The 69389-nt window shown below is 54.7% G+C and overlaps 2 protein-coding genes across 4 annotated transcripts in view; both read left to right on the forward strand.

Annotated features, from left to right (window-relative positions):
- Window positions 1-31393: 31393 nt before the first annotated feature.
- On the forward strand, window positions 31394-60516 carry FRMPD3 (FERM and PDZ domain containing 3). The gene is made up of 16 exons (XM_062584574.1): window positions 31394-31424; window positions 39685-39926; window positions 40029-40131; window positions 40631-40676; window positions 40855-40959; window positions 41779-41886; window positions 42081-42212; window positions 42661-42780; window positions 42925-43061; window positions 43348-43474; window positions 43566-43655; window positions 45144-45323; window positions 48821-48965; window positions 54020-54841; window positions 55631-58487; window positions 59568-60516. Exons 2-16 carry the CDS (start codon window positions 39779-39781, stop codon window positions 59569-59571), a joined length of 5124 nt encoding a protein of 1707 aa, XP_062440558.1. The 5' UTR covers window positions 31394-31424; window positions 39685-39778; the 3' UTR covers window positions 59572-60516.
- A 6744-nt stretch (window positions 60517-67260) lies between these two features.
- The window catches only part of PRPS1 (phosphoribosyl pyrophosphate synthetase 1), a 13966-nt gene continuing 11837 nt past the window's right edge, over window positions 67261-69389 (forward strand). Inside the window, exon 1 of one of the 3 annotated variants that reach the window (XM_062584387.1) lies at window positions 67261-67676. In XM_062584387.1, coding sequence (XP_062440371.1) covers window positions 67555-67676 — 122 coding nt within the window. In that variant the 5' untranslated portion in view covers window positions 67261-67554. The remainder of the gene's footprint in view (window positions 67677-69389) is intronic. The other 2 variants (XR_009959549.1, XM_062584386.1) reach the window with 2 other exon arrangements.

Genomic DNA, 69389 nt, shown 5'->3' on the forward strand with positions numbered 1-69389 from the left:
TTACTCCTCTCCCCCTGCCATCCTCCTTTCTGGCCAGTGTTTTTCCGAAGTCAAAAATGTCCATAGACGACACCGGGATTTTAGGCAACCAGTTAACCCTTAGGCTTGATCCCTATTCCCTGACCCTCTTTCTCTCTACTCCAAGACTTGCATATGTGTTTCAGGCATCTGGTGCATTTGCAGCCTTTCTCTGTTTACAGCGAACATTAAAGCAAGCACTTTGTTTTCATTTACAGTGCTCTATGTCTTCGGTCAATAAACTGCACTCTCTTTTCTTGTTCTTCCTTTCACTAGTCTCTTTATGCACTTAAATCCCTCCTTTTACTGCATTTGCATGTCTCACACACTGATCCCGTCTTTACAGACTTACCTTTCTTTTATTGTATGTTTAGACTGGCATTTTGTTTAAAAATTTAATCTCCTTTTATTACCTGTAGTTTCAAGCTGTAGTGGTTTGGTTCATTTAGAACTCCTCCGTGGTCTTCTACTGCTACTTAGGACTAAGGGGCAAGTAAAAGGAGCGTTCTGGTGCTCCTGGATCCACCAACTTTACATTCAAATCCAAACTGTGCTGGTCACAAATCTGGGAGGATGTGGAGCTATGTCTTTGCTTTATCTCCATTCTTAATGAAGATATTTTACACCTTGGCTTTGCCTCAAAGTGATGCAAACTCTGCATTGCCTACATTTGGGGGCTCGTGGCAGATCTCAACATTCAAGTAAGCGCAACTCTTGCACTAGAAATGCAAACTGGGGAGGACAGGAGATGTCCCCATCTCGGTTCTTCCCCTCGGCCCTCACGAGCGCTGCCCCGCGACTTGCGACCGGCTGGAGACGAGGCACGAGGTGCGCGTTTGCCCCCATCTCCACGGTCCTTATTTCCGTGTGTTTGAGAAGGCAGTGCAGGACAACGGATGTGCAGCTCTGGGGCTCATAAAGTTTAACCAACATCAACCCCTGGAGGGATATTGCAGATTCCTGGGACAACCCTCTGTGTGGTACCTCGTGCCCTGACCTGACTCCCTGCCTGGAGTCGCCCGCCCGTCCCGGTCGGTGCGGTGCTGGCACCCGAACGCGGTGCAGCAGAGCTCCTAGGTTAACGCTCTCTTCTTTAGGAATTATGTAGGCAGTCGACCTTCTGCTGCTGAAAGGCAGTGACCCCACGGTGAAAAGCGGCAGCTGCCTGATAACACGGAGAGCTAAGTAGCCCTTCAGGTCAGGAAGCAGTGATAAGGAGCCGCAACATTTCCAAGAGAAACAGTAAATAAAATCGCCAAGCTGGAATTTGGTCACTGCCCGTGTATTTTCAGGAAAAAGCCACAGTCCGTCATTAATAACAGCACGCAGTCAGAATTTTGATTCGAGCTAGATGTAGAAAACCGCAGCAGAGCTGATCAAACCGTAACCCCCGGGACCGCGCTGGGATATTGAATCCACCCGGCCCCGGAGGAGGGTGCCGCCGCCGCCAGCAGCCGCCGACACGCGAGGGAGCCCCGCACGCTCCGTCCCCGCGGCGCCCGCGTGCGGACATCACACAGCAGCAGTTCAGCGTAATATCCTGCCAGCTTTGTGATTTTTTAAATATCTGAAGGACGTGGTATCTTGGAAACCAGTTGCTTCGAGTTGCCTGAATCGATCGCCCGGTGAATCAACATATTGCTGCAGCGTGGGAGAGGCGAGCAAGGGGCGCCAGCAGCTCTGCGCGTCCCTTTGCCCCCGGGGCCCTGAGCAAGCACCTGCGGCGAATGGTTTTAATGCACGCTCTCTTCCTGGACGGCGCCTTTAAAAGAGGTTTAAAGGAGAAGACAGGATTGAAACACAGCGCACAAAGGCACTTTAACTCTTCATTATGAACGTGCGCGCACGTTCGGTTTTTATCGTTAGCTGGCAGCAGAGCAGGGCTTATTTCTGAGCCTTGTTTTCTACGTTTGGGCAAACAAGCAATGCGCTCTGCAAATGGAGTCACGTGTGTTCCTCCGGCTTTCCGATGAGGAAACAGGTCGTACGAGGTACGGCTGAGCTCATAGCTCACTGACGTCAGCCAGAAGTGACATTTCCAGGGAAGCACTCAGCGTTTTATAGGAATACATTTTAGATAAATTAACCTTTTTTAAAGAAACTAAAAACAGAAAGCTGTATTTCTGATCTGCAATCACAGGGCAATCGTTTACGCTTAAGCCTTGTGCATGCAAATCAAGCATCCCTCCGCTTCCCACGGACCTCAGCTCAACAGAGAGACTCCCTCGGAGGGGGGAATTTGCCCTCTGATGCACAGAAAACAGTGGAAAAGAGCACAACAAGCTATTAATGTGCCTACAAAAAAAATGAAAGAAAGAAAGAAAGAAAGAAAGAAAAGAAAAGAAAAGATCCCTGCTTGTTTTGGAAAGTAAAAGCAGTGGAAATTGCAAAGTGCTGCTTGCACGAAGGGTTAACGAACAGGGGCCTTGTGCCAGGGGACTGTGTCACTGGGAGGAAGGAAAAGAGGGGCAGCTCTCCCGCTGGTCGGGTTGAAACCCTGCTGCTTCGTAGCCCGGCGGGTTGGCAACACCATTACTTCATCAGATTTCATGTAATCTGTGAATAAGCTGATCCACAAAACGGAGCTTAACAAATGCATTCATTTAATTCCTCTCAGATGAATTTTGCCTCTTGGGGCAGCTCTGCAAAAAATGCTGAAATTTTAAATAATGGTCCAAAAATGGGATTATGTAGCTAGGAGAGTGTGGGATGCTGAGAGAAGAGATTGCTGAGCTAAATATTTGGCAAAATTAAGAAAACCAGGAAAGACATGTAGGAAAGGAGAAATAATTCAATATTAAAATTCTGGCAGAATTCTTAAAATCTGTTTATAGTTCAGATTACAACAAATCGTTTACCCACTATTATTGGAAATAAGGCCCAGTGTCTAAGGGATTTTGCTTGCAGTGATTATGCAAATATTACAAAGTGAAAATTATCAATAGAGTATCTAAATACAGACAAATTAACTTATCCTACGAACCCATCTTAGCATAATTTGTAAGATCACCAGAAGGAAACAACCATCAGTTATATCGCCATACATTTAGTTTTCCAAACTAAGTGATCCTCCGGGATGATGGGATGAGTCCACTGGAGCTACGAGCAGAGCGGAGAAGCCACCGGCTCTCTTCTAGCTCCTATTTGTAAGCCTCACATGGGCGAGACTGAGCTCCATAAAGGTTTTAAGTGGGGCTTTGGGTATTTGAAAGGAAGCCTAGCTTTAAGGAGAAAAGAAAACATGCTCCGACTTGAAACTAAGAGGCTGTTTAGGAGAACGTTGCCCTGGAAGTGCTAGTGAGGAAATTTCTCAGGGAAGGTTATGGAGGGGAGCTGGGAGCCCCCAGGCAGCGCCGGGATACTTGGGGCGGGTGCAAACGGTTATCGCTCCAAACGGGGCTGCTTGGGACGTACCTCCCCAGAGATCAGGCCCTCTGGATCAATCTTCCCCAGGGCTGACAGGAAAGAAGATGTTTTACCTGGATGCTACTGTAAGGAGAAGGTGGTTAAATCCTACTGTAGCATCCGGGTGCTTTAGTGCTGCCTCCCCGTAACTCAGCACTGGAAGCAGAAATTGGTGCCCAACATCCAGTAATGGAGGAAGAAACAGCATCACTGATATCTTTATAAAAACACATTGTTTTATACTGCTTTTAAGAAACAAAAGAAGCATTCTGGAACAACGTACAGTTATGAATCAACCAGAGAAGGAATAACGGAGGATTTCTGTTGTTCTTCGAAGCTGCCAAGAAGTAGGAGGAAGCAGGGCACAGGCAAGCGACTGCCCCCTCCGTCTCGTACCGCGCTATCAAAAACTGCCCACGAAATCCGATTTAAACTGTTTCCTGGAACTTTTCAAGAGTAGTTCAACCAAGTTAAATAAGCCTCTGCTTTAAGAATCCCTCAAAGCTCTCATGCAAGGTTCTTCTGTCGTTTAATACGTATATGCGGGGAAAAAAACACTCTTAAAGGTTGGAAGATACTCGTCTCAGAAGTACTGTTCAGTTTATCGGACTCATGCAGAGCAGTTCTGAGTCTCTGTCTGTTTGCAGAGCAGCCTTGCTCAGCGAGACCCGTACCCAAACATACCGAGCAAAGAACAGTCTGGTTTTCAGTTTTCTGAGAACAAAAGAATAACGTATTTGGATCAAAAACAACTACGTAAGAAAGAAGAACCACATAGGAAAGAACCACCCCGGGGCCTGGGGGTCTGTATGACACAACTCAGTCGTGCGGAAAGCCAGACTGGGATGGCACTGTACTCATTACTATTTTAGCACAGTACCTATCAATTATTTAAGAACAGCTGTGTTTTTCTAGGGAACATTTTTTCCTTGAAATCACACATAGGAATATTTTTTAATTATTACTTTTCCAAATGCTTTAAACTGTCGCAGAACTATTCTATTTTGGTTTTGATATAATTATTATACTGGGCAATAGATTTGATATTTTATTTTTTTTTCAAAAACAAATCTCAGCAAAACGCATTTTCACCTCCCTTTTTATAAAAAGAATGACACAAGACGGTTCCTCCCAGCTAGGGCACCACTGACCACGCTGCAACAGAGCAAGGTATTAATGCAGGCAAATGTCACCAGTTCTTTTCCGCCAGTGTGACGGGGGGAGAGGTTCTAACATGAAGATGATGTTTCATCTAATCTAACATCTTACCTGAGATGATGTTTCAACTAATTCTGCCTCACTTGCTCCTTTTTTTTGTTTGTTTGTTTGTTTTTGTATTGCGTAGAAATCTACTCCATCTAATACATGCACAGAAGAAAATATTCACTATACTTAAGCCAGGCTGAAAGTTAGGGCAGGCTTAACGTTAAGGCAGGCTTAAACTTAAGGAGGAGGTAAAGGGAGGCTTAACGTTAAGCCTGGCCTAACTCAGTGTCTGTAGCACTAAATTAAAGATGCTTTCCCGCTAAAGGAATCAGTCCGGAAATACTACAGTTCAAACCAGCTTCCTCTCTCTCTTTCTTGTAAAACAAAAGCAAGTAGTTAATTCAATGCCATAATATCAATCTAAATTTACAATGTTAAGAAACTGGGAGTTGCCAGTATTTAGGTGTTTCAGATAACAATATTACCTGTACATGCCAATAGTACATGCCTTTTTATATGGTTAACAGTTCTGGTTCATGTGCTCTAATAGGAAAAGAAAAGGGAAAAATTATTTAGGAAAGCGTTATACAAAACAATCTTTTCCTATACAGCAGTAATACTTGCAGTGGCAGCAAAATACTGACACCTTCACACCCCTCCCACGTGAGAGATCACAGTGCCACAGCAAAAACAGCCAGCACTGCCCGAGTCACCCCAGCGTCCAGGGTGTCCCCAGCGTCCAGGGTGTCCCCGGCGTCCAGGGTGTCCCCGGGCACCCCCAGCACCTGAACCCGCCGGGGCGCCTGGGCGTCAGCGCTCGCGCGGCGATGCGGTGAGGGTGCTGGCTGTCCTCACCTCCCGCCCTGTAGTGTGCATCATCCTTTACCAAGGTAACACCGGAAAAACAAGAATTTGGGGGAATTGGAATTTTGGGGGGAAAAAAAGTGGCTATAAAAAGAGAGAAAAAAATGTCCATCAGCTTAAGGACTTTGTAGGTTCCTCCAGCGTGCCCAGGTCGCCAAAGCCCGTCGCTGCGAGCTTGGGGTGGATCAGTAAAACCTCTGTCGCAAAGGACCGACGCCTCTAGCTCTCCAGCCCCGTCGCTGGGCATCGATGCCCCCGATCCCGAGAGGCACCAGCAGATGCCGCTCGCAGACCGCGTTTGCTCTCGACAGGCATCCGCGAGCGCCGACCTCGCCCTCGAGCCTCGCCGAGCCCCCAGGCGCCGGCACCCACCGACTTCCGCGCCCGGCGGCCGGCGGCGCGGGCGGCCCGAGAGCCGCTCTGGGCCTGCGGTCGCCTGTCTATGTCGATCCCTAAGGAGACATACGGAGATCGATAAGCATCGATGCCTGCCGATGTGAGGAGGTATCAGTGTCGACTGTTGTTGGTGCCTCCTGAGGGGAAAATTGCTCCAAGAGCTAGACCTACAGGTGCCTCTTGAGATGGAGAAGGATTGATGCTTATCATATAGCCATATCATCTACAGCTATCCATAGGGCTAGATAGCTATAGATGTCGTTCCTTAGTGATATATCTGGAAATGGATGTGGTCAATGATGATCGTTGTTGGTGCACACAGAGAGCAAAATTGGTCCGAGAACAAAATCTGTAGATGCCAGTCGAGATCAAGCTCTCAATGGCTTTCGGGAGAGACTGGTATTGACAGTTATCCATAACGATCGATCCCTATCGATACTGATCCTTCTCAACAGGTGGACACATTTGATACTAATAAGGTTCTTTTCAAGGGTGAGTTTGGCTCACCGTGCCTCTCTCCGGTGTTTTAGTATGGCCTCCAAAGGAAACAAGCACATACCTCTCTGGTACCTGTGTGTTCTTTTTTTCCCCAAATATTTTTTAATCCGAGGAGCCATTTCTCCTGCATTCAAGAAATAAAAATCTCAAAGGAAAGTGTATTTTATAAGAAAGTTGGCTACTGAACAGAGTAGGTTTATACAAATTTGTGCTCCTCAGGGGAAGTGCTAGCGTGATCTGTGTCGCCTGCTGGCTGGCCAGTCATTCCTACACTCATGCTCAAGATTGCAGTAGATCGTGCCCATCCGGTTAATGGGAGCAAGCTGGGAATTTGGTGATATAGCAGAGTAGGGAAGAGTTTGCATGGTGGGGGAGATGTGGCAGAGGGGGAAGCTGAAGTCACAGTGCTGGACAGGGAATACAAACATAGCCAACAAACTCATAGGAAGCCAAGCTTCTCATTTTCCATTGCTCAAAAGGACCAATTCTACTGCTGTTTTTAAAAGAGTAGGAACAGCTGTCTGGGGCCCTTGACATGCAGTTTGGTGCTCCGATCGGGTTAGTTGCCTGAACGCGCTGTCACCACCTGAAGAGCTTCTCACATTCCAGCTTTCTTCCTATCAAGGAGACAGAGGCTGCCCTAGACAAAAGAGATCTTTTATTTTTCCATAGATGATTCCGAGAGGAGCCTGGTCAAATGGACACCTAGGGTGCCAAGTTTCCAAGAAGGCTTGGGGTACTGCTGGTTACAAGAGAGTTAAGCTTTTTGCAAGGGCTTGAAGGCAGTTTTGCTTTGCTGAACTAGCACTGGCAGAAATCCTTTTGAAGGGGATGCGAAACCCCCTTTGCCTCTGAACATCAAAGCCATTGCCTAAGTACCACTCCAGCACCTGCAGGCATCTTAATTAATCAAAATTATGAGCCCAGTTAAACAACCCAGCCATTAAGCCCCAGCCATTAAACATCATCAAGCTTTATTTGGTTCCCTAAGAAACATCTTGATTAAATGTACTGCAGTTAAGTAGAGGGTGCTGTAGCTGTGGAAATAAGATAGAAGCTGTTTACAGCTGTACCCGAGTAAACTGCAGGATGTTGTGTTGCCTTGCCCATGCATTATGTGCTTCAGCTGTGGTCACGGAGTCACTGTTGCACACTACATCTCCATTTTGACTTTCTCCTGCCTTCTGTCTGAACCACCGTACTGCACTATACTATGTGTCTCAGGTTTCCTGAAGTCTGGAAATGATTTTTTCCTTCCTGGGGATCTGCTGTATTCTAGTCCGTCTCTGTCTCCACAGTTAGAACCAATTTTTGGTCAGTTCAGTTCTTTCCCCAGCCAGTCTCAGCCATGGGAGTGGATCAGAAGCTGACATCCATCACATTAATATAAATTCAGAATAACTCTCTGATTTTCTATATTTGTACTTGGTCTGAAGACTCCAGCTCCATGACAGAAAACCTTGTGCTTCTTCTCTGCCAATCTCTCTTAATTCCAGTGGGATCTCTTGGTCAACAACAGGAGGGCTTTTGCTGCCGTCACTCTGCCTTGGGCCCAGTCTCTGCACAGAGTGGGGCGGCAGAGCAAACGGGACTGTGGCAATAGGGGAGCACGCCGGGTGCTCCCTCTGAGGACCTGCAGCAGGAAGAGCCCAGTGCTGGCAAGGCTGCAAGTGGGAAAGGGAGCAAGTCTGGCGAGGTGCCTCTTGGACATGTTCCTCAACTTTTAGCCATTTCCAGAGTTTCCTCTCACTGGGTTTATGTGTATTTTTACAAAACTTATTCATATTTTATGTGCATTATAGTCTGTCTTTCAGCTTCCCTCATTTTATGCTAGTCATGATGACTAACAGGTACTCTGCAGGGTATTTGGTGTTATAGCTGCCTGGTTTTTATTTGTACAGATTCGAGTCTGTTTACTCCCAGTTCCCCAATTTGGGCCACCTCTGGTGACACCAGAGGCAGGAAGACGTGCCTGCCTCCTGTGCATTACTTTCTATTTATTCCCACTATTGCTGCTGTGTTTGACAGGATCTGCTGAATTTCTCACGGTATTAAGACTGCTTGCCCAAACAAGGCTTTTTTAGCAAGGTCTGACCAGTGGTGAAAGCTTAGAGACCATCTGTAATCCATAGTTGCTGAAAACAACCAGATTTACTCCTTGAAATGCTAAGAGAACAGGCAATGAATTAAGGTTCAGTAAGCAGGATAGTAGGGACAGGCGGTGTTTTAACGTGTCCCAGCTCTGGATGAAGTTTGGATTAGCGAGAAACTGGTTTATTGAGTAAAGGATTGGTATTTTACCTTTTGGAACTGAAAGCTCTGTGGCCATCTTGGGGGAACTGCTTATCTCGGTGATCTAAAGATGTGCCCATTCCACAAGAGCCCTCACCGCTTGGGCAGGTTTGTGGTGTCTCATAGACTTTCTCTCTTCCTTGCTTTTGTCCGTGTAGTGACCTGCTGAGGCAAAGCTGCTTTCCCCATTCTAGACTGAGAAACAGAAAAACTAGAAGAGTTGTTCCATATTAAGCCTCAGACAGAATTGGAATTTAAATCTAGATTTTCCCAGTTTTAACCCTGTGGTCTAGGTTCCGGGCTGCTCTCATTCCCATGTTTCTCTAAGTCTGTTCTTGGTCTAATCACCCCAACGCCTCTTTATTTGTTTTAAAAGGAAGTTTACTTCATTTTTATGCTAATCAATTTAAAGCCTGAATCCAAAATTTCTACATACTTTCTCTCATTTCATCTCAGCCTTATGAAACACGGTTTTATCAGTATCTACTTCCCCCCAGATAAAATTTATCTAAAATAACTAAACTGTATCTAAACTACTTTTCTGTATACAGAAAGATCTCTCTCACTCCTACAGCATACGGAGTAAGTAGGGAGACAAGTACGGTATCGCTTCTATCTTGCTTATGTAATCTTGGGCTGCAGCGTTCAGTGCACGAGACTGGACTCCTGTGAGCAAAGCAGAGAGAGCTTTCCAGTGCCCCCTGCAAACCGCAGGGCTGCTGCTGGCAGCTGGAGGGGTGTGAATACACCCAGGAAACTCCCAATGAAGTAAACTCTGTCCCCAAGATCTCCCAAGATTTGCTAATTCTGGTAGCTTTTAGCAGTATCTTCTCCGACTGTTTGGCAGTCTAGACCGCTGGATGTACAGCAAACGAGGCCAGCAGGCAAGGTGTGCACCAGCAGCAAGGTGAACGTGCAGCGGCTCGAACACGCTCCGCAGACTCAGTGCGCTGTCACACAGCCGTTGCCCATGCACCGTGCCACGCTGCAGTGGGTGCTTTGGGATTTGCCGATTTTGGCAGACCTTTATCCTTCTTCTCTGCAGCACCTGCAGCTTGGATTCATCCTGATTCTCTGGAGTCTCCTTCAAGAGCTGTTGCCAAAGATAGTTAGTCACTCTGTCGTCTGCCTGTTGTCTTGGCCCCGAGGAAGCTGCCTGGAATTTATTGGGAGTGTGAGTTATTTCATTCCTATAGTCATCATAAATAGGTGACAATTTCTCTTTTTGTCTCTCTCTTCTCTCTCTTAGTCTTCTCTTGCAAACAGATTTTACATTTAGGTTGTGATGCAGAACAACCAGCCCTGATTTTTCTTTTTTCCTTATTTTTTCTTTTTCCTTATTTTCTCCATTTCCATTTCAGAGAGCTCTGATCTCCTCTCTCTTAAGCGCTTTTTCTCACTTTCTCCAGTTGTTCTCCCATCAGAACATTTCTCACCAGGGTCTCCGCACAGGTGGCAGTTAACATAGCTGACCTTTGCTGGATATGCCAACTGTTGGTAAAGTGTGTGATTCATCTCCCCTCCATCGACTTAATGCAGGGCTGAAGTACTTAAGTCTTCCCTACAATGCATCTAGTCGATGTGTGCAGGAGGTGGGCTCAAGCAGGAGTACTGCAGCTCAGAACCTAAACTCCATTAACAGAGTAATATCAAAGGATCCTGGTAGAAAAGCAGCAGATGCTTCAGGTCGGGGCTGAACTGCATGAGGAGCAATGGCAGAACTGAGAAGGGGACCCCTTTAGACAGGGAGAACTAACTTGAACCTATTCTGCAAACATGGCCAAGCCCACAGCTTTTCGGTGCAAATAGGGTGGGTTAGAAAGAAATGAACCAGTCCAGAAAAAAAGTAGGAATTGTTTAGAATTTCAGCCTTTTCCAGAGCTTGAACAGTTTCTTTCTGCTCCCTGGTTTGTCTCTGTGCTCGCAGTTTAAGAACTTTTGGAGCTCTGCATCCAGCCCAGGGGAGCTGTGACAGAAAAGCAGGAGCATCTTTGGATGTTCCTTTTGGAAATTTATCTCAGCCCAACCAAATCTTTGACTGTCTTGTGTTTATTCATCTCAAGGTCTCCTTTTCATCTCTTCCTCCTGTCTTCACACACTCATTTCTGAAGAGAAGATGATAGAAGTTACCAGTGTGGTAGCTGATATTGTCTATCCACAATCTTTGGAGACTATCCCTCTTTAATTCATGGGCATCCTTTGTAGATCCTAGGAGCCTGTCAGCTCACTTCTGGAAGATCAGTGTTTTTCTCAAGACCCATACATACACACCATTTGTGACACCTGGTGGTGTCACAGCCCGGTAAAGACTGCTATCATCTAAGTTACATTTGGCTACCTGCCCTCTGCAGCTGCCATGCAGAGAAGAAAAGAGCCAGGGACCTCTTCTGGGAAATTCTTGTTGGAAAAGGGAGGACAGGGATGGGGATGGTCACAGGTGGCTTTTTAACTGGTAAGGAGATGATATGGGCAAGCCAGACATTCCCTAGAGAGCTGCAGGCTGGGAGCTCTAACAGATAATAATGCTAGAGGTTCATGATGCTCTGAATGTTGGATGAGCTTCCCCATGGGCTACAGGTGGCACTGTGACAAGCTAGCAAATGTGTAAGAGGGGAACCAGGTGCTAATCTCACCCGGGGTAGTCAGCCCTACCTCTTCTTGTCTGAGCTGGCCCAAGCAACCTGGGGATCAGAGGGCTGCACCTGGGAGGGCTGGAATGATTGCAGAGAGATTGGGGTAGGTTAAGTGAGCAGGGGAGCTACCAGTGACAGCATACACTATGCTGATGGTGTTCCTAGGGAAAATAAAGAGATAGGAGGCTGTATGTTCAACATACAAGAAATAATAAGGTAGCCAGAAGATATGTGATTTGTGCTGTCATTGGAACTGTCTTCATTGTGCTTGGGAGATTCCAGAGGCAACTGGCTGATGACTGGATGAGGGAAACTCTAACAAGTTGAGAAGTATTTCTAGTTTTGTTCTGCAGTGTCGGCATCTTGCAAAGGCTGGAGTGTCAGTGTGATTTAGCTGGGGCATGGCTTCTTGGTTGGCAGCAACTGTCAGAACTGTAGTAAAGCTTTGGAGGGAACTGGAGGTATTGAGAAGAGCCACAGGAGGTCACAGGAGAACACTGAAAATGCCACCCTGGCCACAACTGCAACTTACCTCATGAGCTGCTTTTAGTAGCTTGCCATCAAATCTGAATGACAGTGTATCAGTGAAGCAGCTTGGAGGCCAGTGACTGACATGGGTGAAACTATTGCAGGCCCTGAGTGAGGTGTGTGGTAGAGCCCTGGGCAACGTTGGACCTGCTGTGGTGTAGAGGGCACCCATGAGATTAGAGGATGCATGTCAAGCTGTATGGGAATTCAGGGCTAGTGTTGCAAGGTGTAATATAGGATTGGAGCTGACTGTAAACCAGCAAGAGACAGGCTGAAGAGTGCGTCCGGTGGTGGAGTGTGACAGTGAGAGTGGGGGAGAATGATGAGTATTGTGCAAAAAGCACAATAGGGAGGAGAAGGAAATTATCAAAGTTTCTTTAAAATCTCCACGCTGAAGGCAGAGGTCAGAGCAGATGGATGAGCACCCCAAGCTGAGTGGACAGATTAAACACCTCTGTCAGAGTGTCACTAGCACCAGAAATGCTGGGCCAGAAGAAGCTGGGGGAAGGGACCTGTGCCTGGAATAGCTATGAGGTCTCCAAGGGAAGCCGAGCGCTAAGGTTGCACAGATCTATTGAGCTGGGAGCCCTGCCTCACTCCAGGGGTCAGCCCAAGGTGGCACATGGTAATTACTTTTTTCAACAGCGAAAGGGGAATCATTTTGGGAGGAGTGGGAAATGTGCCTGCAGTTCATGAACCCTCTTGAATGCTTAAAACAGCTTGACTTTCTGTGTTGTCCTTGTTGTGCCTGTCTCTGGGTAAGCAGAGTGTGCGAAGTGCGTGGGTGTCAGAGATGGCTGTGTCCTGGCCTCAAACAGTGAATGTGGCACCTGGTTTGGGGACCATACACCCATGCATGCTTACCTCTATTATTTTCCCCATTCCAAGTGGACCTTGTGAAAGAGCCCTTGCTCTGGGAAAAGTGGATAAATTAGAGGACTAAGATTGTTCTTAATCTGCAACAAGAGTTTACCTCCAAACTAGGGTCAAGGCATCCCTTCGAAGAAAAGCCAAGGATGAAGAGCCATCACCCAGAAAGATTCTGCAAGGTTGTCCAGGACCAGTGCTCAGATGACGGGGAGATGAAGTTAATTGGCTGTTGTGATACGGGTCCTGAATGCAGAGGATGGCTGAAGTAATACAGAACTGAGTCCACTGTTCATTTAACTGTGAATTCCCCAGTTTATGCTCTCAGAGTTTATTTAAATCAGACCTTTGCTTCTATTTGGAAGTAATTTTTTGTTTTCTTGAATAAAACATCTTCCCCAGTGCTGTTGCCCCTCCCCAAACCTTAATGAAGCAGCATCTAGTTTAGTCAAGCAGCCTAGTTCCTTAAATCAAGAGAATTGTTTATGTCCTTGGAGGCTGGAATAATAACAACCCAAGAAAGCCAAGAGACGCAGGAGGAATTCATTTGTAAGTTAATGAAGGTTGTGCAGTGCAGTGGAAGGATGATCGGAGCTGCTCCTGGGCAGCATTTACCAAGCTGGATTTCTTTCTGTTGGCATTATTCTCTCTGAAAGCGTCATGGGTCAGCTTAAGTACCACTCACATATGAGTCTAATATGAAGTATTTCTTGACACAAAGATGTACACTGTGTCTTGGGGCAGCATCCAGCATTACAGTGAAGATGGGAGAAAGTGGGATGTGGATCAGAAGGGAGAACCTATTTGCTGGTTAAATGCCAGGCCAAAAAAAACCACTCACCATTGGGGCAGCATTTGGGGGGGGGGGGGCGTTTGTAACAGTTGCCACGCTGAAGCAGACTAACCCTTTGTTGATACTGGAGGGAACATAACTTGCCTGGAGATGGGGGCTGACCCATGTGTTGCCTTTCAGGTGTTAAACCTGCTACAGGAAGTACAGAATCACTTGGAGAAAAGTGTTGGTGATCCCCATCTGAACTGGGACTGAAATGAGAGTACCTGTGGGGCAAACTGCTGAGCAGGATGAGGTGGTAGACTGCAGGGAACAATCCCTTGGGCAGCTCTTTCCCCTTAATGTTCAGCTTGGAGGAGTTCTGGCAGGCTCTGACCTTGTTCCCTGACTATGAAGGGCATGCAGGTCCCTGGGGTGGCGCTGGGCAGAGGCTGTGGAGAGTGGCAGTTTAAACACCCAGATGTTTGTCCAGTCCCTCTCTGCAATGGCCTTGGGCAGTGATCTTGAACTGTGCCGTTCCTGCATTTTCCTGTTGGAGACACTCGAACTCTGACTGGTTATTCCTTGTACCACTGCCATGCCTGCGGGGAGTATACAAGAGCTGATAATCTCTCCTTAAGGGACAACACAAGAGATGACTGGAAAAGACTTCTTCTGCACTGATCATGACATGCTGTGGATGCTTGAGCTGATGGGACTTGGAGCTTACATACAGAGAATATCTGTTAAGAAAATTCTAACTCGTAGGTCTGTTATGCACCACCTCATTCAGTTCCCAGGGATAAATATCTTTCTGGTGGCATTTTGATCTCTACAAAGTAAACCCTGTTAGTCAAACTGGAGGGCAAATAAGGGTGCAGTGTCAGCCTTTGACATGATCTGACAACAGCTTTTACGGCAGGGGGGGCAGCTGGTGCAGCCTGAGCAAGCTGGTTACACAGTGTTAGGAGGCAGAGAAAATTCTCAGTTCCCAATCAGCAGCCACAGAGGCAGGACACATCGTGGCAGAGGACAGAATGGGGAAGAGGAAATGTCACACTCAACCAGCCTTTTTAAATGAGTTCCCTGACTTGGAGGTGGCAGTGGATTCAAGATTCAGTTCTGACTCTCTGGGTTTAGTCGCCCAGTTAAATCAAGCCAACGTGCTGCATCACACCACTAGAGAGAGCCACACTGCTCCATCTCTCAGAAACCATTCACGCTAGAGATGCAGACATTGTTTTCTCTCATGCAGTGGAGATTTTGCTACTGGAAGTTGTAGAATAGATGAGTCCTGTCTTTGGGCTCACCTCTGCATAATTATGGGGCAATTAGTTATAAATGCTTTTCCAAAACACCCTGACCCCTCTATGGATGTTTCTCAGGTGTTTTCTTGTACAGTTGGGCCTAGAGGTCCCAGTGTGTAGCCCCCAGAGATGTGAGGGATGGATGGGCATGTAGAGAGGAGAATAACTTACTAAGGTCGTGGTAGAATCAAGGGGCAAAGCTAAAAGCAGACACATGCCCAATGCTCCCGGTCACAGAGTCCAACCTAGGAGACCAGACAGTGGCCCACCGGCCTAAAGGGCTCTCAGAGAGAAGGAATCTTATTCCTCAGCATCCAGTCAACTTCTGGCACTCATACTGAGTCTGACAGCTGATAGCAATTGTGGCTTCTGGCACGTGGATCGCTTTACAAGCACAAATGGACTTGGTATGTATCAGATGGTAAATAGCCATCAGATAGTAAATTGGGAGTTGCAAATAATTGATTTCTCCCTTCAAGCCCAGCAGCCCAATTTTAAAATTCAGTTTGGATCAAAGAGGAAATAACACTTTGAGTTCTTCTTTCCTTGCCAGAATGAACTTTTCTGTTATTGCTTCCTGTAACTTAAAATTCTTTATTCAGCCTGATGGAAAATCACCTGAGTTAATTTTTTTTAAAAAAAAGCAAGTGAATTTGGAGGTTGGACTTGTGAAACTGATAGTGACAGCTCTTCCACCAGCTACTGCACTTGTCCAGTATAGAAGTCCTCAGTTTCCACTTCTGCTGTGGAGGTTGGGACCACCACCTGGCATGTCCTGAAAGAATGTCCTGTGCACCCTGCAACGGAGTAGTCAGGGGTGGGGGCCGCTTGGGCATTTTCTCCTGCTGAAGTTATGGAATGTGTGTGTCTGTCTACAAATGCCTGTAGAGGAGGGATCCCTCACCACCAGAGAGGAGCATCATTTTCACTCATTCTTTTGTTCAGAAAATGTCCCAGCATTTATCTACCTACTTTCTGAACAAGTGTTCTAACTATGGACTGCTGGCTGAACGGAGAGGCTGATGGCAACTGCATTCTCGTTCACCCAAACCGGAATTCAGAATTAACACCAAAACACCCTACACTTTTTCCAGCAAACATACTACTTACTGAAATAGTGAAACTCTTCATTGTTTGCATCTAGTGAGTTTAGGAATCAGCCATACCAGGACCAGCTCATGGTGAGAATCTCCTGGGGACTTCCTGGAGCCAGTGAGACCTTCCCACCCCCACACCTGGCGTGGGTGGAGCTGGCTTACCAGGTGCTGGCAGAAGAGGCACTGTGGGTAGGTAGGGATCTCTGTTCCTGTCTTTTTGGGTGGCTCTAGGAGTGAATCACGACGGCTTCTATGGCTTTGTTGGCAGATACGATTTGTCTGGATCAATCAAATTTGCATAGTGCGTGTGTTGGGTTTTTTGGCTTTTTTTTTAATGGTTATTAGAAGTATCATTCTTAGCCCAGGCAATCTGCCTCAGCACAAAAGAGTGACGCTAAGGATTTTGCTGCCATTGTTATTAATGCAGTTCCTGCTGTCAAGAGGAGAGTGCAAAAAGAGAGCTGCTGGGGTCGTTCATATGGCGATGCCACTGTGCATGCATCTGGGCTTATCAGAGCTGCGTATCTGGGTTTCTCTGGAGCACTGCTAATGCTGGCTGGTTCTTACTCGTACCTCAAACCAGAGTACACAGTGAAACTCCAAGCACAACCCAAGAAACACTGGTAATCTTCCTCAGAGAGAAGGAGCTGGGAATGAGTTTGTGGGCAAAATGTTAATTGGGAAACCAGCTGCTACTGCAAGCAAGTAGATTTGGATTTGTGCTTGTGCTAGAAGATGGGATGCTACAGTAAATACGGGTATGAATGCTGAAACTGTGTGCTCAGGTGGACGGAGCAGGCCACTAGTGGTGTATTGCAGCATTGCCTATGCTATGAGTCAGATCCAGACTCGTCACCATCATGTGGCTTTCCAGTCACAAGGACGTATTTGTCCCCTCTCATACTCAGATTGCTGTTTGCCTTGAAGGAATAAGAGTCTGAACTCAGCTCTGTGCCTGATTCTGCCACGAATCTGCAGCAAGACCTTAGGTGCCTAAAGGAATGGTCTTGGCTCTGTTTTCTCCTATTATCCTTGTCAGTTCAGGCCTTAGATCTTTGTCCCAGAGAACATCCTTCTGTGGGTCCCCTGATACCATGTCAGTGCATGTAAGAGGCTGTGCAAGCATGTGGCTTCCCATGGCCTAGGAGTGGCCAGCAGATGTGCTGCACTGATCACAGAATCACAGAATCAGTAAGGTTGTCAGGGACCCCTGGAGATCATCTAGTCCAACTTCCCTGCTCAAGCAGGGTCACCTAGAGCATGTTAGACAGGATTGCATCCAGGTGGGTTTTGAATATCTCCAGAGAAGGAGATGCCACAACCTCTCTGGGCAACCTCTTTCAGTGCTGATGGTTCTCCAGGAGCCCACAGATACGAGGGTTTAGGGGTGTGCAGCTCGGGCAGTAGCTGTAGCAAGACAACTAAACTCGTTGGCCCCAGCACTTCATTTTAAAAAGCAAATCAAAGACTTTGAAGGCCCCATCCCCCTTTTAACACCATCTCTCTCTGCCCTCCCTCTCCTCTTCCAGTTGTTCTCCTGCCTCTTTTAGCGTGCAGCAAGGCAAGGGTGATAGTAGTGTCCCTAGAGTGTTTTCTGAGAAAGCCAAAGCTGGAAGTGCTTGATAACAAGAGAGTTTGCTTGCAAATCCAGCTGGCAGTGTGAGGATTGTGTTGCAGGCAGCCTGTGGCCAACTGCCCTCCCGAGTCACAAGCAAGAAGAGCCCCTGGGGTAGCTAGCAGTGCTCTTGCTTCCTAAAAGGGTCCCCCATTTTTTCCTGGCTATGCAGTGCCTGGGAAAAGAGCTTCAAAATGTAAAGGTGCAGTTAAATCGAGTCTACTTTGCTCCGTATGTGGATGACTTGCTTTAAATGAGAGCAATGAGCTAAGTTAAAGCCCAGTTTCTATGGATTTGTCTTGCAGTTGGGTGTAAGAGAACCTAGCAAGGACTCTTGTGCATTGCTCAGAGCTCTCCTGCAGAAACAGGATGTTCCTACCGTGGTTGTCATCCGCCTTGGTTCTCTGATGTCTGATAGGTCTGAATCTACACCATGGCTTCTCCAGCAGTGGAAGCATTAGTAGGCTTCTTTCCTTCATCTAGTTGCTTGTTGACATGCAAGGTATAAAAACATAATTCCAGCTAACACTGATGGAGGCATAGAGGTCTCATAGTAATTAACCACGAAGCTCAGAAGTTGCTGAGAGTGGGAGGGGAGAGGAGCCACAAACCGCATAAACATATCAGCTGCCTTTTCTTAAAAAAAAAAAAAAAAAAAAAAAGAAAGAAAGAAAGAAAGAAAAAGAAGAAGAAGAAAGAAAGACAGAAAAGAAAGAAATAACTTACTTCCAAAACAAATTAAATTGCTTTGAGAGCTCTGGGAATGGGGGAAAAAAGACTGAAATTGCTTAGGGAGAGAAACAGATAGGCAGATATGCAGCACAGTAGCAGAGCTGCAAAGGACCCAGATCAGAGTATCTGGAGGTGATGTACATCATGCTTGCAATGACTTAGCAGGCTTGAAGGGATTGTTACAAAATCATCATGTTGTTAACCTTTCCCTCCCCAGCACCTTAGGCTGCATGATAAAGCTGGGTTCCCAGAAAACACTCGTATTTCTTTTTTTTTTTTTTTTTTTTTTTTTTTGCAAATGTGGACAAGGTGGCTGTGAGCTGCAGTTTTGGTTTGAGGCTAATCTTTGCAATGAAAACCAAAGGCACCAGTTCTCCTTCCCAAGGCATCGAAACTCCTTTGAGCATCAATGGAAAGAAAAACCTCCGGCACCTGAAGTCCCTCTGGTAACAGAGCAATAGGAGTTACTGGCTTTTCCATTCACCGCAGTACCTCTTTTGGGGGAAGGAAGGGTTAGTGGATTTGCTCGAGTCAAACCTAGCAGGCTGGTGAGATAATCTGGACGCTCTTCCCCAGAACTGGGCAGTAACGCGAGAGGGGAGTCGTGTGGTGATTTAGCTGCTCTCTCTTCTGATCCAGAGTGTCCTCACTGGTCTCAGCCTTGCAGATCTCAAGACGCAGCTACACCTAACACAACAAATGAGGCTTCCTACAGGACAGTGTCTGGGGGTTCTCCCCGCCTTTCTGTGTTTTATCTCATCAAGACCTGGTCTCCTCACTTCTGGCCCGACGCTGGCTGCAGGCTCACTCAGGTTGGTAAGGGAGGCAGAAACTCCTCCCGAAGTGTTAGCTCCACGTTTGCTGCTGCTGTGCCTGAACTCTGAAGCAGTATTTGATTAAAGTAACGGACTAGTTGGGCAGGGACCATGACTGGCTTCTTGTTGACGCAACGCCAAGCGGGCTGTGAGCTTTCAAAAAAAAGTAATTAATGGTAGAGCAGACTCCTGCAGAGGCTCTTCTATTTCTGTAACTAAGTCAGGCTTTTAAAAGGCAACAAGACCACAGTGGCTTGACTTTCTTCTCTGGCCAAAAAGAAAGAGATCTTAATTTAGTGACCTCGCATTTATCTTCCGCCCTTCATTAGCGCCATCTGTCTCCCTTTGCCTGTTGAAAGGCTACTGTGCCTCTCCTCATTGCTGGGACAATACAAATATTGCTCAATTAAAGCAATGTTCCAAATGCAATTACTCAATTGCAATGTTAATTGAATTATTTGAGTTTAATTATTCCATTAGGAATTCTGTCAGTATGTCCTAAGTTGAGTGCTTCCTCTCTGGGCTAGCGGCACAATGCAGCATCTGGCCGCACAGGGAAGGACTTTTTACTCAGACAGCCCTAATTAGGCTGGGGAAAGTCTGGCACTGCTCGGAAATGACTCAAGTTCAGGGACAGGTGTCAAAGCTGCAGGGTCCCTCTTTCTTTCGGTCAATGAATTTCCAGGCACAAAAATATTTGCAGACAACAAAACAGTGAATATTTATGCAGAAATAATTTTGCAGGAGAACTGATGTCAGAAGTACTTACGAAGACTTTGTTTGTGAAGAAATCTTCCAAAGAGGAGAAAGGCACGACAGAAACCAAGAGGCCCAGCTGCGCAGCACGAACCTTATATTCAGCAAGGTAGTTGCTAAAGACTGCTCACAAGCCTCGGCTGGGCTGATGAAGAACTGCTGGAAACTCTGGTGATAAACTTACTTGGGCAAGCAAAATCTCATCCTCAGTAGCTCCCAAGAGAAGTAGGACAAGAAGAGCTAGGATTATCAAGGCATAGGCCTTTATCCCCTTGAACCCTTTGAAATTCCCAAGCTGAATGCACACGATACACTGGAAGCTGCTTTCCTGCACCCTGGAGGCTATGACAACTGCCTCCTTTTCCCAGGGAAGTGCTGGTGCAATATCCGAATATACTAGAGCCTAACCAGGATCTTTGTTTCTTCTCATTCTCAGGCTCCTTGTTAGCCCTCGCTTCTTGACTCATAGGGCACTGTGATTAATAAGGGTACTGAAAACAAATCCCCCTTCTCTCCTTTCATAAGAGCTTCCTTGGTTCCTCATTAGATCTGCAGCATCAGCTTAGAGATCTGGTTGAAGGACTGGAAATAATCCTGCCTGTCCTAGCAGGGAGCTTCATTCGGAGCTTCTTCTCCTGCCAGTGCAGCTCATAACTTCTGTCCTGCAGCAGTAGCCAAGGATTTTGACTACCACAGATGGCCCTGGGCTTTATAGTTGAGGACTACACTGTGTTTTATACCTAAAGACCCTGCTCTTGTGACTTTGAGTAGAGCAATAGTTCCTGAGATTCATAGGTTCAAGTATTGCCATCCCAAGAAAATTCCTTGTTAGGAAGGTTTTTGGTGGCTATGAAGGTGGGTTGCCTTTAGGCTGTGGCCCCGTACTGAAGGGGGTACGAGCCGTCTGAAAGACCCTCTGCATGCAGCAGTGGTGCACAGTGCAGAGGTCCCCAAGCTGGAAGATGGGGATGTGCTGTGTAGTGTGCTGGACTGTCTTCTCCTGCCAGGGTAGCATCCCCTGCACAGGATGGTTCTGTGGGCTCAGGGTAATGGAGACAGCATATGATAGATCGGTGGATTGCTGGTAATCCTGGTGACCTCTTTGTCTGTTTAGCCCCCTGACTCCCTGTGCCTGCATCCTCTAGGGCCTTGCCCTGCCCCTTCCAATGACTCTGTCTGCCAAGACCTTTTTTTTTCACCCTCCGAAACATGGCCTTCATTTGCCCTGTTCCTCACTAACTGAATGAAGATGCTGGTGCTTCCATTCTCTTTGCTGTGTTGGCAAAGTCAGTCCAGTGAGGAGAGCAGCAGTTGGCCCTTTGATGAGGGTGGCAGCATCTTCTGTGGTTGCTGCTTCTAAATCCCATTTCTTGAACACTCTCCTCCCTCCTGCTTTGAAGGAGAAACAGTTTCCTTTACAGCATCCCAGCCTTCACTCAGCTTGGGTGAAGATCAATTCCACCAAACCCTGCTGGGGAGGTTTTTGGGCAAAGGCCTTCAGGGCTAGGGCGTTTGGCTGCAGGCATGGTTGCACCCTCCTGCAAGACCCTTGGCCTCAGTGCAGAGCTCCCTGGTTCTGCACCCCTGCATGGCCAATGGAGCTGGTCCCAAAGCAACGCTCGAGCAGACCAGCCATGTCCCGTGCAGGAGACTGCCGCGTGAGGAGGAGAGGCTGTAGCACGGCACTGCTTGTGCAGGCAGCAGATCTATCTGCAAAAGGTGGTGAGACAGAAGCCAGCTGCCTGTCTCATGCTCAGGCTGCGAGACTTGACAAGGCTGTGACAGTGGTAGGGGTGAGCAGGGAGCTCTGAACAGCAGTGGGGTGGGTTATTGCACCAGCCAGTGGCCCGAGCACCTGAGCTGCCAGCAGAGATGGAGGTGTTAGTGCCTAGCTGAGGTCCAGAGCTCCTGCAGAAATAGGTGGTCTCCTCTGCCTACAGGAGGTGGGTTTGTGCCATGTGTCTGCTGAAATGTGGCCATCCACAGGACTCAGATATAGGAGGCTCTAATGGCAGCCTTGCACGCTACTCAAGGACACGAAGAATACTGTTTCCAGCCAAAGCCATCCCAGATACTGCACAGAGCAGAATCTAATTACAACTCCTGGCTCTCTGCCAGGATGCTGATGGATAACAACTCCATGCTCCCACCGTGACAACAGGGGAATGGGATTATTGTGAATTAAGGTGTTGCAAGGTGGGCCTGTTGTGACACTCCTGGAGAAGCAGCCACAGAACAAGTGCAGCTAGTGTATGGACAAGCACAGCCCCCTCCTGTCCTCATCCGCAAGGATGAGGTTAGAGACCTGCCTCTAGGTCTCCTTGGTCTCTGCTGCAATAGCAGAAAGGAGCTGGCTGATGGCTAGGAAACTCACATTCCTGACGGCCACGTGATCCAGGCCTCTCTCTTCTACCTCGAAAGAATGGAGAAGATCTGCCAAGAGAAAAGGATGATTCTCTCTGGGGGAGGGAGGGACACTGAACATCTTGCAGAATAATTGCACAGAATTGCAAAAATAGCTCCTAAAATGCCCCAGAAGCTGAGTGTTCCTAATACATATTCCTAACATCCTAGGCCTTATGTCTCCCCAACGTAACTCCAAGGCTCTCAGCAGCTCAGTGCTGAAGATGCATTCAGTCCGCTGTGTGCTACTGAGTATTTGAATTTCCAGAGCTGATTTTTGTGTTAGTTTCCATATTCTCCAGTATTACTCTTATGGGCTCTCTCAATCATCTTCCTCTACGTGCTCATGTGTATACACATGAGTGCCTTCCTGCATCTCCAGCCCGCAGCCTCATCTCTGAGCGATGTTACCCTCCCGGCATTATCTTCAAAGCAGTGCCGGTTTCCAATTTAACAGCGAATTGGATTTCCATAGCCTGCAGTATCTCAGCATCTCTCCCCTCTGCACCCACTCTGTTTTCCTGCCCATTCTCCGGGATGCCTTTGCCGTTCTGGCAGAGTCTCTTTATTGCCTTTCAGACAGATAAGGTCTGAAGCTTGATCTTTCAAAGCCGCTTGGGTGCCAGCAGGTGCAGCAAGACACTGACTGGGGCTGGCAACTTTGAGCATCATATAAGGAACCTGGAGGCATTTGAGGCTCTTCACGGCCAAGAATGGAACAGAACAACTTGTTTTACTGAAAGCTCTGGCCCTCGGGGCCAACTCTCATCCCTTCCTCTGCTTCTTCTCTTGCAGTTTTCTTCCTCTTCCCTCCTCTCTCTCGGTGCTGCAGAGCCTGAACTCCCTGGTCACCCTCCCTACCCATCTCATCAGCAGCCTGGGGCCTGGCTTACCACCCACAGGAGTTCTTCCAGCTCTTGGCCAGGCTCTGGAGAGGACCTCTTACTAATAGTTCTGACTGGGGCAATGGACCTCCACAGCAGCTCTGTAGGGAGGAGATAGATACATGATGGAGCCCATTTTAGGTGTGGTCCGGGTACTCTGCCGCAACCTGAGGCTTACTGGCTACTCCCATGGCAAAACCCAGTGGACCCAGGGAAGAGCAATAACCTGACATTCAGGAGGCCTTCATCCAGCATCTTCCTCCGCCTCAGACTCCACGGGCAACCTTGAGCATGTTGTATAGAAGAGCCCTGAAAGCCCCACACTCCTGTTTGACATTGGAGGGGGCTGGGAGACTCCAAATACCCACGAGGACTCAGCCTTTAGCAAACAGCAGCACAGCAGCATGCGTCGCAGGAGCCTGGCTGGAAGAATCTGTGGACGCGTGCTCGCCTCCCGCAAGCGTGAGGCACGTTGCCTGAGGGCCGGAGGGAGAAGCCACCTCCTGCTCGCTGCCAGCGCTGGCGCCTGCACGAGGGCAGCTCTGCTATAAATCCATACCCATTTACGTCACTGATGTTTGGTGCCAAAGCCTGAGGGTACAGGAAAGTGGCCGTCAGATGCATAATTTTGTTCTTTTGACTCTAGCTCCTCATTTAATATTTCACAGTCTTAGCAATGCATTACTGTGCCAGAGACGCCCGCAAAGGCCAGCTGGAGGTTCAGCAGTTGACATTTCCATTCCCGCGAAGGGGATCCTGAGCGCTGCTCTGCGAGGTGGAGAGAGCTGCTCATTTTCCTCTCTGGCTGGAAGTACAGCCTTTGCAGAAGGTTTCAGCACCGGCTTTCAGCTGTAATCCAGCTGATGGCTGTGAACTTGAGAGAGGTGTTACGACAACACTGCTTTTGGAAACGGTGCCTGGGATTTTTCTTTCTCTCTTTTTTTTTTTTTTTTTTTTTTTTTTTTAACCAGGGTTTCAGCGGAGCAGGCTGAAATCATGAAGAAACGTGTGTGGCCCTGGATAGACATAACCCTGAGTCAAAAGCCACTCCGCAGCATTGCTGTGGCGAACAGCTTCCAGATTCTTTGAAGATATCATCAGTTCAAATAATTGCCTTCAGTTTGGAAATACTGGCTCTTCTCTTGTGTCAAATAGCACCTAATGTCGCCGTTCTGGACAGAGAGTAGGATAAAATTGCCTTTCTTATTCTTCCCAGTGTGATGACTCTTTTTGGCAGCAATTGGAATCAAATCAATCTTATCCCGCTCTCCCGGACAGGTGCTTAGATTTGCCGAAGACGGGGCAGAGCTTCCCGGCAGGCAGCGGAGGGGGAACGAGCCGCTGCTTAAAACGCGGGAAAGGAGGACTGCAAAACCCCGCCGACCACGAGGGAAGCCTGAGGCTCACGCGTGAATCTGGGACAAGCAGACTTGCCTCCGGCTCCCGTCTCGGCTACACATTTCCCCTGGGCAAGCTGCTCTGCTTGTGCACTCTTGGGCCCTGGCACAAGTTCGGGGGCTTCGCCGCGGCTCCCGCAGCCGAGGAGGAGCGCTGGCTGCACGGCCGCTGCGGGGGGCAGGAATCGCCGTTCGCTGCTTTCTTAGCGCTCTAACTACGCCGGGCCGCAGTTACCTCTAACTGCTGCCTCTGCTGGGGCTGGCTGTGCTTCTGTCGGTGAACGGCTTGGAGGTCCTGCCTCCCAACCAACGCACCCGCTTACCACCGCTTGGCTTTTAAATCAGAGCTCGTGCCGAGCTGGTGCCTCCCCTTCAGCCGCCTTCTCCGCGATTATGCAGAGAGAAGCTGCGCAGTCACGTCCGCCCGTAGCCGAAAGCTATTCCCCGGTGGCAGCGCGGCGCGCTGATTTAGGACGCGATGGCGAGGAGAACATCACGTCCAGCAGCGTTTGCCTTGCTCTTCTGCTTGGTTACGGCACTTTGTTCCCTTCGCTTTGCACGTCGTTGCACGGGGCTGCGTCTTCCCAGGCCCCACGGTCCCAGGGCGCGGGGAAGCCGGCTTGTACCCGGCGGCGGCGGCGGCGAAAACCGCTGGGAGCAGCTTTCTCCAGCGGCGTGTCCTGAGGGCCGAGCGTACGGCAGGGCTGGCGGCCCCGGCGAGGACGGACCGGTCCCGGGAGCAGGGCTGGGGCCCGTCACAGCCCCGGTTCGAGGTGCAGGGGGGGACCACGGTGCTGGGCTCTCGCCGTGGTGCTCCCCCCGCTCCAGACCCAGCCTCCGCGCCTGCATGCGCAGGAGCAGATTGATTTTAGATGGCAGCAGGTAGGGAGCCACTCGCAGCGACCGATCCCCTCCCGGTTACTCCAGCACTTGCCATTCAGCCGGCGGATACGATCGCAGTGTAAATCCGAAAAGGGAGCGGGTGGATGATGAGCTGCTTCTCCTTTACAACAAGCTCAAAGAACTTCTCCCGCTTCGCCCCCACCCCTCCTGCTTTATTAAAGAGCCCAATAAAATACCCTGGGGACAAGACGGGGCAGAGAGGAGCAACTCAAAGGCAACATCAGAGGGTGCTCCCAGCCATTTTAGCCTGCAAAGGAACCAGCACGGAGAGACTCGTCGCTGTCGAACACTTTGGCGGCTCCGAGCATGGCACCTGTGCCAGCCCAGCACCGCTCCGGCGAGCTCCACGGCCGGGGGCTTCGCCTCCTCCACGCACAGACAGACCCCGACCCATGTGGTCTTGCAAGATCTCAGCTAAGCTTCTACTCTGGCACCAAGCACCTGAGTCTTCTTCTCTGGAGATAGTCAAAATCTGCCTGGACACGATCCTGTCTAACATGTTCTAGATGACCCGGCTTGAGCAGGGGGGCTGGACCAGATGATCTCCAGAGGTCCCTGCCCACCTCAACCACTCTGTGATTCTGTGATCCCAAGGGTCAGGTCAGGAATGCAGTGCAACAGTCCGCTCTTGCTGTTCACAGCTATTCTGTATAAAAGAAAGATAAAAAGGCAAGTGCTTTGCCAGTCCTGGAGAGTTCATAATTGTTGGAGAAATGTTGCTTCTTTTGTTGACCGATCACATCAGGGCTTTCATGCCAGCTCCATCCTGGGCAGAGCTTCCTGGACAACACCTCTGTTCCCAGAGCAGCAGCCGGGATATTGCTGTAGGGTATCACTATAGGGTATTGCACAGATGCTGTCTGAACAGAGCAGGCTAGCGAGGCTCCTCCGGGTCTTCCTTAAGGGCCACCACCGCTCAGAAGAAGGGAATCTCCTTGATTTGCACTTGCTTAGGACCTGGCACCATCCAGCTCTGGATGCTCCACCTGAATATCCTTCCCGGCAGGACTTTCCCCTTCCCAAAAATGTTTGCTCCAAGTTTGCCATATGCCAGGGAGACAGGAGCAAATTTGATCCGAATTCTGCTCTTCCCCAAGTGCCTTTGGAGTAATCTGCCCTGTGCAGGAGCGATGCCGTCCATGAACCCTGCAGTGCTGCACGAGGAGAAGGTCAGTGGCCACCCCAGACCCTCCACTCCCCCCTGCAGAGACTCGGGTCCCCTGGAGCACCTCGGTCCCTTCCCCAGGAGCGTGACGGCGGGAGGAAGCTGGAGAGCGGCATCTGCCCATGTTCTCAGAGGCAGCGACCCTGCTCAGGAGGGTCTGCGGCGGCACAGCGCGTTTTGGGGACTCCATGCAGCCCCGCAGCAGGCATCAGGATGGGGACAGAGCAGTGGAAGGGCTTCATGTTGCCGTGGCAACCTGCACACCTCCCAGAAAGCCCCGGCTTGGATTTTGGGTCCGAATGAGGGAGCGCGACAGAGCCGGGAGCAGCCGGGTCGGCTCGGCCGCGTCGTTTCCTCCGAGTCTGCTCCCGTTTCTTGCTCTCCGCACGGACCGGGGCGGCCAGGGCGGTGGGAAGGCGGCCTGGCCGGACACTGCCCTGCTGCATCCCCTCGGATCAGCAGCGGCAGCACCGGGGCAGCTCCAGCCCCGACGCCTGCGTCCGGGCGGTCTGGTCCCGGAGCCGCTCGGAGCAGCCCCTGCCTCTAGGCACCCGCCGCCGGAGCCAAACCGCGGGAAGGGCCCGTGCCGCGGCAGCCGCCGCTCTCCCGGCCCGCCTGGGCCCCCGTAATTAGGCTTTGCTCTCCCAGCCTGGCGCCTCGATTCGTTAGCGCTAACGAAGCGCGCTGCGCTGTGCCGGGCGATGCACAGCCGAACGCTCGCGGCGCTCAATCCATCACGCTGAAGGGCAACGCCAGGTGCTTAAAATGAGCCTCCCACCTCCTAATTTAGGTATGCAAATAAACAGGCTGATTGCTGTCTCCTTTCCCCCCTTCCTCCAGGTGCTCTGTTCCCAGGTGCCTTGCAGCAGCCTGGCAGCGCAGGGAGCCCAAATCCTTGCGCGCGGCCGGAGCCGTCTGCCCGTGCACGTCTCGTGACGCACGTGCTCTGTTAAGGGGAGGAAAAAAAGAAAAAATCAGAGTTCCCAGCAGCTAAAAATAACCACAGGCAGCGGTGCCCGGCGGGGCGGCGGAGCAGGAGGTGCGGCCGCCGGCTCCTCCGGCGGCGCGGCGCAGGGCAGCGGTGGCGGGCAGTGGGAGGTAGATCACCGCCGCCGCGGTGCCGCCGCGGGTCGGGCTCCCCACGCCCCTGGCTGCCCCCGTTGCTCGGGAGCTGCAGAGCCGCCGGGTGTTGGCGCGGGACCCTGCCGGGGCGCCTGGCGCCCGCTGCCGCGCCGGGCTGGGCGCCGCCGCTCCGGAGCGCCCTGAGCCCCGGCCCCGGGGCCCCGCTCTGCCCCTGCCCCATCGCAGCTGCAGCCTCGAAATTGCTGGTTCTCTGCACCACCACCCCCCGGCTTGGCCGGCCGCTACCCGGCACTGCTGCTCCCTGGGCCTCCCAGAGCTTCCCCAAGGCGCCCGGAGACGACCGCGGCCACCGCCGTGCCCTGCGTGCCAGGGGCAGGTCCTCTGCAAAGGGACCCCGGGCGCCCTCCTGCGCCTCTCGCCTCGCTCCGCTGCTGAGCCTGTTGCTTACATAAACTGCTGGCTCCCGAGTGCTGGTAGAGCTGTTTGCTTCCCACCCCAGCGGGCTCCGCAAGCTAATTTTATTTTTCCTCGGCTTAATGGGATGTTTATTCCACAACAGCCTTCGCGCAGCCTCCGGCAGCAGGGACACTGAACCCCCCCCCCCCCGCCCCGAGGCAGAGCTGGGAGCAGCAGGCGAGCTCCCTCCCCACCGGTGCTGCCGGGGAACTCGGTGCTGGCCCCACGTCTAACCACGAGGGCTCGGGTCCTGCTGAGCTCGCTTCTGACCACAGCATCTCCACTCGCTGAGCTCAGCGTGGGGAAGAGCATCTTACTGGCAGTTTGGATGCTGAGGACCCTTCTCCCTTGAGCTGGTAGAGCAGGGACAGCAGGACAAGGGGCTGCCACAGTTCTGCTACGGGTCTGCTGAGCCCCCTCAGTGTCACCTCTGTCTTGATTTGGGGAGTAAATCTGGACTTGAGCTCAGAGCAGACAGAAACAGCCCGTAGGGATATGACCAGTCCGGCCCCACGGCCGCGTTCTTCGGCAGCATGAGGTGGCTCGCTCCGGACGCGAGTCCTGCCGTGTCGTGACAGCACAGCTATCACCAGGCGAGAAGGATCTGGCTTGCAAACTGTTGGGCTTGTTTCATGACAACTGTCAAACAGCCCATCAGGTAGTCGTGATTCCTCCTACTCACTCTGGCTTGGAGCCACCCAAAGGGACGGAGTAGGAGGGCGTTGCTCTGCTCTTGTAGAAGACAGAAATCCCAGGTATGCACAGATCTGTCACCTTCATCAGTGCCCTGGGCACAGGTGGGACACTGGCTGCTGTCCCCACCTTCTGCCCTCATCTCATCTGCTCTTCTGCGTGCAGCTCCTGGGACAGTGAGGTCTGTACCAGGCCCCCTCGGGGCAGCTGCTCTTGCAATAGCAATCGCTACCTCAAGCATCATGGGTCTGGCTGGTGCTGATGAGCCTGTAGCTGCTACTTGGAAAGGCAATCAAGGAAGGGCTGCATGATGGAGAGATGGGACTGGCACCGTGGTGCAGCTCCCAGCACCTTGCAGAAGCTGTAGAGCTGCATGGAGACATGCAGAGCTGGATGGGGAAGGGGTGGCATGGTCAGGTCTGTGTACAGCCTCTATTATGGCTTGGTCTACCTGGCTTAGCAATCTGAGAGCTGCTCTCCCAGCTCTGGCTGCTTTGGAGAACAAGAGCTCCCTTGAAGTTTGCTCCTTGCTGTTTGTGAGCTCTGGGCATGTTTGTCATCTTGGTCTCTCCTCCGCTCTGAATCTTTCTGTGAATGTCAAAAACATGAGCTGAGCCTCGTCTGAGGCTCCCTGAGCTTGACGCTCTGCAGCGAAAGCCCTCATCTCATCACGGACGGGGAGGGCAATGGAACTGCTAACTGGGGAGAGACGGGGCAGGAAGGCGGGAGGAAGGGCGGGCGCCGCGTCCCAGCCGGCAGTCACCATCTCACCCTCCAGCAGCAAGGCTGCAAGCAGCTGGGCGGCTTAGAAGGCAACAGACTGCCTTCAGAAGATGGATGTTGTGTTCGAGCAAGGAAAATAGAAAAGGACATAAATTTCGGTCTCTATGACAAGACAAAATTTTGAAGCAGGACATGCTGAAAGCATAAAAAATAGTAACTAAAAACCCCTATCTCAACAATATCAGAAGGCAGCCAGCCGGTGCTGTGCAAGCTCGTGATCCTGTGGTTGTGAAAAGCTCTAAGGGCATCACATAAAAACAAAATCCATTTCTTTACATCAATGTCCATCACGGAAAACTTAGGGAAATTCACATACCTCACACTGAAGTGTCAGAAGAGATTTTTTGGAAAATACTGATGAACTAACTGTAATAAGAGTAATGGATCATCAGGATCAGGTAGGATTTCCCTAAGGGATATGAAGAAACACCAGTAGGAAACCTCTGACCTACCATTTGGGATGTGCAACCTACGGTTTAGATGAACATTGGTTCCATAAAACAAGCCGATTTTTGTAAAGGAAATTGTAGATGAGTAAATTTTATCTTCTGTACTGAGCAGACGAGCTGCTTGAAGCTCTGACAAAGAATAGAAACAGGAGATCTGGAAAATAATACAACGGAAAAAAGTCCAGGGAGATTTTCAAAGAAGGAACGTCCGGCTTGCAGATCTGTTAGCATCCTTCTCTTGCGGATGTTAGCCAGCTAATATAGTACACTCGAATTCCCGCAAATTCACGGTAACCTCCCTCCTAGCCCTCGTCTCCCCGTCTTTTAATAAGAAACGCACACAAACCTCCCTTTATGCCTTGACAACATAGTTTCCTTAAGAGCTTTTGTTGATTTTTGCAGGCTGGAGGGAGGTTACCATGGAGTTACCTATGGATGGGTGAGCAGAGAATCCATCGTGGTGGGGATGGAGGATGGAGAGTAAGGTGGCAGCGTTTGCAGATGACATGTAATTACTAAAATCTCCAAAAAAAGGAAAAAAAAAAAAAAAAAAAAAAGGAAGAGCGCGAGGAGGGACCCGCAGCGGGGTCTCACGAGCTCACGAGGCCGAGCGAGCGGGTGTCGGGGCGGCGGCGGTGGCCCCCGCCAGCGCAGAAAGGCTTCGCGCGCGGCGAGGCCGGGGGGAGCACGGCGGGGGCCCCGCAGCCGGCGGTTTGGGGGGCAGCCGCCCCCCGCCGCTGCGATGATCGGTCGGCGTCGAGCGGCGCCGGAGGGCTGCGATGAAGGGCGGCGGGAGCCCCCCGGGCCCAGCTCGCCGGGCTGCCCCGGGGGCGGCGCTGCCTGCGTGGGGGGTCACAGCACGGCCCGGGGAGGGGGGGGAGCAGGGTCCAACCCCCTCCCCAGGGGCGGGGGGGACGGGTTTGGGCTCTCCGGGCCCTGCGCGCTCGCCGCGCTGCCCCAGGGTGTCTTGCCCCGAGGGGGGGGGGGGGATCCCGGGGGCGAGGGGCCGCCCCCGCCCGCCCCGTCCGTCCGTCCGTCCGTCCGCCCGCCCCGCCCCGCCGCGGCGGCCGCGCAGAGCGGCGCACAGCGCCCGGCGGCAGCGGGGAGCGCGGGGCCGCCGCCGCCGCGGCCCCCGGCGGCGCCCGGAGGGCGGGGGGCTCCCGGCGCGGCGGAGCGCGGCGGGGCGGGGCGCGGCGGGGCGGAGCGGGGCGCGGAGCCCCGCGCTGCGGCAGCGGGCGGCCGGCGGCGCCATGGCGGGGGCGGCGGCGGCGGCGGGGGGCTGCGGGGGCCCCGGCGGGGCGCTGCCCGCCCGCCGCGCCGCGCCGCCCGCCGCGCCGCCCGCCTGAGCCGCCGCCGGGCGCAGCGCCGCGCAGCGCCGCGCAGCCGGGAGCAGGCGGCGGAGCCCAGGTGAGCCGGGCGCGGGGGGAGCCGCCGCCGCCGCCGTCCTGTTGCGCTGGCGGCGGGATGGGGAGGGTCGGGCCGGCGGCCCCCGCCGCGCTCCCGCAGCTCCTGCGCGCTGCCGCCGGGCCCCTGCGGAGCCCGCGGAGCGCGGACCCTGCGCGCCTCGGGGCGGCCCGCTCGGCTGCGCCCTTGCGCCGTCGCGCTGTCTGTGTCCGTCCGTCCGTCCCCGACCCCCCGGCAGCCCCCTCGGGCAGCGCAGCTGGCAGCGGGGCCCCGCTCGCCGCAGCCGGCTCAGCCCAGCGCCGAGCCCCGCGGCTGCCCCCGGCGGCGCTTGGCTCCCCCCAACCCCCCCCCACCGCCCCCCGGGGGCCCTGTCCGCCCCTCCGGGCCGGGCCGAGCTCGGCGGCCGCCCGCCGGGTCACCTTGGCGGGGCCGCCGGCGGGGCCGCCCTCGCTGGTAGCCCGGTGCCACGGCAGGCTCGAGCCTCAGGGCGCTGCAGCGGCTGGAAGGGAGAGGGAAGCGCTCGGGGCCGGTCTGCTGGTTTGCGCCCCCCCCCCCCTTACACACACACCCTGATTTTCCTGTTTAAGTGCAATTTGGACGGAATGAGTTTTGCCGGGCGCCGCCAGCGGGCGAGAGAGAAGCTGGTTTTCACCAGAGCGGGTTGCGATGGGTTTCCGCGCGCCCGGGAGCCTCGCTGGGTGCAAAAGCGCCTGGAGCATGGGAGCGGTGGTGGCCCGGGGCCCAGCGCCGCTGCGCCTGTGTCTTGTCCCGGGCGGAAGCAGGTGCCTATAAACGGGGAAGGGGAATATCCGCTGTTGGCGGGAGCGGTTCGGCTGCGGTGTCCCTTGGGCTCTCCTTTCCATGAGCTTGCCCGTCTCCCCGCGCCCCGGGTGCCGCTGGCGTCCGCGCCGCCTTGCAGCGAGGAGTCGCGCGGCTCGTCCGGCAGCAAGCTGCAAAACGCCTGCGTGTTTGCTAACGCGCTGCCGGCCAGAACGCGCCGCGCCGGCCGCAGCCTGGCAGCTCCGGCGTACCCCCCGGGCAGCGTCCCGGCCGCTCGCCGGCGCGTGACGGCCGGCGGGAGCAGGGGAGGGAAGGAAGGGAGCTGCAGCCGTGCCCCGGGGATCCGCCTCGCCGAGCCCGAGTTTTTTTTTCCCCGGTGCTGACACGCTGCCTGCAGCGCTGCTGGCCGCGGAGAGCCCGTGGAGAGGCAGGGCTTGTGCTAGCGCGTGTGAGCGGCTCCGCGCTGCAGCCGCCCTGGGCCCGGGGACGAGCCTCGGGGGGCTGCTCGCGAACCGGCACGGCACACAGCGAGCCAGCCAGCCAGGCCGAGCCTCCCTTCCCGGGTCCGTCCCCATCTCGGCCGAAGCCGCCGCGGGCGCCGGCGGCCGCCTCCGCTTGCCCCGAGACTGGGGACGTTGGGGCGCTTTTCCCTCCGCCCTCGTCGGTGCGGGCAGCGCTGGTCCGGCTCCAGGAGCTCGGCTGCTCTCCGTGGCCTGGGAGCTGGATGTGCTGACTGCGCGCTTGATTGGCATGGCAACGAGCCCTGACCGCGCCGTCGCGGCTGCCGCGCGGCTCCGGCGCTCGGCCCCCGGGTACGCGGCCTCCTGCGGGGGCGGCCGCCGCGGGGCTCGCTCGCCCGGCGGTTACGGGGTGCTGCTGATTGAGACGCTCCGATGCTGCGTGCGCAGGATCGCTCGCAGACCTGGCCCCCAGGTCGGAGCCGCTCTGCTTCTTCCCGGGGCTCGAGCGCCGCCAGCCCTAAGCTCTCCTTGGGGCGCAGCCGAGAGCAGAGCTGGCGTTTGCAGCTTGCCCAGCTCAGAGCATCCCTTTGGGAGCAGGCTGCATCTCAGAGGACCCTCCCTGTGGAAGCTCCCAGCACCCAGTGGTGCTTCCAGCACCTCCATCCCCTAGGAATGGGCCACCAGGGCTCAGACTTTGTCGCTGTCTCGTAAGCTGAAGGGCAGTTTGCTAGAACTAAGGCCAGGGAAGGGGAAAGGTGCCACCTCCAAAATCTGCATGGATTGAGGGCCGTCAGCCTCAAACTTCCCAAGATGAGGTTTTGTACATGCAGCGAACAATGGTGTGCTTGCGGTGAGCTGGTTCTAGCTTTCAGCTGAAGCTTAAGTGCAGAAGGTCCAGACTAGCATGGGGGAAGTGCCGTGGCTGAATGCAATCTCGTGATGAGGCACCGTTCTTACCTGCCTTTCTCACGTTTTGCCCTGTCTCCTGCAGTCCTGCCAGCGGAGCTGCACCCTGGGGTGGAGGGGGCCGGGGGGCAGACTCATGGGTCTGCAGAGATGGGGTTTTGCCTCAGATGACGGCCCCACAGTGTCTGGAGGATGCTCGAGGGATGTCTTTTCGCTTCCTGAAACGACTGGAGTCGTTGCGGGGCCATGCTGCGTGCTGCCAGTGCCCTGCCCGCAGCTGGGACTTGCTCCTTCCCTGCAGGTGCTCCAGCTGGGGACATGAGCATGGATCCACCTCAGCCAGGGAGAAGCGCTTGGGAAATGTGGAGGGATATGCAGCGCTATCCATCCTCGAGTCTTCCAGTACAGGGAAGTGGTGGTGTAGGCACAGAGGACTGGAAGATACCCACTGGGTTAGTGCAGGGCACATCTGTTTCTCTAGCCTTACGTAAAACTGATGGTGTCTTCCTTCTCCCATGATTCCTTCTGAGATTCTGCTCTGGATCTTTGCTGCCTGGAGGGCTGGAAATCTCCTATCTGGCCAGATGTGATTTCCAGATGGTCCGGCACTGGCTGGTTTCTGTGGTGGTAGCATCCTTTGGGTTGAGCGGTGCTTTCACTGGAGCCCTTCTCCCTGGAGTCCTTGCAAGGCACAGCTGTCCTCCTTCTGCGGCCCTCGCTGGCGAGGCAGGGCAAGCTCCCCTCATCTCCTGTGCTCGCTGAGACTGATGGCGGGGAGCCCCTTCCCTGCCTGTTCTGGTGGGCGCCCTCCTTTCCCCAGCACGGACGGCTGGAGATGCATTGGGGGAGGCCCTGCTCTACAGCCGAGATGTCTCCTGCAGGCTGGGGCTGAGACGTGGTGGACAGGCACCACCTTAGAAGGCTTGGCAGCCAACAAGCACCTCTGGCCAGCTCTAAATCACCATGAAAATATCTGGGATGGGAATGGGATGGTACAGGAACCTCCAATCGAGCGTTGCCGCAGCTGGTCTGAGGGAATGCGACACCCGCCTTTAATGCGTACGCAGCACAGTGGCTGCTCCCACACGTTCACAGATGTGTACGTGCCTCATCTTCTCCAAGGACACGTGGATCCTCAAACCCAGCACGTCTCTGCTGGTGTTGGTGGATCCCGCCTCACTGACATCCGAGCAGCCCGATCTGCAGAGCTCTCCCGGCCTCTCCCCACGTCCCGCCTCCCTGCGGCAGGGACAGAGGGTGGTGTTGGACTCGGGTCTGTGTGGGACTTTTCTAGTTGTGACTTTGCTCTCCCTGCTGAAGGGTCTCAGGGCTCTGGTCTCGGGTGGCGGAGGCATTTGGCAATGGTGCTGTGTCCCCCTCGGGAGATGGATCCTTCTCCCTCCGCTGCCCCATCGCGTTGTGACCAGCTGCGGCACCAGAAGTCCCATCCCGTCCCCGTGGCTCGTCCGAGCACGGCCTGGGCGCGCAGGACGGGCACCCGGGGCCGGCAGGAGCGCCCCTGAGCTCCTTGGCGTTCGCTCGCTTTCTCTCTCTCTTTGGAATTAATCAGCAGCTGGCCTCAGGAGCCAGTCGATAGCGAGATTTATCTCCTAAATAGCGTTATTGATTGCCTGGGAAGCCTGGTTTTGTGCTGACGGATACGTGCACGTGCAGACGAGCTCTGTGCCAGGACCCGGCGGTGAGACGGGGAGGGGGGACCCGACCTGCGAAAGGGGCTTTGCTCCGCGCCGCTGCCGGGGCTGGCGAGCCGAAGCGCGCGGGCCGGGCGGCGGGAGCGGGCCGGCCTCCGAGCCGGCCGGGCTGCCCGAGGCTTCGCTCTGCCCCGGCAGCCAAAGCTGGGGAAAGCCTGAGCGGCGCTGGCACGGGCAGCCGGAACGGCACGGCTCGTCCGGCGGGTTGCGGCGCCGAGCCCGGCGCCGGGGGCTTGGAAACCTGCTTGACCCAAGCCAGAGGCTTCCTGCAATGGTTGTCGTGACTCAGACGGGAGCTTCGGGGAGCTGCCACGCATGTGTGTGACCGTGTGTGTGTGACCGTGTGTGTGTGCGTATATACACGTATACACTGTATGTGCAGCACCTGTGCTTTGGCGTCTGGATGTTGTTTGGACCCGTAAGCATTTTTGCAGACAAGCAAGTGCCTGATCTGCCTGATCTTTGCAAGCCAATCGGCGCGGTGATCTTGGGGAGGAACAGTTGGGGTTTTGTGAAGCTGGCATAATTTACAGCTAAAATAGCACACCAGAAATATGTCCAATCCAATCTCCTTTGTAATCTTGTTTTCATTTAAGCCTGCAGGGTTGCAGGGGGGAGGGAGAGCGAAAGGGAGTTTATCACCCACGTCGGCGAGGTTCACGCCGAGACTCGCCGAGGTTGGAGCTGCTGCGGAGCTGCCCGGCTCCCGGGGCCTTTGGGACCGCCGGCGCCGGGGAGCAGGTCCAGCGCCGGCTCCCGCAGCCGGGCAGCGTTGGCGACCGTCGCGCTTGCCTCGTCCTGGCCGGCTCGCCGAGGGCAGGGACGCGGCGACCGCGCCGCCGCCTTTGCGGGCTGCGTTTCTCTCCAGGTTTCAAGCCACACGTCGTCCCAGATCTCCTGCCAATAGCAGGGAGCTAACTGATAATGCAGCTGCTATTAATAAAGCAAGTGTTGTTACATATTCATATCAGTCAAATTTCTAATTCCACAATATTAAAAAAAGAGAGAGAAAGAAAGGAGCCGGTGTTTCACAGGGCTGATGGAGGGAGAGGCTTGGCAGGATGGTGCTGAAGGCGCGTTCCACCCGCGCTGGCAGAGCCTGCTCTGCTTGCGTTTCTCCAGCTTGGGGTTGCAAACTGGGAGTTGCAGCTTTGGGCACCAGATGCAGGATCCCCCGGACAGCGCTGGGAAGCAGAAGCGGTGCTAAACCTTTGGGTTCGGGTGGCCGGATCGATGCTGCTGTCTCAGTGCTCGTTTCCGTTTTGCATAGCAGGTTGTGCATACCGCATAAATTAAAAAGCAAAGTATAGAAGAATTTGGAGGTATAACTCCAGGATATAAATACATTTGCATGGCCATTAAAAGAGGAAAGTATACCAAAGAAGCCTGGCCAATGGATAAATATACCTAGGCTGCCATTCCTGCAATAAAATATGCTTTTTGTCATTGTTACAGTATTAAAAAAAAAAAAAACCCCACTCGCTCCAAATTTGTAGCGGCGCTTTATGGTAAGCTGTAAATTGGAAGAGTTACCTTGTTATTCACAGAGTATTATGGGGATGTCAGGAACTGACTGTGCCATTAAGGCCGGAACGAGACTCGCACGTAAAGCAAAACCCGCTCTCTGGCTTCCTCGTAGCGGCCCTGAATTTCCAGGTTTGGCCGAGTGGATGGAGGACGCGGAAACGGGCTGCGCCGCCTCTTCCTCTCCCGCCGCGCGGGGCCGCGGGAGCCTCGGTCGGCGCGCCGCCAGGGACCCGCGGCGCGTCTCTCCCCGTGCCTCGGTTTCCCCTTCTTGCAACAAGCTCCCGGCGACCGAAGCGCTCCTGCTGGCGACGGCAGATTTGACGCCACGCGCCAGCGGTGGCTTTGAAGGGCTTCGCGTCGGACCCCGCGTGCCCCCCGCGGGTGCGGGTCGGAGGGGCTGCTGGAAACGCCTCCCCGCTCTGCTGGCTGTGAGCTCTAGCTGGCAGATGACCCTTCCTCCACGTTAGGCTTAGGAAACTTGGAAGAAAAGAGGTTCAACGCTTGGTTGGCTTTTTTGGGGGTTCCCCCCGCCTTTCATTTCGATTGCATTTTGCGCCTAGAGCAGCGGGTCCTTCTCCTGCTGGGCGCTGCGCCGTCCCCTCCGAGCAGTTCCTGCGTGGGATGCTCTGGTCCCGGCTCCAGCGCCGGGGCTCTCGGAGGAGGAGGACGCTGGCGCTTGCTTTGCCTGCGCTCTTCGGAGGAGGGTGTCTTTATGGCAAGGTCTTCTCGTGCTAGCTGCCTTCAGGACAGAGCCCGGTTAGACAGCCCGTGACCAGGCTGGTGCTGAGCACCGGACGGCGGACGCGGTGTTTGCCTGCCCTCCGGCAGTCTTGCAGATGAGGCGTCGGCAGGGAAGCTGGCCAACGCCGGATGCCGAGTGTGGATTTTACAACAGCAATAAAGCGACGCTGGACCGTGTGATGGGGAGACGCTCCGCTGGCAGCCGGCGGGCCGCAGCGGCCTGGGATGGCGCGGGAAGAGGTCTCGGTCTCGTAGGCCTGTCTGAGGTGGCAGCATCTAATCACGCACTCCTTCACCGGGCACTCGTTTAGGGGATCTCGTGGAAACTACCTGAGATGTGCACATGCTAAAGCCCCGGCTTCTTCGGGCTCTGCTGCTAAAAACGGCAGCGTTCATTAGCTGAAACAGCTCAAACTGCTTCCCCAGGAATCACTGCCTGATCTGCAAAGCAAAGGCTTTGTATAGCATCCGTGGGCTTGGTGGCTCTTCTCAGTCCACGTGTGGTTTGGTTGCACAGCCCCGTTCGTGAAGGAGCTCACCCAGACATGTCTCTGACCTCCCGGTCCTGTACAACACGTAGGACATTCCCCTAGCCAAGGAGATCGGGAAGCGTCTTCCCCACCTAGATCTCGTAGGTGTTATTCGGAAGCTGCCCTTAGACCCCGAGCCTCTGCCGCTGCTGGTGGTCTGTGCTACACCCTGAGCCAGCGCGGTGCCTTCTGGAGCCCGAGGAGCGCGGCTAAGCCCGCAGGCTGCGTCCCAGCTCCCCGGGCGCGCTCGCCGCGGAGGCTCGCTGGCGCGGACTGCGGCGCCGTCTCCTCGCCCCTGGAAACCCGGAGTCCTGGCGGGTGGGAAGAGCTGCGTTTTCACGGTCTAGCGCGGCTGCTGAGCTAGCTGCCGTTGCTACCAGTATGTCTGCATCAGCTCCAGCCGCCTTCTCCTGCAGAGCGGCTGGAACGGCAGGTAAAGTCAGTGTTAGCGCTTCCTAATTAATAGGAAGGAATATATAAGAATTTGTGTGAATTTAGTGAGGAGCAGGTGGGTCTGGAGACCAGCCGCTCTTAGCTGAGGCCTGGCACACACCGCCCTCCCAGCACGCCTCTGCTAGGCCAACAGCTTCTCTGAGCAAGAAGAGTTTCGGGATAACTGTGGTTGATCTTCTCCTGGGGTGCCTGTTGGGTTGATGGGATGGCCTTCCATCCATCTTGATGACCTTCTCGCTGTTAGTGCCCTGCTGTATAGGGCTGGTAGGAAAACCATTCCCTGCCCACAGCTTCGGTCATCCCGATCAATCCTAGGGTTGGGTTTGTACCCACAACCTGTTTAGATATTGGGTACGCGAGGGTGGATTCCCACCAAGGTTGATTGCGCCGTCTGTTTCTCTAGCTGGCAGGAGTGCTTCGTTCTGCATGCACTGAGCATTTCATGTTCTCCCCACATCTGCTGGGGGTTCCTCCAGTGTCCCTCCAGGCTGAGTCCTTTCTACACGTGACCCCTCCGATCGGTTCCTTTCCTGGAAGCGTTCGCCCACTGCTGCGGCCCTGAGGCTTGAGCCCACCTCTGCTTGGAGGGCAGGTGGCACCAGGAGAAGGTGCCGGCTTGTCCCAAGGCGGGAAGATTGCCACCTCCCTTCCCACTCCTTCCCAGCTGCCGCCGCCTGACAGTTTTCCAGGACGGACGCACGAGTCCGTCCTAGCGCTGTTAGCAGAATTCATTACTGCCGTCGCCCCGTGACAGCGAGCTGTTTGGCAGCCAGGAGGCATTAAGGACCAACTGGCACGTCTGCTGAGAGCGTTTGGGTTTTTTTGTTGTTGTTGTTCTGACTACCTTTTTTATAGGCTAACAGAAGGCTTTTAATCTGGACAGTGAAGTGAAAGGAAAGGGAGAAGCTTTGCACAGATCTTCTCCTGCCCCCAGACAGAGCTCTCCCTCTGCGGAGGCGCTGGGCCGGAGCACAGGAAGCAGGGGCAGATGCCTCCTCGGCTCCACATCTCCCCTGGGAGGTCATCCTGGTGTTGTGGGCCAAGCTAGGAGCATTGGGGAGAGGCTCAGCACTCGGGACGCGCGTGGTCGCCCGCGGCGCTCGTGCAAGCGGCCGCGAGTAGCCCGCAGGAAAGGGCTGCGTTGGGTTTGCAGGCTGCCGCCCCGCGCAGAGGACCCGGGCGGGACGAGCGGCCCCGTCCCAGGGCCGTCTCACCGGCTGCCCCCCGCCGCGCGGCCCAGCCATGTGATGCCGGAGGAGCGCGGCGATGATATGGAATGTGGGCGGCCGCCTTTGGACGCGCTCCGACAGGTGACCATCCAGCGCCACCCCCTCTACGGATTCGGCTTCGTGGCCGGCAGCGAGAAGCCCGTGGTGGTGCGCTCGGTGACGGCAGGTACGGCGGGTGGGCGGGCGGGCGGCGCGCGGCAGCCTTCCCGCCGCCCGGGGAGCCCAACCCGGGCTCGCCGGCCCGGCTCTCACGGCTGCATCCCGGCAGGCGGCCCCTCCGAGGAGAAGCTCCTGGCCGGAGACCAGATCTTGGCCATCGATGACGAGGACGTGAGCGAAGCCCCCCGTGAGCGGTTCATCGAGCTTGTCAGGTGAGGACACCCCGCTGCCGCGGCCGGGAGCCGAGCGTGGGCCCGCGTCCCCGGGGGGACCTCCTGAGCCACCAGGCTGAGCTAGACCTGGAGAACATCAAGCCTGGGCTTGGGCAGACTGTAGTGATGAGCGAAACCTGGCCGTGCTGGCAGCGCTGGTGCCCAGCACCTCCAGGCTGTAGCCTCTGGCTCCCGAGCGGCCGGGCGCTGGCTGGGAAGGACCTCGGGATGTGAGAGGTGGCCAGAGTGTCCTGGTCAGCAAGACCACCGTGGGGCTGTGGACAAACCTGGCTCAACTCGCCCATGGGCATAGCAGAGCCAGGGCAGAGATTGGTGGAGGAAGCACATGGGCACCCACAGCACAAGGACCATCTCAAGGAGACCACAAAGGTCTTGGCCACCATCTGGCCAGGTGGGGGAAGAGTTCACCCGCGGAGCTCTCGGTGGCTGCGTGCATGCATTGAGCAAACACTTTCTTCCCTTCTCCTTTCCGTCGTAGGAGCGCCAAGGATTTCGTGGTCCTCACCGTCCTGCACGCCCACCAGGTGAGAGCCAGCACCCCGCCAGCGTGGGTCCCCGAGCCGAGGGATCGGCTAATCCAGAGCTCGGGCAGGAGCCGCGGAGAGCGCGCCGTGCCTGGGGACGCCCCGCCGGGGAGCTGGGGGCCGGGCAGAGCCCTTCCTGAGCCCCGCGCCGGCGATTCACCTGGTGCTCTCTTTCCAGTCCCCCAAATCTGCTTTCATCAGCGCAGCCAAGAAGGCGAAGCTGAGGTCCAACCCGGCGAAGGTCCGATTTTCCGAGCAGGTCACGGTCGGCGAGACGGACCCAGTAAGTCCTGCCCCACTATTCCCCTGCAGCCCCTTTGCTGGGCTTTCCCGCCTGGTCCTCCCTCCCCGGCCGGAGCTTCCCGGCTGGGCAGCGCCAGCGCTCGCCCTTGGGAAGGGTTGCGCAGTTTCAAACCCGGTGCCAAAGGCTTCGGGCTGGGTCTGCCGCGGCGTTTCCGCGGGAAGCTGCTATCCTGCAGCAGCGTTCCAGCCCGGTGGCGTTATCTCTTAATTGCAGAAAGCTTTTATTAAGCAGCAACCAGTACAAAAAAAAAAAAAAAAAAGAGAGAGAGAGAGAAAGCTTTAATGTGCTTCTAGCAAATTCTATTTTTAAGCAAAATCAATTAAGTAATTATCTGATTCAAACGTTGCTCGCTACAAAAAAATCAGCCTTCGCTCAGCTCCCCGCGCAGGGGTGGGAGCGGGTTAGCGCAGGGCTTGTGCGAGCCGGGGCCAGGCTGAGCTGGGCTTGTGGGTCCGGAAAGGGGGACTGGCCGCCGGCGCCGGTGCGTCCCGGGGCCGGGAGCCAGGGCGGGATGTCGGGAGGAGGCGGATGGGGTCGGATGCCCGATTGCCCCTGCGGTTAACGGGAGCCGGGGAGGCGATTCCCCCCCCCCCCCCCCCCCCCCGCCCCGGCAGCTCCGCGTTGCTCCAGCTCTGTGCTTCTCAATCGCTCCGCGGAGACGCCGGCTTTTCGAGGGAAACGCGCTGCTCAACGCGTGATCCTGGGGACGCGAAGGATGCCGTAACCTCTCCATCACTGACATCTGCTCTGCTCCCTCCTTCTCTCCCTTCCCCTCCTCTTGCCGGCCCTGCCTGCCAGGACATGTTGAAGAAGGAAGCTCTCCTGCTCATTCCCAACGTGCTGAAGGTTTTCCTGGAGAACGGGCAGATCAAGTCCTTCACGTTCGATGGCCGAACCACGGTGAAGGTGGGCCCCGCCGCGGCGCTTCCCTGTCTCGCGGCCGCCCGAGCCGTTTTCCCTTGTCTCCCGCTTGCTCGCTGCAAGCCGCCGCCGCGCGAGAAGCAGCCCCTCCGCCTCCCCGCGCGACGCGTTCTGCCGCTGGAAGGGGGGGTCTGACACCCGCCGCGAGGGTCGCCTGAATCCCCCTACGGCCTCCGCAGGACGTGATGGTGACGCTGCAGGACCGTCTCTCGCTGAGACACATCGAGCACTTCGCCCTGGTCCTGGAGTATTCCAGCCCGGAGCAGAGCCACCGGTTCCTGCTTCTCCAGGACAAGCAGCCTCTGGCCCACGTAAGGCTCCGGGGAGGGGACGCTGCCCCTGGCCGGGAGCAGGGGGGTCCCCGGAGCGTGGAAGTAGCCTGCGGCCGTGCCGCGGGGCGGCCGAGCCCCTCCGAGCCCCGGCGCGGCCCTGCGGGCTCCGGCGTGCGAAGGACGGGACGGGGTGGGCCAAACTGGGAGACGACGGGGCGCTTACGCTCCCTCTCCCGGCAGCGGCGCGGAGCTGCTCTTCGCTCCGGGACCCCACGGGTCGGGACAGCGTCAACGAGGGCCGGTCGGGACTGCGCCCGGCCGCTGCGCTTGTGCAGCAGGACCTCGGCCCCTTCTCGAGCAGGAGCCTCCGCGGTGCCGCCCGGCCGTGGGCCGCCAAGGCCGCCGGTTCGGGGGTGACGGTGCCGGCGGAGCTGCTGCCGCCCGGCCGGGCGCGCTCGGCCGCGCGCTCACGGCTCTCCTGCCGCAGGTTGTGCAGAGGACGCACTACCAGGGCATGAGATGCCTCTTCCGCGTGAGCTTCTTCCCCAAAGACCCCGTGGAGCTGCTGCGCCGGGATCCTGCGGCATTTGAGTACCTGTACATCCAGGTAGGGGGGCAGGGGCACCCCCAGCCCCCTTCCCGCTCCTCCCAGTGCTCCCCAGCGTGTTCCGCCTCGGCACTGGGAGCTGGCGGTGCCTCGTGGTCCGTGCGTCTGTCCAGGCCGGGCTGTAACGTCGCGCCTCCCCTGCAGAGCCGCAACGACGTGATCCGAGAGCGCTTCGCCATGGACCCCAAGCCGGAGATGCTGCTGGGGCTGGCCGCCCTCCACATCTACATCACCGTCTCGGCCACCCGGCCCAGCCAGAAGGTCTCCCTCAAGAACGTGGAGTGAGTCCTGCTCCCCTTGCCCGAGCCACCCCGCGTCGTGCTTCGGTGTCCCCTCCCGGGCCTTCTCCTCCGTCCAGGGAGGCTGCGGGGAGCAGGGCGCTGGGAGGCTCCCAGCAGCGTGTCAGGGTGCTGAGCCAGCCTGGGAGGGCGTCACCGCCCCGGGGACGGTGGGCAGGCGTCCGCTCCTGCTCTCTGGGCAAGCGGCCGCGGCCCCGGGCGGGCAGGATGGGCGGCGCCCGGGACTCGGATCCATCATTCGCTCCTCGGGCCGCTCCGCTCCCCGCAGGAAGGAGTGGGGCCTGGAGCCCTTCCTGCCGCCCTCGCTCCTGCAGCTCGTCAGGGAGAAGAGCCTGCGCAAGTCGCTCTCGCAGCGCCTGAAAGCCCACCAGAGCCAGCCGCCCGGCGGCCCCAAGGTGAGCCCGGCGCGTCCCGGCCGCGCGCCTTCTCCCGCGCCGTCGCTGCCGGCGTCCCGGCGGCGAGCGTGCGGGTGACGTGTCTCCGCAGGTCTCGGCGGTGCAGGCGAAGCTGCAGTACCTGAGGATCCTGAACGAGCTGCCCACCTTCGCCGGAGTCCTCTTCAACACCGTGGGGCTGGTACGGTAATTCTGGCGCGGCCTGGGGGGGCCTTTGGCCCAGGTTGTGTGTGGGGCTGACGTGCCTGCGACGTCCGTGGAGATGGCGGCTCCGTGCGACGCTCCCCTCGGCCTCCTGCTCTGTCCCCCTGCCCAGAAGGGCCGTCAGAGCTGACGGTGGGTCGGACCTGCAGCTCCGCAGGGTCAGGGAGTTGCTGCTCTGTTGGCTTGGGCAACGAGGTGGTGAGATCTGAGCAGCTTTGGGCACATGCTGAAACTTTACCTCTGCCCCAGCCTTCGGGTCGGCGCAGCCCGGCCGGGCTGCTCGGCACAGCTCTCCAATGTCCTGCTCCTCCGGCACCCGGGAGGCCCAGCAGCATCCTGCCGTCCATCCCGGAGGAGGGGAATCTTTGGCAAAGGCCAGAACGTTCCCTGTTTGGTCCGTGCAGGGAATAGATCAGCTGGCCACCACGTCTCCCTGGCCGCTGCTTGGTGGCTCTGCTGAAGTTGCCACCGGCATGGCCTGCTCCTCCCTCATCTCCATCAGAGGCATCTCCATCCCTCACCCAAGCCGCCTCGCTTTCTCCGTGGCAGGAGGGAAGCCACCAAGCCAAACTGGAGAACGGAGGACCTGCTAAGGCTCGCCGCTGCCTGGCTCACCTCTCCATCTCCATTCCTCTTGTTCCACCTCCCACGGAGGTCGAGTTACACCAGCTCCATGCTATAAGTGCCACCTCTCCACCATGGCCAACCAAGGTCTTGGCAGTTCCCTGGCTTCTCTTGCTTTGCCTCCTTGGCTTCATCTCTTGCAGCCTGTGATCTGTTCTGTTCCCTGATGTCGCGGAGCTCCTGCCTCGCAGCTCAAAGGGCTGCGGGTCAGAAAGAAGGAAAGGCTGAACCGTGCGGTGTCTTGCAGGTGCTGTGGCCCAGCGGTCAGAGCAGCGGCCCTGACACTGCCGGGGTGGGAAGCGTTGGGCGAGTCGTCGTGCTTGTGGGTGCTCTGCTATTTTTATCGCTGTCACCAAGAGCGGAGACTTGGAGCCAGCTGAGCACACCAGCCTCCGAGTTCAGCCCCACGTTAGTCATTCAGTCATTCTCTTCCACCCTGGTCTGCCCAGCTTCCTCCTCACCTCCGGGTCTGGCTCGAAGTGTCCGTGCTGGGCAGATCAGGACACGGCTCTATTTTCAGCTGAGCCTTCTCTCGTTCTCCTTTTATAAAATTCATCGCTCCCTCCTCCGCCTCCCGCCCTCGGAGGCAGTGTCAGATCAGTCAGATCCGTAACCTGCTCTTACTTCCCGCAGCGGCGCCAGCAGGCCTGAACGTTTCACGCGGACGGCCGGTTCGGTGCTTTGGTTTTCGATACCCTGGGCATCTTGCGCGCCGTTCCCAGCGCTGCCGGGGGGGCTCGGGGAGGGGGCCGAGCGCGGCTCCCGGCCGGAGAGAGCCGCAGCCCCCGGGCGCCTCTCTTCACGCCTGTCCCTCTGTCTCCCTGTCTCCGCGCGGTCGCAGGACGAGAAGCAGCCAGCCACCACGCTCCTGGTGGGCCCCCGCCACGGCATCAGCCACGTCATCGACCTGAAGACCAACCTCACCACGGTGCTGTCGGAGTTCAGCAAGGTCAGCAAGATCCAGCTGTTCCGGGAGAACCAGGGGGTGGCCCGGGTGGAGACGAGCATCCTGGACGCCAAGGTAGGCACGGGCCCCTGCGGGCGCGGGGACGGGGCTGCTCGGGCGCCGAGGCCGCGGCGCGCGCCGGCTCGGCGGCGTTCGCGGGAGGGCCGCAGGCACGAGCGCGTCTCGGTTTGCCGGAGCGTCTGCTTGGAGACTCGGAGGAGCCGTGGGCGAATGCTGGTCCTGGAGGGGCTTGGTGGCTTTTTGCACGTCAGCGAAGCTCGTGGAGGTGGCCGAGCCCACGCGGGAGCGTGCAACGAACCGCAACCGGTCCGGGCACGGCCGAAGCGCGGGCACGGCGCGGCTGGAGCAGCGGTGCTGCCGGAGCCGAGCAGGACGGAGGGGTCTCGGCAGCGCCGGCGGGGGCCGGCACCGCGGTTTGCCGCGCGAGCTGGAAACTCCCTTCCCTTCGGAGCCCTCCTTTAGCCCCCGTCCCGGCTCCGGCGGACGCTCCGCGCCCGTCCGGCGGGATAACGCCAGCAGGACGCCAGCGCCGGCCCCAACGGCGACGGGGCGGTGGGGGGGGGGGGGCGGTTTGCCGGCTGCTCCGAATAATTGCCGGGCCGGGAGCGAGGCAGCGCCGGGTTACCGTGGAAACGGCGGATGTTGAGCTGCAGGACTGGCGCAGAAAAGGCCATTTTGAATTTGCGAGCAGCCGCTTGGCGTGCGGCGGGAGCGCGGGGCCGGGGTGCCGGAGCAGCCCCGCGCGCTGCCGCCGCCGCGATGGGCTGCCCGGGAGGGAGCCGGGCACCGTGCGCAGGTAACGGGCGGGCTGCAGCGGCGGCGGCGGCGGCTGCGTCCGTCTAATAAATCGTTTGCCGGGCGGTAGCTGCTTTGCTCTGGAGCCTTTGCCCCGCGGGCTGGAGTGGTGAGACCCGATCTGGAGGAAAGCGAGACTGAGTTTTCCTTGGTCTCGATACACGCAGCTGGGAGGCACGGACGGGCTTGATTCCCGCGGCGGGGTTATTCCGGCGGGATTAAGGCACGTAAGGGCCTGCGGGGCCGGGAGCAGCGGCCCGGCGGCTGCAAACAGGGAGCGTGGGAGCCGGGCGGCGTGCGGACGGGACGGGATTTCCCGAGCCCGCAAAGCCAAAAGTGATTTGTTTAGAGAAAAACCCAACGGAGCAAGAGCAGAGGCGAGGCAGGCGGCGGCGGGGGGCGCGGAGCAGCGGCGCGGGAAAGCGGCGCGCCCCGAGGCCGTGTTTGGCTCCCCGGGGAGCCCGGGCGGCCGGAGCGGGAGCGGGAGCGGGCTCGAGCGGCGGCCCGAGCCCCCCGCGCGCCCTGCGTCGCGGAGCCGACTTGGTAACGCTCGAAGGCGGGGGCCGACGTATCCCACGCGAGCGAAGAACCGACTGCTGCCTCGATGGACCCGGGTGCGAGAAACGCTACGTCCTTCGTAAGCTAATGTAAAACTTGTCTCTTGTATCTGGTATAAATGTATCTCATTTCGCTTTCCAGTTAGACCGGTTGGCAAGCAGGAAACTCTTCAAGTGAAAAAAGTCACCTTTTCTCATTAAGGCTTGAAACTCCAGAAAACAGTAGGAGCGAAAGATCAAAACATGAATAATTTCAGCCTGGTAGTATGTGTTTAGCTGTACAAAGAGTTTTTCTTCTGCTGTCCCGTGTCTCCGTAGACCTGGACTAATCCTGCCCCGAGGCACCGAGCGGCGCTGCCCCGCGCCCAGCGTCTTGGCGCGCTTTGGGCAGAAACCTTGAGCGATTGGGTCAAGGTGGCAGCGCGCGGCCAGCGGAGTGGTTTAGTCTGTAATCACAGCGTTTGCCTGCCGGACAGCTGCAGGCGACCTCTCGCAGCGCTCCCGCGCCGTCGTACGCGTCGTACGGCTCTCCCTGGCAGAGCCGAGGAGAGTCAACTGCGGCGTGCGACGAGCTGGTCGCTGGGAGCCGATCGGGAATCCCGAAGGATGAGCCCGCGCCTCGCCGGGCGACGTCCCCGACTCGGTGCCCGCGGCCGCGTGGGGCCGGCACGACGGCCTGCCCCCGTTTGCCTTCGCAGAGGGGAGTCGCCGCCGGTCTCGGCCTCTTAATTTAATTATCCGTCAGCGGCTCGTTGCCAGCCGTCTCCTCTCTCACTTCGTTTCTTGTTGTCGGCACTCGAGCTCTCTTTGCTGCATAACAGAGGGAGAAAGAAAATGTGCGAACGCCTCTTTACTCAACAGATGGCTTGAACAAACCCGGGAAGGCTGCGCCCCGGGTCGAAGGCGCTCGTTCGGAGAAGGCTTCACACGGCGGCGCGGGAACACGTGGCTCCCCTTCATCACCCGTGTCAAGACTGAGGCTGGGCTGAGAGGTGGCACTCCCTGCTCAGCGCTGTATTCCTGCCTCCCGCGGGCTGCACGACGAACCCTCTTCCTTCGCGGCGAGGCCAGGGCTTCCCTTGCCAGGACGGGGCCCGGTTTGCTTGATGACTCAGAAGAGCAGCTACTGAGCCGAGCACAGAACTGGCCAAAGGGCGCAGGGAGCTCCTGTGGCTATAAAACAAGAAAACAAAAATATCTTTAATGCCTTCCACGCTGTGCAGGCTTAAATGGTTTTAATTGGGGCTTGTTTTGCCCTGGACGCGGTAAACAAGGTCTCCTGGGTCTCGGATTGACTGTTGCATTTAAAAGCTGGGATTCGCAGCAAGAGCAGAGACCCGCCAGCACCACCGGTCTCTTCCTCGGAAGCGGCGGCTTTCCCCGTGGGGAGCGACGGACGCCCCCGTGGCGCCCGCCGGGGCTCGGAAGCAGGGAGCGGGGCGGCGGGGTGAGCCGGGGACGCAGCTCCGCTCCTCCTGCCGGCGCTGGGGAGTCTCCGTGTCTGCCGCTGTCCTGCGCCGCGGGGCTCTACCTGGCGCCTAGCTCGCATCTGCTTTTCTCCTCTCTTTTAAGCAAAGGCCTTTTTCAGCAGGAGAAGAGATGCTCTCCTAGAACAGAAGACACCATCTGCTCCTAGGCATGGATCTGCTTTCCCAAAGGGTTGGCTTTGAGGGAGACCCACCAGGCTCGGAGTGGTGCCTGGGGGGCCGCAGTGGTCTTGTCCCCCTTCTGCAGCTCGCTGGAAGCAGACGTTTGTGGAAGGGGGATGCGGCGCCTGCTGTGGAAAAGGACTGGGATCTGGGGACTCCTCAAGCGTCCTGAGCTCCCCATGGCCCCAGGGTTAATTCTGGTGCTTGTAGGTAGGTTTGGGGCATTGACATGCAGACAAATTGCCAGGAGCCAGTTGCATCGGGGCCTGGCCATGCACATGCGTGTGCTCTGCAGGGAACATAAGGCAGCTCGCACCTCTTTAATCACTCCCAGAGGAATAAGCCAGCAGGGAATTATGGCTGAAGTGAGGCACCTTGTCATGCGCAGTGATTTGTTGAGTGCTCTGGGGTAAGGACGTACATCTGTGTTTTTTCCCTTGCGGACACTAACAGTTGTGACACCAGTGCAGGGCCTCCAAGCATGGCCCCTTTGGAGGGCGTCTCTTGTGCCAGCTGAGCCCTCACGCGCTTCGCCTCTCTTGCCTTCCAGCCACTGGTGTTGCTGATGGAGTGGCCTGAAGCAACCAACTTTGCCTGCCTGATTGCAGGCTACTGCCGTCTCTTGGTGGACTCCAAGAAGATGATCTTCTCGAGGCCTCCCAGCCAGCCGCCACCTCCTCAGATTATCAAGGCAGGTATGTTTAAGCCTCTGCTTTCCGTGCAACCCCGTTGTCCGGCTGGCTCCTCCCTCCCTTTGCTGGGGCTCTGTGGTGGTCGAGAAGGAGATGGGTTACTCTGGCATCTCCCCTCTGCTCCCGTTCCTCTTGGGGAACCTGCAGGCCTCCTCCTGACCAGAAAGCAGGGAACAGGGAGACAGGTCATCATTTTGGATAAGCTCTGGCTTGTGGTGTGAGCTTGGGCAAGTCCCTAAATGCCCAGAAGTCACTGGCTGCGAGAAAGTAATAAGCTGTTTCTGCCTCCTGGCAAGCGTAGAGCAGTGCGGGTGTTGTTCTGGTGGCTCGTACGGCAGATTCAGGCATTGCCATTTACAAAGTCCTCTAATGCTGCCAATGAAACACTGGGTCCTCGCAGAACAGCTTGCGTGTTCCTGCAGAGACGCGGCACGGGCTCGCTGGCCGGGATCCGGCACTCTGCAGGAGCTCGCAGGCTCCTGAGGCCGCCGGGAGCGGGTGCCCTCAGCCGGGGGGTGCTCCCCTGCTGCCGTGGGGCACCGTTACCTTCAGCGCGGGTGTTGGAGCTGAGCAGGCGGCTCTGGAGGCGTGCCTGATTTCCCACGTCGGGAGGGGGGCTCCGGTGTGTCGGCTTTTCGGGTGCCCAGCGCGATGCAGGGAGCAGAAGGCTTGTCTGGCCGCCGCAGCAGCTACCTGCACCGTGAGCTACCTGCTGTTATTCTGTGCAGCTGCGTGTGTCGAATACTTTTGTGTGTGTGTGTGTGTGTGTAGGTGAATTCGAAATGTAGTCTCAGGGACTGGAGAGGCTCCCTGCTGCAGCGTGCAGGGAGTGGTATGTTGCCAGCTGCACCGAGAAGGTTGTCCCCAGGCTGCCAGGGGGACTCTGCAGCTCCAGAGAGCGGTGACAAGCCATCGGGTTAGCTGGCAGCGTGCCAACGCTGTCTCCTCAAGATGCGTGTAACAGAGGGGTGGGAGGAGAGCCAAGAGCTGGCACGTTCCTTGGGGGAAGGAAGGGCTCTGGGGTCTGAGGAGCACAGCTGGATCTGGCTGTGGCACGTGCGGGAGGACAGACCTCGAAGGAGTCAGGAGAGCATCGCAGCAAGCTGAGCGCGTGCCCTTGCTGTAAGTACATGAGCATCGTTTCCTTCCGTTTCTTCACCTGCGTCTCTTGTTAACAGCAGTCACGGTGCCCTCTGCTCTGGATGTCCTAAAAAATACCGCCGGCCGCGTTTTGCTGTAAGTGAGGGGTGTTTTCAAGTGAAGTGGCTATTACCAGAGCAGCCCGTCCCTGGGTCACGGTCAGCCTGAGATGGGCTACCAGGACACGTGAGACCAGAGGCTCGGAGGGGTTTGGAGGCCGGTGGGGTGTGCCAGGGGGCCAGGCTGGCCCACACTGGTGTAAGAGCTAGTGTTTCATGGTAGGTGGGGAGGAAGGGCCTTCCATGGCCCAGGGACGGGCAGGAAAGCCCCTGCACCGTGCACATGCAGTAGGGAAGGGAAAGCATCTGGGAGGAGTGTCCACCGTGGGGCTCAGGGGCACCTCAGCATGTCCAGGAGGTGCTTTTCCACAAACTAGCAACAGCGATGACAGCCAGGACTTCTGCTCGGTGAGACTTTGCTTCTTGATATAACGCGTGGTCCAAACTGATGTCAGAAGGGGTAGTAGATACTGCCCTTTTCTTGACAGTCACAAAAACACAGTGTCATTTTGCCTGGGGGCTGGACTGAGTGTGATGGGAAGTCTGAGCACAGGAAGGACTGCGATGCCACCACGGACCCGTGCACTTCGTATCAAAGAGCTGGCCCCTGTCTGGACGGCCGCTCTATCCTCAGGGCTACGATAAAAACCTCTCTGCCCAGCGCAATGAAGCAATTTCCCTGCAGACCTCGTACACTCAGCCCAGCTGCTCAGGCATCATTCAGGAGGAGTGAATTTGGCTTGTATTGAGAAAACAAAGTCTGCCCACAGTTTCGGTCTCGCTACAGTTGCAGACTGAGCTGTCAAGAGCCAGGCAGATCACAGCGAGTGGGGACTGTCGATCATTAGCACATCTCTGCAGGAATGATAGGAAAGCCCCGCTGGGATGAATCAAGTTAGCCCAGGCTTTGACTTTGCAGGCTGCAGACAGGCTGTGCCAAAATCTTAAATGTAAAATCAAGCCCTGACCTGTGCTTTGTGCCTGGGAGAGGAGCACATCCGTCTTCCCTGAGGCCCATTAAAACCTCCTGCCAAACTGCAGACGTTTTTAGAAATGCATGCTCTGTCCTGATGCTGTCAGTTAAATCCATCCCCCCGCATTTCCCCGTGGAGCAGTATGCCAGATCCTCGCCCTCCGCGGGAACGGCGATGCCCTGCTGTAGCTGCGCAAGCATTGCACCTTCCTGCCCCCCTCCTCTCCCGCTAGCAGAAGCCACGAGCAACGCGGCTCCGTGCCCTGGGTTGCTGCCTCGGCTCCTTGCCGGGACGTCCTCCCCCGGGGCGCAGCGGCACGGGCAGCTGGGTTGCAGAGCCCGGTTTTTTGGCCGCAGCACGAACCAGGCGCGCTCTGGCAGGCTGCAGCTCCGCACGGACTAGCCTTTCCTTTGGCTGAACGGTTTGGCTTCTTATCCCGACCAGGGCCGGCTGGCTGCGGACACGGGAAGGGCTGGCCCGCCGCCGCCCGCCGCCGGGCGCGTTCCCGGCACCGCCGCCGCAGCCCCGCGTTCAGCCGCAGAGCTGTCGTAGAGATGTACTGAGGGGAGATGTATTGTTTTCATTGGGATTTTTCACATTGCAGGTGATGAACAGTGCAGCGCAAATGTGTGTTTTGGGAGACAAATTGTCCAATTTGTCGAGCTAATGAATTTAATTAGGATTTATTTGATTTAATTTGTACTTGGTAAGATGGAGCCTGCATCCCCCTGGCACCCGCTCGCAGCACAGCTGCGCGATTCAACTCGTAACGCAGACGGACGCCCGTGCCGAGGGCTGGACCGCCGGCCGGGAGTCGGAGCAGCGTCTCAGCTGCCTGCCTTGCGCGGGGAGAGGGAGCGGGAGGAGGCTGCTGCAGGGGAGACGCACAGCAGCAGCAGACGAGGGCTGCTTCTGAGCGAGCCCGATCCAATGGCTGTCAGCCACGGGCAGAAATAACGCCCCGAGCTTCAGCAGCGAGGGAGGCAGTCGTGGGAGCACCCGAGCAGGGTGGGGGGGGGGGAGTGTCGGTCGCTTAAAGTCAGTCCAGCTAAACTGGACGTCCCCCTGGAAGACAGTACAGCATGTTGGGTGGCAGCGTTCTGCTGGGCTCGATGCAGGAACGGCTGAGTAAAATGGCTCGGGCTGGCCGACGCTCTGCAGAAACGATCGTGGCCGTTCCTGCTCGCCACGTAACCGAGAACCTGGCAGGCTGAGCCGAGGGTCCGCGCCCGTGCACGCAGGGCGTGCTGCTTCTGCTGCCCTCCGAGTGCTGCCGGTGGCTCATCGGAGCCGCCGCCGCTTCCCGTCATTTCCCGTACCTGGTGGCTGGTCCTGCCCCAGGTCCCCGGCGCTCGGCCTCCAAGCGAGGCTGCTGGGATCTTGCGCCCTCCTTCTGCTGCTACTACGCAGCTCAGAAATGAGACATTTATTGAGGAATTAGACATTTATGCAGGTAGCCAACATGGAGGGAGACCAGCACAGAGCAGCGAGAAAGCGGAGGCATTCAGGAACCACACAGATCAGGAAAGGTTCAAGGAATTTGGTGTCATTAGCTGAGGAAAGAGGAGGGTGAGGAGGTGCAGAGGGAGGACCAAGGCAATCCTTCTGATGTGTAAAGTGGTTTGTAAAAGGACAGTGATCAACTGTTCTGCAGGCCCAGGGTGTCACTGATCTTATTCGTAGCAAAAAAAAAAAAAAAAAAACAAACAAGCAAAAAACCCAAAGCTTTAGGGCCTGTACTTCATTATAAATGTCATAATATCAAACTTTAGAGTTTAAATCATACAAATTTTATATATCATGTATCATTCTGGAGACACAGGAACAAACCCCGTAAGGAGGTGGCCTGCTCCTTCACTGGAGCTTGTGAGAGCAGGTCCTGGTCAGCATGCACGGGGCTTTTGCTAGCTGAAGTTCAGCTGCTTCCTAAATCCTTTCGAACCGCCCTTTGGATGGCCGCTGCCTGCAGGCTCTTCTGGACTCGGCCATCGCTATGCCCCAGCCGCACCGAAGGGCCTCGCTAAAATACTTACAACAGCTCTTCGTTGATGAGAATCCAGACTTTACTGATTTAGAGGAAAAGGCACGTCCACTTCTTCCACGCTGCACGGGCTTTACTTGCAGCTGCAGAGCAAGGAGCAATTCTGGGGCCTCACAGCACGAGCTCAGCTCAGCCCGAGTGGAGTTCGGACTCCAGGCTACAAGCAGCCTCCGAGAGATTTTCACTTCATGGTCTTCCGGTTCTTTCTAGCAGGGACATCTTCCACATCCACCAAATCCATCTCTTTATGTCTCCCCTCCACTTCCTTCAGCTCTTCCCTTTTCTCCTTCTTGCAGGGAAGAGTTGAGGGCTCAGAGCCAGAAACTCCCTTGTCAACAACCCCCTCCTGGTCGTGGTGATAATGAGATGTAAATGGGTGGTATCCACACACACGCGCACACACACACGCACACACATGCACACACACACCAAGGTGCTTTCCTCCATCAGGCATGTTCATGAGGGATGTTTTACTTACAGTGTTCCTGCCTCAGAGCAGCGGTATAGGCAGGACTCATGAAATCCCTTTTGATTCATGATTTCCTCACACTGGACTCTTACTCTTGCATTCATTAGTGGCAGACAGGCCCAGCAGTTTGCAGAAGACGATATCTAGGTAGGAGATACATTTTGGGAAAAGCAGCCAGCCAGGTGGCCAGGGCACGCCACAGGGGCAGCCCCCGGGGCAAGGTGGACCAGGGCGCAGGAGCACACCTCCGTGACCCCAAGGGCTGCAGGGCAGAGAGCACGTGAACACTTCCCCAGGGCTGGCCCTGGGTTTCCCATCCCCTTCCCCTTCTCCCGGGTGCTGCTGCTAATGTTGCGATTGTGATTTTGGTTTAGATTACATCAGCGCACACAACCTGCACCGGCCCGCCGCAGCGGGGCACGCGGGGAAGAAAGAGAGCGGGCTCGTGGGTGGCACTGCCTCCAGCCCCGGAGAAGCCAGGGCTCGGACTGCCAGGGCTTCGGACTCGGAGCTCGTCAGCTTTTGTTACCTGCACATGCGAGAGCAGAGGAAGGAGAGAGAGAGCAGGACAGATATCAATGAGAACCTAATATTTTTTGAGGAAACTCGTCCCAGGACCAAATCTGACCCCACCTCCAAAAGCTCTGGCCAAGGCTATGATGGTGTTGCAAACGAGTACAACCCGGATGGCCTTGACCGAGACCACCGTGCAGGTAGGGCCAGGGCCCACACCATCGACACCCACTTGAGGAGCGATGCCTCACAATTTTACTGTGATTCCTGCAAAGCCAAAATCAAGAGCCGGCTGGCCTCGCGGAAGGGCAGCAAGCCTGGCAGCGCCCATGACAACATGGTGGACTTGATGTCCCTTCCCCCTCCTGGGAGCGATGAAGAAGAAGATGAGACGACCTCCCTGCTCCCTGCCATCGCTGCCCCCCCTCCTGGCTTCCGAGACAACAGCTCGGACGAGGATGACCCCAAGCGCCGGGCGGCTGCCCAGAGCCAGGAGCAGGGCCGGCACCTCTGTGGCCTCCTGTATGATGAGATCCCCGTGACGCTGATAGACAGTGTGCAAACACGGACAGTCCGAGATCATGCCCAGGAGCTGGATGATGCTCTGGTGTCCACCCTGCAGGCTCTGGAAGCCCTGGCTGCTTCAGAGGATTGTCCACATCCCCCACCACAGCAGACAGCAGGTATTTGAGTCCTTGTGTCTTTCTTTATCCCGGTAGCCTTTCTGTAGAATATCTTCTGCTTTATTCTCCTCCCTGTCTTCTCAACCCTCCCCATAAGTGATTGTGGGGCAGTTTCTAATGAAAACTAAGTTGTGGCAACAGGGTCCAGCAGGAGCAGCCAAACTGTTGCTTAGATTTCTAAGAACCAGAGACGGGACTCCTCCTCTTCCTAATGGTGGCTGAAGGAGTCTTTTGGTTATCCCATATCTGCAGCAGTCCACATGCCATGGCACTAACAAATCAGCACTATGAGCATAAGTTCTTCTCTGTGACCCCACCAGTTGTTATGTTTGGCCTTTGGTCTTCTCAGGTTCATCCCAGCGTGTGAAACCTTCACAGAGCAAACTTGCTCTCTGATGGGTTTCTCTGAGACCAGCCTGCTGGCTGCACAGCCCCATGATGCCCTCCTCTGGTTGCCTACTCACTGTGGCAGAGCAGCTGTTGCCAGATTTTCCTTTTTGCTCCAGACAACTCCCTGTAGCTATTCCTAACCCTGGAACCTTTCCCAGGACCTTCTTCTGGGCCAAGAGCTCTTGCTGAATTAAGCTAGTAAGCCAGCTCAGTGCTGACAAATGATCTCTCTTGAACACGCTAAGTCTTAGTGGGAGGAAGTCACTGCAGTTCCTCTGCCGTGATGCTGTGTTCGGCATTCCTGGGTCCCTCCTCCCGCGTGGAGTTCCTCTCTCCTCCACACAGCGATTCGACGTGAACATAGCATTGGTGTGGGTTTTTCTTTGTGTCCCTCCCCAGGTCTTATTGTCCTGGCTGCCATCACTCCTGAGTCATCTTTGGATTCTGGCCACGAAACCAACTCTTCGGAGCTAACTGATGTCTCAGAGATGGTCTCTGCTATGAAGCAGCATCAGAATGCAGCCTACTTCCTTGCACAGCACATCAACAAAGAAAACCTCCTGGCAAGAAAGGACTTGCCTTTCCGAATCCAGAGCTGTGCTGCCCAAGCTGTTCTCACCTCGCCCTACGCCCTCAGCCAGCAGGAGCCAAGCCCTTCGCTGAAGCCAGATTTCTCTCACCAAAGCCCCACTCTTAACAATTGCAAGAGCAAACAGGAGCAGCAGCATGTTGAGCGGAGCTACAGCTCAGCTGTCCAGCCAGTGCTGTCCCCCCAGCTCCATGAGCAGAACAGCGGGGCTCCAGTGCCACCTTCTGAATGCAAAGGTGCTGGCCATGCAAAAGCTGCCTTTGAAGTATCTCTGCACTCCACAGCAGCCTTGAGTGGAGAGCAGGCACAGGATTTGCGAGAGACAATTCCCAAAGATGTCCGGCTGAGCACCAGGCTCCTCTTGGATCAGAAAAGTGGTGTAACCCCAGTCCTCGTTACAGCTGCTCTGCAGCAAGTGGCAAATGTGAAAGGTTCAGTTTCCCAAGTGGTAGCAGCTCCAAAAGAAGACAAGAACATCGATGGGACCAGCAGCTTTGCATCATCCAGCAGCAAGCCCTTGAAACTTAAAGGAGGTCAACAAACTGAAGACACATTATGCAACTGCCAGCAGCAGCAGCTCTTGCAGCAGCAGCATAGTGAAGTTTCTGCAAGTCCAAAAGAAGCTCCTGGCAGTAGGGCTGACACTTCCCACCTTGCCTTGGCAGATGAGGAAATGATGCTTAGTAAGACTTTTCCCTCTAAAAGCTACCAGCAAAAAGTGAGTAGAGATCCCCTAGGAAAATGTCCGAGTGGAGAGCCAGGTCAGAAGGCAGAAGCAGAAGCCACAAACCTTGTCTTTCAGAGACATATGGCTCCTTCAAACCTAGGAGAGAAAATGCAACAGGAAAATTCAGCCAAAAGTTTAAAAGTTGAGAGTGGTAGTCTTCACTCTCCATCACTCGGTAGCACTTTCCGGAGCACCAGTGAGGATCCCAAGGGGCCAATCCAGCTGGTGCCCAGGCCTGAGAGCCTGCAGATCAGCACTGTGCCTTCCAAAAAAGTAGAAAAAGTCCTGGAGGTGACACAGCAAGATGTTGATGTCCCAGCTAAAGCCAAAGCTCCAAAAGCTCCCTTCAGGTTGAGGAACCTGTTCTCTGCAACGTTTCCTACACGGCTGAAGAAAGAGACTGATGAGCGGCAGGCGCAGCTGCAGAAGGTGAAGCAATATGAGCTGGAATTCCTTGAAGAGCTGCTCAAGCCAAAGGGTAAAGGTGACCTCCCACCTCAGGAGTATCTGCATCCTCCTGCCCCTGGGCGCTGCAGCTGCCAGCTAAGGAGCAGTCCTGTGCAAAAAGTCCCAGGTATGTCCAGGGAGCAAAGACGCAGCTGTGACTGCAAACGGATTTGCAGGGGGGTGAGGCCACCGCCTAACCAGCTGGTGAGGCCAGAACTGGAGAGGCGAGAGAGAGAGAAAGCTACTGATGACCAGAAGCAGGCAGAAACAATTCGGTTGACAAGCATGAGCAGCCCTTCCAAGGGCAAGCGGATACGATCTACAAGTTTAGAGTCCAGAGATTACCGGTCAGATCCAGAGAACAGCGTGTCATGTTTGACCACGTGCACTTCCCGGGGGGAATGCATGGGTGCACCACACTACAAGAAGCTCTTGCGTCGCTACAGTGTCAGTGAAATAGATAAAACTGATAGGACATCCCTCTCCTCTGACATCTACCAGAACATCTATACCGTAAAGCAGAAAGGCCTCCAGAAAGAGCCTGAGCCCAGCACCTATGGCTCTGTTCTGAAAAGCAAAATGCAGGAAGCCTCTGGAGTGGCTGATCCATCTTACGTCCAAATAGCACAGGAGAAAAAGAACCAGAAAGGTTCAGCATTATTCTCTGTCCAGGAGGATATGTATCCAAGTCCTGCTGAGCTGCGAGATGAAGATATGGAGGATGAGAAGTGTTGCTCTATCCGGTACTGCTTCTACTACAGAAAATGTGATGTTGCGGATGACGGGAGTGAGAAGGATGAGCTGTCCTATTCCATTCCCATGCAGATACTCCCAGGAATGAAGCTGGACAATCAGATGGTCCCAGTCATGAGCAGGACCCTTCAGGTTCTAGATGCAACAGCCTGCAGCAGTCCCAATGGTAGTCAAACCCAGGAAATAGATTTAAGGACCTCCACTTTTGAAGGGAGCCTGGCAAAAATCAACACCCTTCGAGGCCATGCCTACAGCTTGCCAGATGGGTTTCTGCAAGTGCAGCTGGACACCAATGAGCTCCTGAGTATCCTAAGGCAGTGTGTGGTGAGCCCTGAGGTCCGGGACTGCAAACCTTATATCTCCCAGCTGGCTGAATACAAGCAAGAACTCGCCCTCAAGTTCAAGGAGTTCCGGGCATCCTGCCGCCGCGTGGCAGCTGTTGACAAGAGTCCTACTCATATGCTCTCTGCCATCACAAGCAGCTTCCAGGTGCTAAGCAGCCTCATTGAGACATTTGTGAGGCTGGTGTACATCGTGCGCTCGGAGTCCCAGCGCCAAGAGCTGCTGACCAAGGTGGAGGAAGTGGTGAGAAACTACACCTTCCTCCTGCGGGCGGCAGAAGAGTCCACGGCTAGAACGCTGAGCCATCAGCAGACGGTGGAGCAGCTAGCTCGCCAGTCAGCCACGGTCGCCACTGTTATGAGCACGCTCACACGCTCCCTGAAGACACTGATCAATAAGTAAGTCAGCTACAAAAAACAACAAGCCAGTGTGTGCCAAGCCGTGTGTCGGTGGTTCTCATATCATGTAGGTCTGATGAGGATGAGTGTCTGGAAGGCCCACATCTACGGGGGTTTCCAATGGCCAGGACATTCTTTTATTTCTCTACAGAATGAATGGTTATATTGGTGAAGTTTTTGAAGGATAAATTCAGGCCCTGTAGCAAGCTGTCCCACCAGCTTGTCTGGGGGCTTCAAGCAGCCTGTTCTGCTTGGTCTCCCATGCTGGCTTCTCAGTGACCTTACTTGGGAGGCACAGTCACCCCGTCTCCATGCTAGTTTGGTTTCGTGCGGTTCTGGGCCTCCCTCGTGCAAAGACCTGACACTGTCTCCCGTTGTCCAAGTGTGCCGGGCCAGTGAGTTGGCAGGAACTGAGCTGAGATCTCCTGGCTTCCCTTGGGCAGTGGTCTAGTTCGGAGCCAAACCAGTGTCTTGCCACGTAAAAAGCTCTTCTGCCTCCATGGTCTCCCTGGCCCACAAATGCAACATAGTTAGCAGCAGAGGGGATCTCTGAGGGGTGAGTGCTTGCTGCTGGGCCAGGGCTTGGGGAGTGGTCCTAGCCTGGGGAGGATGCCGTGATCCCGACACAGACTCCTAGCAGGCTCTGTTACCACAGCCAAGGCACCGGCTTACCGTGTCCGAGGAGGGGGCCTTTCCCCTTCCCCTGCTGCATGGCTGTATCCCGGTTAGAGAGTCTGCAGGGACCCTGATTGCTCGGTGATCATTGCAAGCCCCAAGCTGGAGACCTCTGCCGCATCAGTCTCCAGCGGTAGGTCCGTGCCTCAGAGGCTCAGCCCAACGCCGTCCTGTTCCCTTTTGCAATGCCCGTTAGAGGGGAACCCCAGCTCAGCCTTGTCGGTGAACCACGGCTTCCTCCTGAGCCGAGCAGTGCTGCCTGCCCTCTCCCGAAGGAGCTGCCCTCCCTGCCAGGGGCTGGGAGCCTCCTTCCGTCTCTGCTGGACTGACTGCCGTGAGAAGTGTTATCTAGTACCATGTGATGGATGTTTATTTGGCTTTTTTTTTTTTTTTTTTTACTTCCAGATGAATGTAAAATGACTCCTAATTGCTTTTCGTCATACCCTGAGGTTCCCTCCTCCTCCCAGTGTAGCTTCTCGACCTAACGAATCAGACCGCCTTAACTGGTGCTTCAGAGCACTTACCCACCCTCCAAAACAGAGCGAGGAGCAAATGCAAGATTACGCATTCAGCCCTTACTGTGCCACTCACTGCACTTCATCCACACCTGGGGAGAACAGGCCGCGCGGGGATCTCTTGTGTCGCTCCCCAGCGCACCCATATCCAAAAGGGAGATCACGGCATTCACCTTAGGGGGCCAGATATCCAAAAAAAAAAGAAGAGAAAAGATGTCACGCTCTGCCGGCTTGCCCCGTTGCTGGTTGAGCGCAAGGAGCTGATCAGGGATCTCCGTACGATCAGTCACCTCCCATCTCTATTATTTTTTATAAAATACGCACATTTGAAATCTCTTGTTCTTCCATAAGAGTTATGGAAATGCACAATGTGCTTTTAACATGCGCATCCTCTACTGAGTGCAATAACATACCCTGGCCCGTGGCTGTCCCGGACTTTGGCCGTTGCTGTCAGCGAGGCGGAGAGGATCTTGCTATGTGGACAGAGCATCCTCTCACCTCCTGCTTTCAAGAACCATGTAGCAAATATACACTGGAAGAGCCAATTCGGATTTCAGTCCATGGTGGGCAAAGCCTGTTATAGTGCTGAAGGCCGACAGGGAGCTGTGTTTTTCTTTTCCTGTGAATTATCTATTAAGAAACTATGAGTTTCCTTGAGCTCCCCGTTATGCCTGTATCATTCCTCCATAACTCTCTCAGTCTAATACAGAGGAAAATTTTTTTATTGCCTGTATATAGTATATATAAATAAAAATATATAAATTATATATATATATACACAAATTTATGTCTTGTTTTACAAACAAGAAAGATTAAATATATTAATCTTAATATCCAAACTAGCACTTTGTGTCTTTTTTTTTTTTTTTTTTTTTTTTGGAAGAACTTTGCAGAGGAAGAGGAGGGACCGGGGACGGCAGGACTCTGCCTCCCTCCTCTTTTCTGGGAAGCCTGTAAGCCTGGCGAAGGGCGTACGAACAAAACGCAAATTGTTTTCTAGCCACAGGTGACATTTCCAATATCCCATTTCCTCTGGGGACATGTTTTGCCTGGCACAGTGAAATCCCTATTTATCAGAGAGAAAAGCATCAGTGCCTGGCCTCCATACACCTCAAAGCCTCCGGGAACGATGACAGCCGACTCTGACAGCGACGCAACACGAAAATCACAGGAACGGGGCCGTTTTCTGTATGGGGGTTGAATGTGTTTGGAGCGGAGACAGCCACAGTCTAGACTCGCGCTTTCGCTGTGCCTCTAGGCTGGTTATTTTAATCTGCATCGCACCATTTCCCAAGCTGAAATAACTAATGATGCCTGACATCGAAGGGGACGAAATACCTATTTATAAGGCTGGGTATGGATCAAAAAAATGGAAAAGCCATTTTTTTTTTTTTACCGACATACAGATCCTGGAAATACTATTGACAGCAGGCAGTTTAATGAACAATTTCAGAGTTTTTTTGTGAGCTCTTTTAGTACCATCTAGTGGGCAATCAGCATCCTGACAGAAGGAATTATTTCCTTGTAATACACTGTTATTATTTGCAGAGCAGTGGTAATACTGCTCCACAGACAGTCAAATGCCCCTGTTTGAAAGGAGGAGCTATACTAGCATGTATCAAGGATTAATCCTTGCTGTTATTATTATTATTATTGAACTAATCCTTTTTGGTGCTGTCCTGTGGCCTCTCTGTTAGGCGCTTGTCAGGTTTATTGAAGGAAATAATCCAAGCAAAATTTTCCACGTGACCGGCTGGCCCCCGCTCTCTAAGGTCCTGGCAACCCGACGCGGACTTTGCAGCCGGCAGAGGGGCGAGCTGAACGGCCGAGACCCACTGAGGCTTGCAGCAAGCCCCACGACTAAAACACGGTTGTGTTTTAGTCCCTTTAAAACACAACAGATGCCCGAGTCAAACACCCTCACGAATCCCTCGCGTGGGCAGACGTGGTGGAGCTGGCAGCGATACCCGCAGCTTCCAGCTGCACGAGTGAAAAGTCGGCGGGGAAAGATAGGTAGCCCAGCTTACTCAGATATCCCACCCGTGTCCGTGAGAACACAGCACGCGTGATGGGCAGGTGGTTTCCGAAGGCTACCTAATTCACACGCTGAGCATCGGGGACACAGATCAGATGAACGCCCCGTGGACTTGCAGAGGGCCTAAGCACACGGTGCAGAGCGCTGTAAGGCTCTGCAACACCCCACTCCTGAAAAGCGCCTTGGAAATGCTCAGGAATCTAGTGTGATTAAGCAAAAGACTTCAGCAAACAATATTCACCCCTTGCTGGAGTGCCTGGACTCCATCCTCGCACTTTAAAACAGGCTCTGCAGAACAGCAGCACTCACGTGCTTTTAATTCTCACCTCCGTTTCTAAAGGAGACTTGAAAATACCATTTATTTCCCACAGTTTAGTCTTCTTCCTGAAAAACGGTGGTGGACACACTCTGGCTTGGTTACATCCAGTGTAAGGAACTGTGTTAGCATTTACACCGCTGTGGCTGAGCCGCACATGGGTGAGCTTCATTCCTAAAGAGCACCGACCCGAAACCAATGGCAGACCTATGATTAAGTGACTTTTCTCTTCAAAGGAAAGAATGGGGTGTTGTAATGGTCTCAACAAAGCTTTGGAAGCAAGGCATTTCTCATTTGATCCTAGTGGTTTCAATAGTAGAAGAGAGCGGGATTTATCTAAAAATAATCCTCATGAAAAAATGGTAGAGGCAGAAACAACAGAAAACAAGCAGCCACTAAAAATGCTTCCAGGACTCGTGGCTCGTGTTTCACCTGCAGCCACATAAAACCCTCAGGTTTCAAATCTGTTATGTGAGTACTGGAAAGTGGGGTAAAATCTGAGTACTGGAAAGTGGGGTAAAATCCAGAAGGTCATAAGACTGGAGCGAGGCCCTAGGCCACGAAGGCAAATGCAGTCAGCGCTGTGAATTCATGCATCTAAAGGGCAAAGCAGTTGTGCTATTCATATCAACTGCCACTCATTAACGGGATGGTCTGCCACCAGCCACTGCCGTCACAAGGCAAACAGAGAGAAAAACGCTCTCAGCAACACACTTTCTGCATGAAAATAGGTCCTTGATTAAGTGACTGGCGGTAATTGAGTGGCAATTGTATGTAGGAATGTGCCAAGAGACCAAAAAAGCTACTTGTCTTGACATCACTCTGCAATTTGATAGAGTTAATGTGCTGCTTAAAACTTCCTGGAAAAAATATTCTCAGGCCATGAAACACAAAGGCATTTCTGGTTAAATGAACCTCCACAGAATCAGATAAATAAAAAAGGAGGTTTGTCATTCATGTACTTTCAGGTACATGAATGTCCTTGGTTGGGCATTAATTTATTTCTTAATTCCCAAAACGTGAAAGAACAGAGCAGCTCAAACTATGAGCTAATTCTTTCCAGTACCAAAATTAACCAGTGCTTGCCCTCATGACAAAACTTGGGACAATTAAATTGAATTTCTTAGACTGGAAGCACGTAATGCAATTTATCCCATTTGACTTTCAAAATGAGACAAGCCAAACTGAGTGAGACGCTTTCCTTCTGAACGTCCACACCAGACTTAAGATACTTCAATCCCGTTTCACAGCTAATCTGTAGTTAATCTGTACTCATTTTCCTGAGCATGCTTTGATAGACAACCTGGATAACAGGCCAATGGTTTTAACCAGGCAGTCTCTCCCTTCATCCAAAGCAAGGAGAACCTGATAAACATCTTCAGAGCTGATTCTCCTTGACCCTACTCATATGGTAAATGGAAATGCAAGTTGTCAACAGGCAAGCAATTACTGGGGAAGATCATGAGCAAGCTTTTTGGATGTGTTTAACTAAGATGTTGTTGCATATTGATAAAAAGCTTTTCCTCAATAAAATCTCTGATTATCCTGCCATAAGAGCTTCACTAATGATAGCAACAAATCATTACGGTAGGTGAACTTTTGTCCTTATAATCAACGTGTGGGTCTGACCCAGCAAAGACATTATGGTAAGGAAGCGCTGAGGGGTACTGGAGACTTGTCCTGCATTGCATTTGCATAGCATCAGCTAAGGCAGCAGGGCGATGCCTCTGCGAGCAGCCACCGCACACAGCCCCGGCTCCTGCAGCTTTGCACCTCGCCTTGGACGGAAAGGTTTCACCCACCAGCAGCTCTGCAGCATCTGGCTTCCTGGAGGGCAATATCTGCTGATTCACAGAGGCTCCTGAAAGGGTATTTGACCTCTAACTTGAGAAGAGGGGAAAAAAGTCTTTCACGCTGCACATGAAACTTTGCCTTTCCCTGGCTTGCAGGACCTAATTTTATCTGCTGTTAAATTTTTCACTCCTGCAAATTCCGTTTCTGTGATCCCAGGAGAAAACAGACAGAAATGCTACTTCACAAATCCGGTGCAAGGGACGCTCTGAGACAGAGCCTGTACATGAACTTGCACATTTTAGTATACTTTCTGCCGCCTTCACCCTCAGATTCTCAGTCCGGCGGATGGGTAGGTTGGGAAGGGGCAGCAGTGACCGTCTCAGGTTGGAACATAGACACAGAAGAGACCACTTCTGCATCAAGAGCAAAACTAGAATTTAAACTAAGACCAAAGCAAATGATTCAGAAAGAGAAACAAATATTTCAGAGACTGGCAATAAGTTATCCACCCCCCCCCCAAATTCTTCAGACTGTAATAGCAGTAACAAACCTGCTGTAAGTCTGTGTTTGGTGGGGAGGAGAGGCCTTGAAGTTATTTTTAGAGCATATAGCTTTAATCATTGGAAAATACGTACAGAACAAACAGCCGTTACAAGACATCCAAATTTGCAAATAACGCTCACTATCGTTTGAAAAAAAAAATTGTTGTAAACTGGAAAAGGACCTTATCATAAGAATGCCAACAAAGGCAGATTATTATTTTTCAGGTGTCTTTCAGGCAGAAGTAGAGGAGTCACTAAAATGGCTTGTTTGTGGCACCGAAGTACATCTGTTTAGCAGAGATGTGGAGGTGAAGAGCTGACAGCAGCAGATACGGGAGTGCTCTGGCCATCCGCAGAGCGTGCACAGCACAGACGTCAGTAACATCCGTTTCCCAGCGGTATCTCGTCTTTGCCCCTCAGTTCTGATGCGGACTTATCGTTTTCACGTGTGAGAAAGGCTTATTCAGACTAAATGCTCAAGTCAGGCTTTGCTGTTGCTGAGACCAACCAGAACAAGGACGAATTAAATATTTACAGGTGCTTGGCTACTAGGAATTTGGGAGATGCCCCCAAATCCTTTCTCTTGAACCATCAGGAAACCATCTGACAGAGACATTTTTTCCTGTATTACTAAAATGAGCAATGTTTAGAAAGAAATCAGAAATTAAGGTCTACATTCTTCTTTTCCCATTCTTTGGATTTACTATATGTCACAGCATTTTACAAGCTGCTCTGGTAACACCCAAGTATTGGGAATTACCATCAGTACGATATTCCATTCCCACATCAATTCTAAGTATGGGAATTCGTATCTCTTCTAATCCAGATGGATTCCAAGTTTAATGAAACCCACCCTGCAAAAGGCTAGAGGAAACCTCCTCAAAGTAGAATTCTATAATCATTATTTTATTAGCCTTTGGGGACGGTAACAGTAGCCTTTGGGGTCAGAACAGTTGCAATAAGAGATAAAGAGACTGTGGCCATCTTAAATGAACTGTAGACTATTTCTTCTGTTAAATTCCCAAGAATTCAAAGTAAAAACTTATCAATGCCACATTAGTTGCAGAAGTTTGTTATCTAGGAACCAACTAAGGGAAACCTGTAGGAATTACGTGATCACATCCATATTTTGAAGAAGCTGCTTGTGGCTTAGTTTTTATTTCATATAATTAAAACCTTTAACCATAATGTTTATTTTAGCAAAAGCTAAATTAATATACGTAATTTCATCACGTACAGACTGAAAACTCACAGGAGATTAATTACTGAATTAGGTACAAAGATACCTGATTATACATACAAAATAACCATCAGAAATCAAATTAAATGGCCTGTTAAAATAATACCTGTGCAGGTTTTGACACTGATCCAAAAGACAGAAAAAACACTTCTGTATTTGCAGTATGGAATATCCACTATAACTATGATTTTTTTTTTAATCTTCAGATGTGGCCAAGAGCTATTTGCATCAGAAAAATAAACAGTAGAAAGTATGGCTGAAAATTTTGAGCAGAAGGGCAAAAAATGCTGGTTGGGGGCCTTTTTTTGTGTGCACTTTGCGGCGAGGCTCTGCACGTGAGGAGTCAGTCCCTCTTCCCGCGCAAAGCCACCATCTGCCTTTTGCAACGGGATCAACCTGCGACTCGGCCAAAGAAAAGGACAGCGAGCAACCTGTTTTGAGGAAAGAGCAGAGAAAGATGAGGTGACATCAGTACAGCGTTACACGAGGGTACAGCGTTACACGGCGCACAGCGGCCCAGCCAGGTGACACGGCTACAGCGTTACACAGGGGCACAGTGGCCTGGCCAGGTGACGATGGTACAGTGTTACACAGTGGCCCAGCAAGGTGATGCTGGTACAGCGTTACACAGGGGCACAGCAGCCCAGCTACAGACGCCACTACAGTGGTACATGGGGGCAGAGAGGCCCAGTTAGGTGACACTGGTACAGCGTTACATGGAGGTACAGCAGCCTGGCCAGGTGACGCTTCTACAGCATTACACGGGGACACAACAGCCTGGTGAAATGATGCTGGTAGTGTTACAACGGCCTGGCCAGGTGACACCGCTACAGCGTCACATGGGGGCACAGCAGCCTGCTCAGATGATGCTGGTAGTGTTACATGGGGGCACAGCAGCCTGGCCAGGTGACACTGATACAGCGTTACCTGAGGGTACAGTGGCCCGGCCAGGTGACCTCAGTACAGCGTTACGCAGGGACACAACAGCTTGGCCAGGTGACACGGGTACAGCAGTTCACGGGGGCAGAGCAGCCCGGCCAGGTGACACCGGTGCAGTGTTGCACAGCAGCCGGGGCTGCCGTAGCCCGGGCGACGGAGGAATGTGGCAGAAGGCCGGCGGCCCCCAGGCGCTGCAGCGCGGGCCGGCGGGGCCCGAGCCGCCCACGGCGCCATGCTGCGGTAAGAGGGCCCCGAGCCCGCCGGGAGCGAGGGCGGGTAACGCGGCCCGGGGCCGCGGCGGGTGAGAGGGGGCCATTTTCTATCCGCCGCCCCCCTCTCCTCAGGGCATCCCCTCAGCACGGCGCAGCCATCATGGCCGCCGGGGGGGGCGGGGGGGGGCGCTCTTGCCAGTCACGCGACCAACGCATTTCCCCCCCCCCCCGGCCTTTCCCCAGGGCCACGTGGGGCAGCGCCGTCGGCCAGCTCCGGCTGCGGCCGCTGCCGCTCTGACCAATCGTGAGCGAGGCAGCCAGGCGCCGGCCAATCGCCCACCTCTTCCTGCCCCTAGTCCCACCCCTTGCAGTGCGTACGCAGCGCGTCCATGGCCGCGGCGAGAGGAGCGGGTGTCACGCGCGGCCGTGCGCGCTCGCGCCCCCCCCTCACCCCCTCTCCCACCAGGGGCTGTTGTTTAGGCGAAGGGCGGGGCAGGAGGGAGACGCTTCGCGCCATTGGAAAGCCCGGCTGGGCCCCGCCTCCCGCCCCCGAGGAGCCAATGAGGGGCGCGCCAAGGCGTGGCCGCGGGGGCGGGGAGTCTATAAAGGGGGCGCGCGGCTGGCGGGAAGGGGTAAGATGGCGGTGTAGGCGCGAGTCGGCGTGTCTTGCGCTCCCCTCCTCCTCCTCAGGCGCCCGTGTTTCTCCTGTCGGAGGAGGCGGCTGGATCCCGACTCTCAAGCCGGCCGCGGTGTGAGGCGGGAGGAGGAGGACAAAGCCTCCGCTGCCGCCCGCGCCGTCATGCCTAACATCAAGATCTTCAGCGGGAGCTCGCACCAGGACCTGTCCCAAAAGATCGCCGACCGCCTCGGCCTGGAGCTCGGCAAGGTGGTGACCAAGAAGTTCAGCAACCAGGAGACATGGTGAGGGAGCGGGGAGGGAGGCAGGGAGGAGAGGGGCGGAGCCGGGCACTACAACTCCCAGCAGGCGGCGCGGCGGGGCCGCGGTGGGGCCTGCGCGGGCGCCGCGCGGGGGCTGCCGGGAGTTGTAGTGCGGGGAGCTCGGCGCGGGGGCGGCGGCGGGGCGCTTCCCGCCGCGGTGCGAGTCCGGTGTCAGGCGGAGGCGGCGGCCGCGCCGCCCGGAGGAGTTGCCCTTCCTGTGGGGAGGGTGGCGGGGGCGGTGGAGAAGGGCCATGCGCCGCGCGGGTCCGTCCTGCCGCTCTCATCCCTCTAGCGGCCTTCGGTGCCCGAACCGCGTGGGGCCCTGCGGAGCCTCCCGCGTGCTCTGCCGTCAGGTCGCAGCTTCCCACAGAGAACTTCAACACCCTGCATCTAGCGGGGAAAAAAACATCTGGGCTATTTAAACAGGGCACTGGAGGGAAGACTTTGTCGCAGGCGTGTGTTGCTGAGGCTTGGTCAGCAGAAGTCGCCAGCTGGACCTTGTGCCTGCGGTGGATCCACCCGCCGGCCTCGCTTAGGCCAGACCGCAGGCTGTGGTGACTTGAGGCTTGGTGTTCGGTGCCTCGGGCGTGGCCGGTGCCTCTAGACTGCTCTGAACAGCATCGGGATTTTGAAGTGGTTAATAACGCTATTCAGGAAGGATCAGGCAGGAACATAACCTAGCGCATGGGAGCGGCTTCGGGAGACTAGCTTCCCTGTACCGCTGTGCAGCGCGAGAAGCTGCGGTGATGCCTCTGGTTATTCCCCCTCCCAGCTCGGAAATCTGTCATTTATTTTGTTTTCTCTGCGTATTCTTTATAAGTCTTTGCTGTTGTCATCCTACTTGAAGATGTTAGGAGAAGCTAAAAGGTCAGGGGTCTTTAGAGCTTGGTCTAGCAAAGTACAATAAGCATGTATTTTTCTCAGTATAATCCGCAGAATTTCAAATGATTGTGCCAACCCACCACTCTTCTGAAAACATTTTTTTTCATGAAAATCCAGGATAGAAACAGGAGGAAGAATACCACAAGAGTCTTCCATTGCGTGGGTATACACTGTAGTTGAAAACTCGAGAGATACTTCAAAGAATTAGAGAGGAAACCAGTAAAAAGACTGTTTATGACTCTGCAGTTGTTGCCGTTGCACTGTTTTCATTACTATTTATCAATTTTTCTTACCTGTCCAATTGGCTAGTCAGGATCTTAATGTCAGCAGGTAGTGTGACTGTTAAAGATCTAATGCGTCCTATGTACCCTAATAAACTGATCGCAAATATTTGCCTGAAAAAGCAAGATTGTCAAAAGTCAATTGCTAGAACAGCTGACTAATATTTTGTGCGGTAAATATCAGAGAGAGCTCTCGTATTAAGCTCTGGCTGTTAGTAGGTACAGTTGGTGACATGTATGCTGACAACTGTTAAGTCAGACACTTACCTAGTGGAAAGTCCTTACGCTGGCTGAAATTCTGCTTGAGGGATTGATGTATGCTGTAAACCAGTATATGAGATAGCAAAAAGACTGAAAGCTTGCTCGCTGGTGCAGCTTGAGCAGCAAGACTGTAAATGCATAGTGGTCATCAAAAATATGTTGAGGAAGGGTGCGAAGTGAGATGAGGGAATTAAATAATAGTATCAAAAATCTGCCGTAAGGTTCTGTAAAAGTGGAGCCATTTGGAGTGTGTTGTGTGACTGTCTCATTG

The sequence above is a fragment of the Rhea pennata genome, chromosome 11, assembly GCF_028389875.1.
Source record: "Rhea pennata isolate bPtePen1 chromosome 11, bPtePen1.pri, whole genome shotgun sequence".
Classification (NCBI taxonomy): Eukaryota; Metazoa; Chordata; class Aves; order Rheiformes; family Rheidae; genus Rhea; species Rhea pennata.

Coding starts and splice junctions, on each gene's coding strand:
- FRMPD3 (XM_062584574.1), top strand. CDS start 39,779: ATGCCGGAGGAGCGCGGCGATGATATGGAATGTGGGCGGCCGCCTTTG. Junction 39,927..40,028: donor GGTGCGCTCGGTGACGGCAG/GTACGGCGGGTG, acceptor GCATCCCGGCAG/GCGGCCCCTCCGAGGAGAAG. Junction 43,062..43,347: donor GTCTCCCTCAAGAACGTGGA/GTGAGTCCTGCT, acceptor CGCTCCCCGCAG/GAAGGAGTGGGGCCTGGAGC.